The 69,063-nt window shown below is 55.5% G+C and overlaps 4 protein-coding genes across 6 annotated transcripts in view; 1 reads left to right on the forward strand and 3 right to left on the reverse strand.

Moving 5' to 3' along the window:
- AMIGO1 (adhesion molecule with Ig like domain 1) overlaps positions 1–3,769 on the forward strand; it is an 8,080-nt gene extending 4,311 nt beyond the window's left edge. The window contains exon 1 of the mRNA XM_045015779.1: positions 1–3,769. This exon is cut by the window's left edge and continues 4,311 nt beyond it. The gene's annotated coding sequence lies outside the window, so the exon portion shown is untranslated.
- Positions 3,770–18,311: 14,542 nt separating this feature from the next.
- LOC123367976 (probable transmembrane reductase CYB561D1) lies at positions 18,312–24,206 on the reverse strand. The gene is made up of 3 exons (XM_045012379.1): positions 24,014–24,206; positions 22,994–23,031; positions 18,312–21,598 (listed from the first exon to the last, which is right to left on the reverse strand). Exons 1-3 carry the CDS (start codon positions 24,135–24,137, stop codon positions 21,095–21,097), a joined length of 666 nt encoding a protein of 221 aa, XP_044868314.1. The 5' UTR covers positions 24,138–24,206; the 3' UTR covers positions 18,312–21,094.
- Positions 24,207–27,584: 3,378 nt separating this feature from the next.
- On the reverse strand, positions 27,585–56,268 carry ATXN7L2 (ataxin 7 like 2). Of its 3 annotated transcripts, none has more exons than XM_045017218.1 (11): positions 56,249–56,268; positions 39,896–39,964; positions 38,491–38,595; positions 36,583–36,787; positions 35,286–35,596; positions 34,100–34,182; positions 33,196–33,440; positions 32,699–32,891; positions 32,244–32,365; positions 29,571–30,417; positions 27,585–27,958 (listed from the first exon to the last, which is right to left on the reverse strand). In XM_045017218.1, the coding sequence occupies exons 1-11, from the start codon at positions 56,259–56,261 to the stop codon at positions 27,944–27,946; spliced, it is 2,208 nt and encodes a 735-aa protein (XP_044873153.1). In that variant the 5' UTR covers positions 56,262–56,268; the 3' UTR covers positions 27,585–27,943. The 3 variants fall into 3 exon arrangements, with proteins under 3 accessions (XP_044873153.1, XP_044873151.1, XP_044873152.1); XM_045017216.1 differs by lacking the exon at positions 56,249–56,268 and adding an exon at positions 44,655–44,787; XM_045017217.1 differs by lacking the exon at positions 56,249–56,268 and adding an exon at positions 44,655–44,782 and having other exon boundaries at positions 39,896–39,967.
- A 1,109-nt stretch (positions 56,269–57,377) lies between these two features.
- Positions 57,378–69,063, reverse strand: part of SYPL2 (synaptophysin like 2) — a 16,873-nt gene continuing 5,187 nt past the window's right edge. Inside the window, exons 3-6 of the mRNA XM_045012286.1 lie at positions 68,472–68,596; positions 63,193–63,394; positions 62,101–62,292; positions 57,378–60,987 (exon numbers count right to left, since the gene is read on the reverse strand). Of these exons, the coding sequence (XP_044868221.1) occupies positions 60,859–60,987; positions 62,101–62,292; positions 63,193–63,394; positions 68,472–68,596 (648 nt within the window). The 3' untranslated portion in view covers positions 57,378–60,858. The remainder of the gene's footprint in view (positions 60,988–62,100; positions 62,293–63,192; positions 63,395–68,471; positions 68,597–69,063) is intronic.

The raw sequence follows: 69,063 nt of genomic DNA on the forward strand, positions 1-69,063 counted from the left end.
GAGGGGCCCGAGGTGATGGCTGGCACAAGCAGGAGCACGAGGCGACATCTCCTCCATCCCACTCATCAGCCCGAGAACGGGGCTCGGCTCCGGGACTCGTCTAAATGCTTTTCCTGGCATGTTATTGTGAAGCATGAGTCCTCCAAGAGAAGCATACTATCCAGGTGAGACCAGCCTGCAAGCCACACAGCGGGGAGCTCGGGGGGAGGGGGCAGAGCAAGGGGAGGGTGTGTGTGAAAGAGATTTTGTTCTGGTTGTGTGTGACAGATTCAATCCTGGCACCTGTGGAACCACAAGGCTGCTTAGCTGCCCCCCCCCCGATGCAGTCACTTCCCCTCCCCACCCCGCAAAAAAGCCCTGCTAGCTTTCAGGCTCATTGTGAGCTCCCTGAATACCACAGCCGCCTGGGTGCTGGGCAGGGAGCGCCCCGGGCAGGCTGAGGCAGCTGCAGGAAGGTGTGTGTGTGGTGGGGGGGAAAGCAGGGAGACCTGACTCAGGGGAGGTCAGTGCCCTCCACACGCCAGTTCCCATGTCTGCCTGGCCCTCCCTGGGGTGACCCATGTACGCTGCTGCACACAGCTCCCCCCCGTACAATCGCATCTGTGTGTGTGCAAGGGCATCCAGCCCAGTTCGCATGCTCAGCGTGCGGCTCTGTGAGCTGGTGCGTGGCTTGGCACACAGGCTCTGAGGCTGTGCTGTGTGCATGGGGCTATTGTGAGCGTGGAGCTCGAATGGTGCTGAGTGTCTCTGCCAGCACGCTCTGTCTGGGAGAGGTCAGACATGGGGAGTGAGACTGAGCACATTGGTACCTTGCTAGGGCTGTGTGCATGCCTCCGTGTGGATGAGTGCACAAGTGTGCATGGGGGTGTTGCATACCTGTGTGCGTATGGATGCATTGGTGTGCTTGAGAGCACACACAAGTGTGCATGGGTGTGTACATGCATGTGCACATTCACACACACACTCCCACACCCCACTCAAAGACCCAGCCTCCAAACACAGCTGCTCCCCTCCCAGCTTGCCTGCCAGAAGCTGTGGACACCTCTGCATGTGACAGGAAGCAAAGGGGATGAGATCCACAGCCCACTGCCCAGACCTATGGCCGGAGCTGCCAGGAGGAGCCCTGCCTAGCTCTCCAGTGGCCCCTCCAAGAGCCAGGCTGCCAGAGGGAGCTGTCTCTGGCGGGAGAGGTGCGGGCTGGGCCACATGGCGAGTGTGAGGCTGCTAGCTGGGCTCGTGCCTTGCACTGCCTGGCTTGCTGAGAGCCGCACCTGCGGGTCAGGACACAACTCAGCCCCGTGGAGAGAGCCCCATGTAGTGGCTGGGGGACACCAGGGACACCAGGGCTAGAGAACTGAAAAGCTCCCTGTGGTGCTGCTCCCGGGAACAGAAAGGCAGGGGCAGAAGCAGAGTGGGAGCCCTGGGTTCCTTGTGCCAGCTTGTGTGCTGGGCTGTCCCACCGGCTGTGTGCTGTGGCCTTGCGAGGGGATCATGGGGGCTGCGTTGCCTTACTAGAATGTGCATTAGGGAGCCATTGGTGACCTCCAGCAGGGCCTGATAGGCAAACCCTAGCATGCTCGCTGGTGCAGCCTGCTCTGAGCTCCTCACCATGGTTCTGTGCCTTGAGGGGGCCATGCAGGAGGATGCAGAAGGGAAGAAAGGGCAGCTCTGGGCAGTCAGATCTCCAGTGCCCTGTATCCTATTTCCTTCCCCCCGAGCTGGCCAGTCCACCAAGAGCCAGTGCCCCAGAGAGGGAAAAGGCCCAAGAGCCTATTCCCCACCCCTAAGCCAGACAGTGTCTGTTGCATCTGACCAGACGATCGTGTCCCCCTAGCCTGAGCTCCAACCTCAGCAGCCCCTTGGTGAGCAGCTAGAACCTTGCTGCTTTCGTGGCACCGGATGACACTGTGCATCATCAATCATTCCTAAGGCCTTTCCTCCCCTTAACCCTGTGCAGGCAGAAGGGGAAGCCCCTCACTCTCTTTCCCATTGTAAATAAACAAGTGGCTGGAAGATTCACCCACTGGCTGCACAACTACCTGCACAGAAAGAGGGGCCCAGGGCACAGGTCTGGGCAACCCCCCGGCCTGTGCCTGCCACACAGGGAAGACTGACAGGATCCTACTGGAAATAGGCAAATGCAGCCCACCAAGAGCCATGGGAGAGCTCTCCTCCCCCATCTCTGCCACGTCCCAGGAGCTGTAGCCCCCAAAAAGACAGGACCGAGATCACGGCATGCAAGACTGGCCACCCTTGCGCTTGCTAATCAATGGGCAGATCCTAGAAGGTGTTGAGCACCCTCAACTCCATCGCCCAGCACCACGAAGGATCAGGCCCTTGATCTGGATGCCTCTCTCTGCTAGTACCCGACAGCTGATGCTAGAGAGGCAGGACACCCCCTCCCCATGTCCAGGGGTCTGCCCTGTGAGGGTATTGAAGGAGGGGCACAGCCCCCCCCCCAAGCATCCTTGCAACTCTGCCTCGATACAGCACTGATACAAGGAACAGGGGCCTGGGGGCAGCCAGGAGTAGACTGGTGATGCTGGGTCACTGCTCAGAGGAAGGAAGCTGGAGAGGGAAACCCACAGGGCAGGGCTGGGGGCCCAGCATGCTGAACAGAGAGCCTGTACGCTAAAGGGGTCCCTGGCAGTGGCCAGGAGCCCCCAGGAGAGTTAAGGGAGAGCAGAGAGGGGACAGGAGGAGCTCTGGTTCCACGGGAGGGTGTGTGTGCGGGTGTGCGTGTGGGTGTGGGTGTGTGCGCAGAGGGAGGTGTCCCAGTTAACCGCTGTGTCTGTGGAGCCTCCAGGCTAGGTCAGAGGTGGCTGCTCTGCTCCCACCAGGACGGGGCCAGACAGCTCCTGGCAGAGCCTGTCCACTCTGTGGACTTGCAGGCCCCTGAATGTTATTCTGCCCTGCACAGGATGTGCATTCTCTTCTCCATTTCAGCCAGAGCCGCCCGGCCCGCAGAGCACACGGGCTGCAGCTCTCTCTGGTAGGCTGTGCTCTGACGCATAGACATAGGCGAAAATAAACATGTTTTAAGGTTCTGCATTTGCAGGCTTGTCTGGTTTTTCACTGGCCTGGTGAGTAACGACAGGATGTTTCCAGGAGGTGGAGAGAGGCCTGAGAGAATGGACGTGCTCCCCTAGACAGGGCTATGGTGGGAGCTTCAGCCATCAAGGCAGCTCTAGCATGAAGGTGGGGCAGGGGTTAGGTGCCCCAGGGCAGGTCATGGTTCCCAGAAGAGCCGCTTTGGGGTATCCCACCGTAGACAAGGCTGCAGCTGAGAGGGAGGGAGGAAGGCCAGCAGCAGTGGGACTCCAGCTGGTACAGGCATGCACTGCTGTAACACGGCTCTCTAGCTCACCTTGGCAGGCACTAGGGTTTCCGCAGCACCTACGTGGTCCCAGTGGGGAATGAACAATGGGAGAGATCAATGTCCACTCGGGAACGTTGGCCACCTCGGGCAGGGGAAGCTGAGGTGAATAAGCCATGCTGGGGAGCCGCCAGAGGACAGTGCTGTGGGGTTATCGAGGGGGAATGTGACCCAGCCCCAGTGGGAAGCAGTCACAACGTGGCTAGGTGTGGATGTGGCGGTCTAACGTGGCATTTGGTGATCTGGCACTGCTGGGGGCTGGTGTGGAAGATACAAACTCCATGATAATACCCTGGTGTCAGTGACACAGGGTAACCAACCATTAAAGGTCTGACCTGGTGCCAAAGGCCCGTAGGCTGAAAGGATTCACTGGGAAGGGGAGCAGACCGTCTGGCAGTTTTAACCCTTCTGCCAGGTGCTGTCTGGAGCAAAAAGGGCCTGGTTCTATTTTCTAGGGGTTCCTTCTAAAGACTTAAATAGCACTGACTTCCGCCCCCACCCAGAAACCTGGGAGACTGTCTATACCCCCCCGGGTGTCCTTGGTGGGCAATGCTTCCCTGCTTCCCTGCTTGCAAGCGCTGAGTCCTGGGGTCTAAAACAAAAATTTATCAGGGTGAGGAGTAGGGGACAACAGGCTGAACTTGGGAAAGCCAGCAATTAATCAATTAACAAACTCTAGCAGGCAAGTCTCCCCCACCCCTTTACAAGAGTCTCCCCTTACTCCTCCTCTGGCTGCTGTGTTTCCCCAGCTCCTTGCTCACCGTTAGCTGCCCTGGAGAAGTCCAAGGATGCTGGCAGGCTGATGCAGCCTGGGCTGCTCTGGGGGTGCTGTCTCCTGACCTAGATGGGGTGATTTGGGCAGGGAGGCTGCTGCTTTCTGTACAGCCAGAGCCACCTCAGCATTGCACCAGCTGCTGTCTCGCAGCAATCTCAGCTCAGCTCTCTAAAGAAGAATCCATGTCTCCAGCCCTCCACACAGTCCTCCCCACAGACAGGCACTCTGCACGCTGCCCCGCTGTCTCTCTCCCTTTAGCTTTCTGCCCTTACTGCAGTCCTGGGCAGGGTGACCCCAGGCACACTTGCTGCTGCTCTCTTGTCCTCGCATCTCCCAGCAGTGTCGGTTGCATTCTATTGCCCTCAAACTCACAACGTACCTGGATTTCCACGAAAACGCCCCAAACTGCCACATAACTGAAATGCCAGCAAGGCTGGGCCCATTCAGCCCATTCCCCCTGCTCTCCACTAGAGGCCGACAGAAAGTTCCCTCCCCCACGGCGCCCCTGCCCAGCTGGAGTGTGTGGGTCATTTGGGGCTGCTCTACTACTCACCAATAGGTCAATAATGAGCGCCCGTCTCTCTGAGGCTTCAGGCCACAGGGTTTATTGTGGTACTTGCCTCTCGCCTCACGTGCCCTCTCCTCAAACATGGTCTCACCAGAGTAAGGAGCAGGGTTGGCTGACACACACACAGGTCCCAGACACCACACTCACCACATGCACACTGCACAAACATCAACCCTGCAAACACCTCACACCCCACAAGCCATGCACACCGCAGCCTCATTGGCTACTGGCAGATGCCCAAGAGAGGGGCACAGAACAAGCACAGTGGCTCTGCAATCCCACCTCCCTGTCCTACCTTGTGTAAAGGTACCTTATACACACACACCCCTGTGCAAAGTGCAGCTCTGCTGGCCCGGTGCATAAGGGCTGGCCTAGATGGAAGCCAATGCAGAATTTGGCTGTAGGCTTGCAGAATTTAACTTGAGCTTTAAAAGCGAAAGGCTAATGCAGCAAAGCTGATGACTGCATCATACAAGCTGAGAGCTATGCCTGCCGGAGGGCTAGACATGACTGGGTGGGGGCTGGGAGCGTGATGCATGGAAGGACCCCGCTGCGTCTGTCTGCACATTTCTGAGCGGGCTGTGCATTCATCACAAAGGTGCCAACAGGCCCATCAGGGTAAATGTTCCCCTTTCCCACTGAGCTGACAGGAGCGATTGATCTGAGCTGACAGCAGCTCAGCCCATTCAAAGGGCGGTTCGTGCTCGTGGCTGGGAGACGCCAGCGGCTCAGGAGACAGCGTGTGGTGCTGGAAGGTAAAATCTTTTCCAGTCATTAATGCCAAGAAATGTCAAAGGCGACGGAGTCGCTGGTGCAGACTGATGGGAGCATTGTGTATGGAGAAAACACTGCAGCCTGCTGGGACACATGCTTTCGGCCAGACCCCTCTGGACACCGCAGCTAACCACGGCTCTGTGGCCATTCCGGCAGCGCTGGGGCCAGCTTGTTCCCCCAGATGTCACCTCAGTGACTGCTGCACTGGACACCAGCATTTGTTTGCGGGTCTGTGCATGAGGGGAGCTCTGAGACCTGGCTTCCATCCCTGCCACTTTGGGAGGCTATTCCACAGCCTAATGGCTCTCCACCATTAAGAGATTTCTTGTAATACTCTGCTTTCTTCCTTTCCTCCAGGCCCTCCTAGCAATTCCCCCGTGTGCCTCTGCTTCCTCGATGTTTAGCCCATGCAAATACCTGCAGCATGCTGTCATGTCTCCCCCAGGGCCTGATTCACAGAGATGCAGCGTGCTCACAACTCCAGTGGAAGCTAATGGGAACTGATGGCAAATCTAGCTCTTAGCCAAGCTCCTTCCATTCTCACCATGAGAAAACCCCTCCAGCCCTCTGCTCATTTCTTTGGCTCTTCTCTGAATTTCTCCCCCATGTGCTGACAGTTTTCTAGTAGTGAGGTGCCCAGCGTTGACCCCTGGCCCTCAGCCTCTGAGTGTGCACGTGACTGTCAGGCTGCCCACTCTAGGTGTGAACCTGATCTGTTAGGGGACAGAGTGGGTCCCTCCACCAGCTCAGTCATAAGAAGGATGCATCCCAGAGAAGAGCAGATGGTGCCAGCTGCTTTTTAAACCCTGCCCTGGCCATCACGGCTTTTTTGGCAAAACGGGGCATTTATCTCGTTTGCTCTTGCCAAGTTGATCACATGACAAGAGCAAACAGGACAAATGCCCAGTTTTGCCAAAAAAGTGGGATGCGGAGGAATGTGCAGGGGGTGGGGAGTTAGTGGCAATGCCAGGTCTGTGCCGTGGGGGAGGCAGGGCTCGGGCGAGCAGTGCTGCCAGCTATGGGGGTGGGGGGATTGGGTGAGCGACTCAGGCCAACCCTGCATGGGGAGAGGGCTCGGGCCAGCCCCACAGGGGGCCCTATTTTCCCTTGGGGAACTATGGTCACCCTAGAGCTGCTAGGAACTGGCAGGAAGAGCAGGTGCAGGGGAAAGCCAGCAGTGGGGGACTGGGAAGAGAATGCACCCCACATGGGAACAGTCACACCTGGGCACATTCACCCTCTGAAAAGAGCAAGTTCAGCCCCTGCCAATTCCCTGTCATTTACTAAGGAGGACCCCCCTGCATCCCCTCCCCCTCCCCAGGTGAGCCTTGGAGAAAGGTGGGGCTGACAGGCAGAGCATCAGCCACATCCGCCCCCTGAGAGCCCTGAGCTAGTCTTGCCCACTGCCATGGTACACAGGCTTCCAGATTTAGAAATGAGCCCCCTGTCTGGCTGTGGCTCAGAGGGGAGTCCCAGGAACCTTCCAAATCATCCAGCCCACATGCAATCACATTTTTCACATCTGTAGCCTCTGACTCGGCTAGCCACGATTGCTCCTCACAGTTCTCCGGCAGGAGAGGGGAGTCGTATTATCCCTATTTAATAGACAGGAGCATTAAGGCACCAGGACATGACATGGCCAATTTCTCACAGAGCGGCGGTGGAAAAGCCAGGAATAAAACCCAGGAGACCTCACTCGGCCCCATTCTCCTTCCAGGGCTGGGAATAGAACCCAGGGTTCCTCACCCCCAGTCCTTCTGCTCTAATCATTAGCCAACATCTGCTACTTGCCACCTCCTCCTGCGTTAAAGCAGAGCCTGTGCTATGAAAGCAGCTCTCCCTACGGCAGCTCCACACCTAGCATCCCCTCCACCAAGCCCCTGGAGTCGATACATTATCAGGCTTCTCCAGAGACCCTTCAAGCAAAGAGAGAGATGTTGCTGAGCGACGCAAACTAGACACATTGGGCTCCCTCCACCTGGCCCTGGCGGCCGAACGCTATTATAGCCATTACAGCACCCAGAAGTCTGAGGGGGCACAAACAGAAAGACAAAGGCCATGCCCCAAAGATGGAGCTCTCCAATGAGCAGCATCCCCATCCCATGGCTGCTGGAATCACTGTCTGTGCCCTGCCTGCTAATACAGTCAGCGCTCAAGCCAGGTAACAGTTGTACCTTTGCACCCCTCGCACCCATTTCTAGGCCTAGTGCATTGCAGTTTGGTGGCATGGGAGCTGCAGGATCTGGGGCCCATGGGGCCAATGCTGCTCGGTGGCTTGGGTGCAGCACGGTGATACAGCTGCTTTGGAGGAGCACAGACCTCCCTTTCCTTGCTACAGCTCATGGCAAGGTTCTGAGCCTCTCTCTCCAGAGTGCCAACCAAATCCTGGGCAGCAGCAGTGCTGATCTCGGGGCACCCCGGAGAGCTAAGGGCCCTGTGTGAGCTGCTCGGTGTGTGGATGAATAGGTAGGCAGCATTGTATCCCTGCTGCAGAAATCCACTCAGCTCTGGCAGGTATTAGAAGGGCTTTGCGCCAGCCCCATATGAAGGGGATAATACCTTTTAGCAATGATATTAATGCCTAATTTATCCTCTCTGGGCAAGGGTTTTATGCTGCTGCTGCTCCTACAGGCCCAGTAAACGCTGCAGAGGTTCCCATTTCCCTTCCTCTTGGGAACTAAAAAGCATCTTCCCTTCCCCATGGCCTGCGGTCAGAAAAGGGCAATAGATACTCTTCTGTGCCGGGTTTTTTCTCTCTGTCACAGCCATGATTGCTTCCGAAGCAGCAGCTGGGGAGAGGGGGCAGCCCTGGCTAATCAGCCTGCCTTCCTGCAGGGCCTAGGGCTAAAATGAGCCACCGGCGTGGGGCTTCCCCCCACCAAACAGAGGTGTCACAATGTCACTGCACCAGCAATGTCTCTTGGGATGATGTTACCTGAGCCCCATGAATGACTTCGGAGCCAGGCACACAGGACTAGGATCGCTGCCCCCACACACCCCCAGTGCATGCGCATGCAGACACACAGCCAGAAGGAGCCCAGTAGCTCAGTGCTCTCCCTTCTCCAGAATTTCAGGGGACCTCTGGCATCCTCTGGCTTTCAGATGGACCCAGACCAAAGCCCAGGCCACTGTGCTTTGCGTAGGTTCTGCCTCAAATCACAACCTTCCCCAAACCCGGGGCCTGAAGGTAGGCAACCCCGGCTCCCATTGATTTTGGCTGGATCTGGGGATGTCCAGCACCACAGAGAGACAGGTCCCCTGGCATGCAGGGGCGTCAGCTTGGGCCCCATGGCTTAGAAATGGTGGCCTGTGTATTCAGTGACCCTGCTGGGGTCAGGCACCCACATGGGACAGGCGGCCCTGGGGGAGGTTAGCAGAAGGCAAGGCCAGAGGAAGGAGTGCAGAGGAGTTGAAGCCTCTAGGCACACATCAGGAGAGGAGCTGTTCCAGGCTTAAGTGGGTGGAAACCAACTGCAGAGTGCAAGGGGGAGCAGGGGCAGAGAAGGACATGCAGGGGGCAGCTGGAGGAGGCACCTGGGCAGGGGAGGATGCCACGGAGAGCCTGGGAGGCCAGGGTGAGGAGCTGGAGCTGACATGGAAGGAGGTATGGGTGAGGCCCAGGACTGGTGATGTGATACAGTGGGAGTGGCAGGGCAGGACGGGCATGTGAAGGGAGAAGAGGAGGCTGCAGTAGTCCAGGTGGGAGGTGGCGACGGCTTGGAGAAGGCTTTGGCGATATGGGTGGGGTGGATTTGGGAGCCCAGGTATGGTGGGGAAGGAGCCAAGCGAGAGGATGCCTGTGACAGTGCAGGGGCAGGCTTGCCTGGCGGGCAGGCTAGTAGGGTTGCAGCCCAAATGCCTGGCATGAGACGCTGACCTGTTGTAGCAGGCACCCACCCACGAGGCAGGACCAAGCCATGGCAGAGACAGCGGAAGGCTGGGGGCAGATGTGCGCGCACACAGAATTATTCTGGTTAGCAGCTGTCAAAGCCAGCCTGTCCTGCCTGCAAAGCTGACTCCTGCAGAGTTGGATTATGCCCTTGCCATCTCATCCATTTTGCCCCCCAGCACAGAAGTGGCTCAAGGCGCTGCCATGCCATCCAGGAACCCTCACTGCACTGAATTTGAGCCCAGGAGAAGTTATATCACTCAGGGCCTGTGCTGAATGCACCCCCACCCCCTGCACCCGATGCTTCTCTGGCTTAATCGTGCACCCAGCAGATCTGCCCTGAGCAGGATGTGGTTTGCTGCAGAATCCTAATTAACTCCATGGCAGCGCATCACCCCCAAAGCCCCCCAGTCACAAGGCACTTCTGGCTGGAGGCCTGAGCCTGCTTGGGGCAGCGATGGGATGCTGGGTGGATCAGCACCAGGCAAGACACCCCACCCTGCATGGGGATTACTAGAGACTTTGGCCCCACGTTAATGAACTGCTGACGTGTGGCTGCCCTATCACAGAGTGAGGCCTAAGGGAAGGCCTGTGCCATGGCTCCCCAACCTCACCCCTCCCATCCATCCTCTGCCCTGTGCTCTGAAGACTAGTGCAGCAGGTGTGCAAACAGCTTGAGCTCCCTGCAGCACCAGACCGTAACCCCCAGGCAGGCTCTGCTCACACAAGCTCTGGAATACAGCAGCCCCAGCCCCAAAGGTCCTCTAGCATCAGGGGCTGCAGAATTTCCCCCGGTGACGATATAACACGAAGAGAAGCCAGGCCACCTCGATGGTACCGCAGCCGCTAGCACAGGCTCCTCTCACTACTGCTTCCCCTACGGAAGCTCCCACATTTCTCCTGCCCAAAGATCCCCTCCACACGCTCTAATCGTCTGGCTGGACCAGCAAGCTGGCATCTGGCTCTGTGCTGGAGCTCCTGGGGCAGTTCTGTTATCAGAATATCCAAGCGCCCTCCCAAGCTAGGAAGCAGACACCAGCTGCTGCAGCCTGAGAGAGAAAAAGATGTAGGGGGACAGCGGGGAGGGAGAACCCTGGGAGTTTCCTCTGTTAGGAATTCCACTCCCAGCACTCCAGGCCACCCTCCCCTTTGGTGACCAAGTCCCTGGCCCATCATCTTGTTTCCTAGGAAACTTGTCTGGAGCTCCCCCCACCCAACCTACTTCTGCTCCTGCTCTGCCTGTACATCAACCAGCCGCTGCTCCCAGCCTGAAGTGCGCAGCACGCCAGAGCTGTCACAGACATAACATCATCTGGAAGCAACACCACCTTCATCCTCGCTGGGATTTCAAACGCTCCTCCTGGATGGGAGACTTGAAAGGATGCTGTCAGCTAGGTGCAGGCGCCACACTTAGATGTGTGGGGTGCGGGGAGATAAATAGAAAAGAGAACAGTTTGCAAAACCCAACACAGAGACATCGCTGTGCCATCTCACTCTAGGGGAGAAACCGATGTAAACATCTCCCCCCAGGGCTGAGCACTCAGCAAGAATGTGCAGGTGAAACTGATCAGCCCAGATTCAGCGTCTGCGCTGAGTGATCAAGGCTGATTCATAGATTCCAAGGCCAGAAGCAACCGTTGGGATCATCTAGTCTGACCCGCTGTGTTACACAGGGCAGAGAACGGCCCCAGAATCATTCCTAGAGCAGAGCTTGAGAAAAACATCCCATCTTGATTTACAAATGGTCAGTGTGGAGCATCCACCGTGATGCTTGGTCAGTTGTTCCAATGGTTAATCACCCTCCCTGTTAAAAATGTACACCTGTCCCCACTCAGAATTTCTCTAGCATTAACTTCCAACCAATGGATCCTGTCAGACCTTTCTCTGCTGGACTGAAGAAGCCTTTTTAAAATATTTGTTACCTTCTCTTTGTTAAGCTAAATAGATTGTGCTCCTGGAGTCTATCACTCTAAGGCAGGTTTTCTAATCCTTTCATCATTCTCATGGCTCTTCTCTGACCCCTCTCTTCTTGAATTCAGGACACCAGACCTGGACACAGGTTTCCAGCAGCAGTTGCGCCAGTGCCAAATACAGAGGTAAAATAACCTCTTTATTCTCCCAAAATAATCTCTCCTCCCCTACTAAAAATTCCCCCATTTTTACATCCCACGATCACATTAGCCCTTTTGGCCACAGTGTCACACTGGGAGCTCATGTTCAGCTGATTATCAACCATGACCCTCAAATCTTTTTCAGTGTCACAGTTTCCCAGGATCGAGCCCCCTATCCTGTAAGCATGGCCTATGTTCTTTGGTCCCAGATGGAGACACTTACATTTAACCATATTAAAACACATTGCTAGGTTGTTCCCAAGCTGTCCAAGTGATCCAGGCTGCTCTGCCACAGTGCCCTGTTCACTTCATTATTGACAATGCCCCCAATTTTTGTGTCATCTGCAAACTTTACCAGTGGTTATTTTATGTTTTCTTCCAGGTACTGATAAAAATGTTGATTAGTGAAGGGCCAAGAACTGATCCCTGCGAGACCCCACTGGAAACATGGAATGTGGTGGGCTGAATGAGGGGCCTTACAGTTCTAGCCTCTGCTTCTTGCAGCCAGGAGGGCAAAGGTGCCTTCCTGTCTGGGGACTGATATGGGTCATGGCAGGGGCACCATCACCCTTGGGTCATGGCATAATTTCGGACAGCCTGGGGGTCCTCTCTATTTTATGCAAACCGTGCCAGACTGCTCAGAATCCTGACAGATCCAGCTGTGCACCCTCTCTCCCACATCACATGCACCTGCCTGGGTCCATCTGTACGCAGGCACCTCCACATACACTTTCCCTCACACTCCAGCATACATACACCACCCACAAAGCTCTGCACATATACACTCATGCACCACCACCCCTCCACATATGCACCTATGCCACACACATATGTACCCCTGCACAGAGACACCTGGGCACACACACGTGCACTGGTCCATATTTCTGCTACCAGGTTCCTAATACAACTGGCTCCCTGGCCAAAGAAGGGAACCCGCCAGCCCACCCTGGGGAAAAGGCTGCTCCTGACCTCATTCCCTTTCACTCCCGCACCCTGGGCTCCCCCAAACACTCCAGTTACAGAATGATGTGGGACTGCGAGCAGAGTCTTTGTGGCTGCCATGAGAGGCAGCAATGCTCAGGGCTGCTTCCAGCTGCTGCGTGTCCAGACGCTGACTGGGAGGCAGGTAACCTCAGGCAAGACAGACACCTGAGATGGCAGCTGGACCCCAGCAAGGCTCCGCCTGGGAGAGATGGGGACAGGCATGCTGGATGATGTGCCAACAGCCAGGCTGAGAAACAGCGTGAGGCTGGATCATGGGCTAAGCCTGCAACATACAGCCCCAAACACCCCCCCAGTGCAGCGGAGACTGACTAAAAGGCATGGTGTACTCTGTAGCAGGCCGGAGCACTAGATGGCACTTGGCAGGGGAGCTAGCAGTGGGGGCTGGGCCAGCTGACATGTTCCAGGAAAAGTGCAAACAGGGCCAGTGCACAGCACTGGATGAAGATCAGACAGGGTATGAATGGACATGGGTCTGTCTGTTAAGGCGCTAGATGGGTTGGGCTGGGTCCATGCCCTGGGTGATCTTGGGCAGGTCACTGAATCCCAGGGCCCCACCTCCTGCTTGTATGGTGTAGCCCTTTCTCTCCCCTTCCGTCTGCTCTGTTTAGTGCCTCCATTCCTCCTCTTCCTATGCATTTGTAACGCACCTAGCACAAGGTGGCCGTGTTCCCGGTCAGGACCATGAGGCACAGCTGTAACACCCAGTTTAATGGGTCAAACAGAGGAGCGTCCATCACTGCCTCGCAGCCTCCAAGATTGCCTCTCTGGAGGCTGCATGAAGAAGGGGGAGTTGAAACAAGCATGTTACTCTCTGCATGAGCAGTCACCAGAGAGGGCTTAACTCAGTGGCACAGCAACAGTGTGAAGGCCGGGAGCAGCAGGAGGCATCCCCTCTCTGGACTCCAGGGAGACACCGTGGGGCTGGGCAGGGACTGGAGGGCAATGGGCTCCTTACAGCGGAACAGCAGAAGGATTCCACCACCGGAGGCCTGGGCCCAGAACTCCAGTCAAAAGGAGCGTGGGATCAGAGGCACTGTTTTAAGCAGGAGTGCGGTCGGCGCTCCTGTATGCTCTATGCAGGGGATGAAAGCGACTCGGAGCCTTCTAACAACAGGAGCAAATCCCAGCGCCCCTCGGGAGCTGAGCCAGGCCGTGTCTCGGGCTGCTGAGTGAAAGAGGGAGCCAGAGATCAGAGACCAGTGGTCCCGAGGGGCAGCACTTTCCCTGAGAGCTGAAAAGAGCAGGCCAAGCAGCGCTGTTCACTTGCCTGATAGGCCCGGCCGAGCTCCATTGTCTGCATGTCTGTCAAAGCTGCCGTTTGGGGCCAACCCTCAGTCTGCTGGGCTCAGCGGCCAAACGGCAGCCACACTGGGGGGAGGCGGGCAAAGGGGGGCACCACCCCATGCTGCCTGGCCGGGGGAACTGTCAGCACTAACATCCAGGACTCTGCAGGACTGACTTTGACAACTTAACTATGAGACGAGGGGAAGGCGGTGAGAGAGAATAACAAAGCTTCCCCATCCCACAGGGGTCTGCAAGGGTCAATAGAGTAATGATTGTTACTGTTCAGACATTACAGTACCATGGCCCATATCAGGCCCATAGATCGACTGATCCCAACGTGCTGGGGGCAGGGAGAGAGGCTGAGTTGCACCCCAGGGAGGGATGTTTTCTCAGGAGCGATCCAGGACCAGTGCTTGGACAATGCACTCCAGGCCTAAAGCAGACATACCGGCCAGTGAAGCATTACTAGCCTTGGCTTGTTGCAAGATCCGGGACTTCACAATCACACCACCTTGTCCTTCCCCACCACTCCCGGAGGTAAAGAAGCCGCTAGCATGCAGGATTGACTCGGGGCCACAGGCAGCCTGGGATCCTCACTGCGTTTGACAGGACACAAAACGGTTGCCTGATGCTTCATGAGATGTCGACCTTTGTATCTGTCACCAATCCCTGGTCTAGTGGGGGGGAAGGGGAAATCTGGCACTGGCCTAAGGTCAAACATAGCTAGTCCCAGCATGGCACAATTTTCACCCCCCAACAACCAGAGCAGCCACACAAGCAAGGCCCTGGGAAACAGTACAGGAGGGTCGACAGCTGGAGAGAGGGGACAGGGGTCCCTCAGCTACTCCTCATCTTCCCTCCTTGGCTGGCTGGATGCTGTTGTTAGGGTGACCTCTGGCTGACTTTGGTTTACAAATTATTTAATCTCCCCTCCCCCGCCCCAACATCTGTAGGGCCAACTTCCTAGTTCCTGTGTCCACCCAGCGATGGGCCCAGCTCTGTGCCGGTGACACAGGCAGAACCCTTGGGTGCCAGCCCTGAGCATCAGCAGCCAGAGCTGGTGCTCTCGGGTGGGGCCCTGGGGAGAAAGGGGCCCATGCTCCAGGGGGAGGAGAGGCGAACTTGGCAGAACTGCAGCCCAGGGCATCCCTCCAGCTACCCTAGCGGAGCTGCCGCCGGGCAGGAATGCAGCAGCTTTCACCCACCCTGTTCCAGACCAGGGCACGAGCTCCGCCGCAGCCTCTCCCGGCAACTGGGCAGGAGGCTTTAGGGTGAGACGGAAGAGCTTTCAGTGGCCAAGCTGTGAAATATCCAGGCCAGCTCTGGTGGCTCTCCCTCCAGGAAGCCTTTGCAAACAGCTCCCCCGTGTGGGCAAACATCACACCAAGCTCCCCGGCCCCGCTCCATGTGGCTCACAGCGTCACAGCACTTCCTCGGGGCAGCTGGGGCTCCATCTAGGGTGATCAAATGTCCCAATTTTATAGGGATAGTCCCGATTTTTGGGTCTTTTTCTTATATAGGCTCCTATTACCCCCCACCCCGTCCCAATTTTTCACACTTGCTGTCTTGTCACCTTAGCTCCATCCCAGGCGCGTGCAGGCCGGGCCGCCTTCGGAACCCCCAGCTCAGCAGCACGGATCACTGACCGGCGAAGTGCTTTGCTGTGGCATAAGGACGAGGCAGTGATAATGTATCAAGCCCCTATGATGCAAGGACAGAGGGGCCAGGGTAGGGCAGAGCCTGACATTTAAGAGATCCCCGGTTCAATTCCCTGCCCTGCTGCAGACGGCCGGGGCAACCTTGGGCAAGTCACTTAGGTCCCTATCTGTGCAAAAGCACAAAGAAACGATGGGGGTAACAGGACTGCCCACATCTCAGGGGGCTGTGCAGTGTGAGGTGCTCACACTCCAGCAATGGGGACCATGTAAGTACCAGAGACAGCCCGTCTGGTCACCATGTCATCTCAGCCATGCCCTGGGACCCACTCAGCTTCTGCCCTGTGAAGAGGGGGAAGCTATTTTCCTCTTCTCCCTGCCATCCTGGTGCCCATCAGAGGGGCATGGGCAGACGGCTCCACATGGCCGTTCTAGATCCTCAGTGCCGCCCCCACTGGGCCTTCTCTTCCCTTGCATCTCAGGCTTGGCCCAGTGGTTTGAGCAGCAGGACTGAAATCAGGAGATCTGGGTTAGCTGTGGGATCTTGGGCAAGTGTTGTTCCCTCAATTTGCCCAGCTGTAAAATGGCAATAAAAATAATCGGGGGGGGGGGGCTCATGAGACTTAAGTGATTAGTGGCTGTGACATGCTTGAGAGCCTCTGATGACAGGTGCCATACAAGGTGCAGTGCTGCTCACTCTTCACTCAGACCCACTGGCTCTGTGACAGCTGCATGGTGCTTGGGCACTCCTGCCCTGGAGAAATGAATGAGGCCAGACTACTTCCTGCCAATACTCTGCCTGTCTCGAGCCCACCCTCACCAGTATTCATATTGCCCAGGGCTTTAGCAGTTCAGTTAGGCCCCACCAGCCCTGCAAGTCAGGGAAGTGTTCCCCACATTCTACAGATGGGAAATTCTGGCACAGAGGGGTGACGTGTTTGCCCATGGTCACGTGTCAACAGCAGACTGGGGAAAGGAGCCAGATCTGACTTTTAGGCCTCAGCTTCAGCCACTATCTTGTCTCATCCTACATGCCTCATCCCAGATCACACACACAAATGGCTGAGCCTCACGGGCACAGTCATGGCACCCCAGTACCACCCTGCCAGCAATGCCACATGCCATCCGTGTACACTACAAACAGAGCACATCAGGCATGGTTGAGACTGACTGAGGTTTCATTGTTACACACAAGAATTACATTCCATCACTGGGCCCCAATTACTGCAGGGCTGCGTTTTCAACACACAACACAGGCTAAGAGCGCACACAAACGCACCAGCCATACAGATGCCAAACACCTTACCTGTTACAATGCTATTTGAAATGCAGAGGACAGAATGACAGCAATAGAAGGGTGAAGAGCCCTCTGCCACAGCGCGATCTAAAGTAACCTGGAGACTGAGATCATGGAAAATGAACCATTTGTGCCCTAGTTTACTTTGACCCTTTTCCGCTGGAGTTCTTGTGTTTCAAACAGAATCCAAATCCTGCTCTGCCTCTCCCTCCCACCCCATGCTGCTGACGAACTTCTCTGTGTGCCTTTTAGACACGTCTAATTAGATGGCTCTGGGGATGGGTAAGAGAAAATAGTCCACCACCTTCTCCCCCATCCCGAAGCTGGCAATCACAAGGGCAGAATGCTGGCTTGCTCAGCAAGCTGGAATCAAAGTTTGAACAGCAAAACCCAGCAGGTGTGGGATGTGATCAGAGAGGCCCAGGGAGCCTTCGCTCCATCTGCCCCCCCGTCCCCCTCGTCCATCTGCCCTAGCAACCTTCAGTCCATCTCAGCCACTCGTCTGTCTGCTCTCCCTCTCCCCCAGGCTACAGTGCTTCTGGTTCATTTCCACTCCTGCTATGATCTGTAACAAGATGTGCCATAATGAGGTCTATGGAGTCAGATATTGTGATGCTTGCTGCATGCCATGGTGTGCCAGACAATGGGCTACTGTACAAACCCCAGCTGTACCTGGCCCATCTCTGCGAACAGCAGCTGCTGATGGAAACTGTTTGTCAGAGAACAAGGTCCTGGACTGCAGGTCTCCCAAGAAGTTATCTCAGAGAAAGCAGCTGCTTTATACAGGTTTCCAACCCAACACAAAGCAGAGACAGTTCGGTATTTGTATAGTGCCCAGAGGCCCTCCCCGAGGTCAGCGCCCCATCGTGCGAGGTGCTACAGACATGTAGGGCACAATCCTGGGGCGTGGCTCTGCACTAAGGAAAAGTTCAGTCCGGATTCCGACTGGTTTGGTCGGCAATGCTGCAGGGAGACAGCCGAGTCAGGTTCTTCTGCTCCCATGCGGTGGCAAGTTCCCTCCACTGGCTCTCAGGTGGAGTGCAGCTGTACATACAGGTTTCACATCCCCAGCGCCCAAAGCCTGAGCTTGCGGGCTGGGGTGGACATGGCTGTCCCATGTCACACCGGGAAGCACCCAGCATGTGGAAGACTCCATATAACCAGAGAGGAACATGGCTGTCAGCATTCAGGATTGAATCATAGAACATCAGGGTTGGAAGGAACCTCAGAATGTCATCTAGTCCAACCCCCTGCTCAAAGCAGGGCCAACACCAACTAAATCATCCCAGCCTGACCTTAAAAACCTCTCAGGAAGGAGATTCCACCACCTCCCTAGGTAACACATTCCAGTACTTCACCACCCTCCTAGTGAAAAAGTTTTTCCTAATATCCAACTTAAACCTCCCCCACTGCAACTTGAGACCCTTACTCCTTGTTCTGTCATCTGCTACCACTGAGAACAGTCTGGATCCATCCTCTTTGGAACCCCCTTTCAGGTGGTTGAAAGCAGCTATCAAATCCCCCCTCATTCTTCTCTTCTGCAGACTAAACAATCCCAGCTCCCTCAGCCTCTCCTCATAAGTCATGTGCTCCAGACCCCTAATCATTTTTGTTGCCCTCTGCTGGACTCTTTCCAATTTTTTCACATCCTTCTTGTAGTGTGGGGCCCAAAACTGGACATGGTACTCCAGATGAGGCCTCAATGTTGAATTGCACTTCATTAGTTCCCTGAGATGGAAGACATTCCCAGCGCCAAGCGGCAGGCAAAGCCAATGCCTTTAGACCACAGGGCAGGGACTTGGCCCAGCTTTTTGGACCCATAACACAACAGAGAGGGGGATTCAGTTGGGTTAAACGAGCTGGAGCCACTCAGAATGCAGCTAAAATGAGGAATGTCCTGAGCTTGGAAAGTGCAAGGATTGCTCCTGCCGTCTTCGCAGGGTTAATCCAGAGTGACACTGCAGGTGACGTTTCAGAAAGAGGAGTGAGTCTTTGGGGAGGGGAAGGATAGCTGGCAACCAAACCCCAAGTGCACAAAAGAATCTGCACACTCTTTCATTTTCCAGTCGAGTGGGACTGAGCAGAAGACAGCACAAGGGTTTCAGCAGCATGTTCACAGCAAGAGCCATCAAAGGGCATCACAGCCCTTCCATGGGTCTCCACCCCGCTAGCACATCTGCCTTGCCCCTGCTGCCACCTCCATCCACGCAGTGATAGTCTGCTCACTGCATGTGTCCCCACACTAGCATAGTAGCTGATCCTCAGGAAGGATAGTGGCCTAGCAGAGCTACTATTTAGCCAGGGCTGTGGTGCTGAGGGTCCCAGGTGAAAACCCCACTGGTGACACATACGAGGAGGTGTGGGGGGCATGACATTGGACATTTTGTTGGTGCAGTGCCAGCTGGTTAGCACCTCAGGCTCCTGTTTTCTGCTCTGGTCCTTCATCCCCTCCACAACTGCCCCACCCTGACAAGTATTCAGGAAAGAAGGGGTTAAATGCGTGATTTAACCAAGCACCCACTCCAAACAGGGGCCTCTCCCCAGAGCTGTGCAGGTTCCTTGGATGCTGGTGAGACAGCAGCGGAGGAAAAGGAAGAGAGTGAACTGGCAGCACCTCCAAAAGGGAAATGCAATGCAAGCCAGTGGGGCACCTTCCCTGAGATACTGGAGGCAGACGCCCGCCGCAAGTCCTGCCATTAAAATGGTTAAATATGGGAACAGTGTGAGTCAAACAGCTCCCACCCCAAACACGGCCCTAGGAGCTTTGCTGCTGACTAAGGCTATGTCTACACTACGGGGACTATAGCAACACAGCTCAGTCGCCGCAACGATGCCAGCACACACCCGCAGTGTCAATGCAGCCTATAGCCGGAAGGGGCTTTTCCATTGGCACAGGAACACCGCCTACCCGAGTGATGGTAGCTAGCCTGATGAAAAACTGCTTCCATCACCCCAGCTGTGTCAACACCGGGGGTGCAGTCAGCACAGCCGTGGCGGTCGCGAGCGCTGGAGCTATGCTGACCTACATTTTCAGTGGAGCCCAGGTCCAAAGCCCAAGTCACTGCGAGTTCGGAAGCCCCCACAGCTAGTAAACCTACCCCCAGGCTACACCTGCAAAGCCATCCCCAGCCCACAAAAACCCTAGGGACACTGCAAACTTGTTTCTTTCCCATTACAACCCACTGAGCTAACCCACGGCCTCTGCCCCAAAGCGACACGCAGATACAGACCTGCCACTGTCAAGTGCTGCAACTGGCCTTTGAAACAGCCGCTTCTCCGAGGGGAATGTGGAGGGTGCCAAGCAACCACCTCCCCAGGATCCCCCCACCCCATCCTTGGCTAAAGTTAACTCAGTGTTTGTCAAAGGGACTATGCAGAGCCAAGACCTTTGCTCACCCACTGGACGGGTACAGCCTGGGCAACAATAGTGCAAGTTTCCACACCCAATGCCACCTGTCTATGGCACTACCCTCACCGTAGGATCTAGGTGCCTCAGGCATAGCTAGACCACCAACTCATTTCACACAGGCCCATTTCACACCCCACATTGGCGAGAATCCAGGCAAAAGGCCCCATATCCTTCCAACTGCTCCCTCAGCCTGCTGGGCCCTTGGGGGGTCCAACTACCACAAAATCCAACCCTCCTGCCTAAGAAAAGCCTGGGGCTCTGTGAGAGCCTGCATGGGTCGGGGCTGGGGGGGCATCGCAAAGCCCAGAGTAACATCAGGAACAATAATTAATCCAGTTTGAAGAGAGCCTGGGGCCTATTGCACCCAGGTGCTCTTCTGCCTCATTTACAATCCCAGCAGCCCCAGGGGTTGAACGACAAGCAGAGATGGCCAGTGGAGTTCTGTCTGCAAAGATGGGCTGGGGCTTTGCACCCGAAAACAAAGGGACTCATCCAGGGGCAAGACCAGCTGAGCTTCAGTGCTCAGGGGCAGGGACTCCAGTGTGAGCCAAGAGCTTGAAATCGAGCCCCAGGTCCAAAACCTGAACAAAAAGACATTAAGTGTCTATCTTAGCTGTGATCTGCCAGCTCAGGACCTAGGCCCACAGAGCAGCTCTGCTAAACACACAAGGGAAAATGCTCATTAGTACAGGGAGCGAAGGGATTAGCCCCCAATGCACCCGTGCACTGTGGAACAAAGGCAGAAGGGCAGGCGAGAGCTCAGACCCGGGGGGATGGTGGGGGGCGGCAGAAGAGGATGGGCAGGCTGGAGCTCAGACCCAGGGGAGTGGGGGAGAAGAGAGGAGGATGGGCAGGCCAGAGCTCAGACCCGGGGTGGGGGGGAAGGGGATGGGCAGGCCGGAGCTCAGACCCAGGGTGGGAAGAGGCGCAAGGAGAAGGGGAGGCCGGAGTTCAGACACGCACTCTTTTCTTCGGTAGATGAACGCCCGTGGTCTGGTTCATGATCACCAGGGCAGGGTAGAAGGGCAGTGCCAGGCAGAAATACCAAGCTATCCCTTTGATCTGTGCCTGGAACCAGTCAGAGCAAATCCCAAGGACTACAGTGAAGGTGGCCAGCAGACACACAACCAGGCCACATGTGACATGGTACAGCCTCAGCCGTGCCACAGAGGAGATCCTCAGCAGCTGGGGGAAGCGCAGGCTAAGCCCGCACAGAGCCTGCCCGCAGGTGGCAACCAAAGTCAGGATGCCTAGGAGGCTGTGCCACGAAACCAAGTGCGGGAGCTCGCTCCGATTCTTGCTGGAGATGATGAAGGCCAGGCCCAGCGTGGCAGCCACGACCACTAGCGTCTGCGCGGTCCAGTGCAGCCACACTTTCACCTGGCGGGAGCAGAGGCAGAACGGCGAGTTCTCGGGCGAGAAGAGCAGGATGGCTTCAGGCAGGCAGAGGCAGAACTGGGGACACAGGAGACCATTAGCAACATGACACCCGGCTGCCCCCTACCCTGCTCAGCAGGAACACTGGCCAAGGACCCTGCGTGGGGCAGCACGTTAGCCCAGAGACAGAAGAGCACAAGGGGCCTTTAGGGGTAGAAGGAAAAGTTCACCGTCCAGCCCTGAGCCACTCCCATGGGTAGAGCCATGAGATCACCACCACCAGTAACAAGAGGGCTCAGTTTACATAAGGGGGAACAGGGAAACTTGGCCTTGTCCCTGTGAGTTAGTTCAATCCTAGCAAATCATGCACAGTCCTGCTCCCATCATCAGCGTCAGGGCTTTGCAGGGCAGGTCGACGCTGCCGCAGCGTTGGCATGTCGCTTGTGGACACTACACCCACCTCCAACCTCTTTCCAGGGGTTGTTTTGAAACTAAAAAGCCCCCTATTGCATGTTCCTGGGAACTTTCGAGACCTTCCTCCCACTCCAGCGGAGCTCAGGTGGGATACGCTCCTGCAGCCCCCATGTTTCTATTCTGTGGGGGTGGGGGGAGATAAAGGTCAGAAGCAGGGCATTCCAGGCTCAAATACGTATCCACTTTTTATTATTATTTTTAAACCTTCAGGGCATGTTGCTATTCCCTAAGGCCTGTCATGGGAAGAGGGTTCCTGGGGGGTTAGAATTTGCCTTTTCGTTGTTTTCATTTAGCTACGCTTTTAAACTAGTGTAAATGTGTTTGGAAAATTGTAACTGGTGGCCAGTTATCAATCAAAATAAATAATTCTCATCTATTTCATACATAGTGGAAACCATCTTTAACTCCTGGCAGCGTAAGAGGGTCTTGCCTCCCACTGTACATTCAGAATTCCCAGATACACACACTTCTCTTACTGATGTTCACAAGCTTCCCACTCTGCTCCAGATGAAATCCCTTCACCCCTGAACCCTTGCTCTCAGCCACTGGCACAGCTGCTTCCACTCCAAACTGACACTGAAACACATCTGGAATCAGCCGTCTGCTCAGGGTTAAGAACTACCGTTTGGGGGCATCTTGCCAATCAGGAGAGCACCTACTTTAAAGATGTGGGGAATAAATTCATTGTTGACACCAGATCAGATGCTCTAGAGTCTGCGCTTCTCTCCAACCACCACATCCACCGACTGAAACACTGGAAACCAGACCTCGGGAGTGAATGGGACACACAAGTCCTCAGAAAGATAGCACTTGCCGCAATGGATCATGGGCTGAATCCGACAAGGACAAATGAGTGCATGCTGCTAAGGGTGGCTCCATCTGCAGAGTGGGACCCGGGGGGGAAGGGAAGCCAAAGCTACATGCTAACGTCCCCAAAAGGAAACCAAAGCGGCTATAAACCTGGGGACATTTCTAGTAGCTAAACACAAAAAAACTTACCGCTATAGACATGAAGACAGGGTGCCAAGAAAACAGACCTGGGAAGGAAAGAGTCAACACTTCGGGTTGGGGCAACACTTAGCACTAAACAGGAAATGATGCTTCATTCACCCATTCTGTACCAGAGCACTTCTTATCACCATTACGGTTCCTCTCCCCTGGCTGTGGAGCCTGATGGGGACAATCAAGCACAGAGGGTGCACTGAACTGTCTGGTGCTCCGGTCTGAATCCTGTTTTCCTGATGGATTTGGGAAGGCATGTGGAATACAGCGTTTCAGTCCTTTCTCCTCCCCACCCCCCCGGGCAATGTTTATTTCTACCCTTGGAGATAATATCCCTTCTCAGAGTTAATCAGGGGCAAGAGGAGACATGCACATGGGTAACGCTGGGACAGGAAGGGCTCTGGCCAGCCCCAGGAAGGAAGACACCCCATTTCAGAGACCTGGGACAGGGAGGATGTTCTCCACAGTGGAAGAGGAGTCCAGAAGGGGGTTGGGAACTGACTCAGTGCAGACCCCAATGCCCCAACACGGGGGCACTGTGCTATAGGGAGCAGGGTGGAGGCTTGGGAGGGGGCACTCAGTTGCTCTGCAGCCCACTTACCATAATTACTAAGAGGGAACCCCTGAGTCTGGCCCCATGTTCCCCTCCCTCAGCCTACTGCATCCCTACAGCCCCATCACTTCCTCTCCCACAGCATCTCCTCTGGCCCCTGCACCCTCCATTGCCCCCCATCCAGATTCACCCCAACACTCACCTGGGCCCACCCAGCCTCCTGCCAAGTTCATGCCTCCCCTCCCCTGGCCCCACACTCCATCCCTGCCCCTCCACAAACCCCCATCAGCTCCCTCCCCAGACTATGCCTCCCCTACCCCAGACCTGCATCCCAGTCCCTTCCCCCCTTAACCCTTTCCCCAGCCAGCCCCTCCACTGACCTCCCCAGTCCCTGCCCCCCTCAAGCCCCTCCCCAAACCATGCCTCCCCCACCCTTGGCCCCCGCCCCTCCCCATCCCACTCACTGGTGCCGGGCCGGGAGAGCAGCAGCAGGAAGAGGGTGAGACCCAGCGCCACCAGGTGCGCCAGGAGGCCGGTGCTCCGCCGCAGCCAGCGGGAGACGCGGGACTCCGGGGGCCCGGCCTGCATGGCGGGACCGGGAGCGGGTCCCGCCCCAGCGACACCGGTCTGGGGAGGGGCCGAGGGCGTGAGACGGGGCCGGAGGGGAGAGGAGGGGAGAGGGAGGGGTTAAAGGGAGCAGAGGGAGGGGTGGAGCTAGAGGGAGGAGCAGAGGGAGAGGGAGGGGTGGCAGGGAGGGGGAGGGACCAGAGGGGAGAGGGAGGGGTGGAGCTAGAGGGAGGAGCAGAGGGAGAGGGAGAGGGAGGGGTGGCTGGGAGGGGGAGGGACCAGAGAGGAGAGGGAGGGGTGGAGCTAGAGGGAGGACCAGAGGGAGGAAGGGAGGGGCCAGGGCCAGAGGGGAGAGGGAGGGTGGAGCTAGAGGGAGGACCAGAGGGAGGAAGGGAGGGGCCAGGGCCAGAGGGGAGAGGGAGGGTGGAGCTAGAGGGATCCAGGGGGGCTGGTGGGAGGATCTGGAGGACTGAAATTAGGGTGATCAGACAGCAAATGTGAAAAATCGGGACGGGGGTGGGGGGTAATAGGAGCCTATGTAAGAAAAAGACCCAAAAATCGGCACCGTCCCTATAAAATCCAGACATCTGGTCACCCTAACTGAAATCCTAATGGTGGAGCAGGGGTACCTTCCTCCCCTCCCCCTCCATAAGCCACTCTATTTTCTCCCAAGAGCCTTGACCCTGGACCACCTCCCTTTGGGTTCATGGGGCACAGTCCATCTTCTAGGAGGGCACTCAGCCTGGAGGCCAAAGCCTCATCGCCCTTTTGGGCTGGCATCTCTCTGGTGCTGGTTCCCTGCTGTGCTGGCTGGCAGCCAACATAGGCCGGGATCCCAAAGGGGGCAACTCCATGGGCATTTGAGACCCAGGCCCACACCCGAGCAGCATGAATTCAGCCTTCCCACACAGGGACGTCGCCCAGGGCTCCTGGGCCTGCCCCATGAGCACGCTCTGCTGCCCTATGGCTAGCAGAATGAGGCTGGGGAAACTCCACGAAGGAGGATCTGGTCACGGACACTCCTCCCCCTTGGATGCTGAGGGCTTTTTCTAAATCACTGCTCTGCCTGCCCATTTCTGGGCAAGGATCATCTGAGTGCTTCCTGCAGGCCTGCTCCAGACAGGCCTTTCCTCACTCCCGCAGCAGAAGGCTGCTGTTCGCATGCGCAGGGCTGGCAGCGCCGCCTACCGGTCAGGTTGCTGGACGTTTCCCATTATAAAAGCCTATTTTCAGTTGCTTATAACTTTGCCAAACTTTAACCAATTGGGCTAAAAATTTCCATGCTGGGTGTCTGCTTCAAGCTGATTTTTGTGGGGGATAATGGAGGATTTCAGCCAAAACAGTTCAGCTGCTTCTGAGATGAAGGCTAGTGAAAAATACCTTGTTTTTCCCATGTTTAAAAATTCTGGTCCTCTTTTCTTTGGAAAGCTCTAGCGCCTCCCTGCTTTGGGATAGGGACTTGAAGTTTGACAGGGTGTTAGAGATGTGCCTTTTGCCATCCCTGGAGAAATCTGCCCATATTTGGCCAAGTTATGAGCATCTGAAAAATTGCGGTTTGCACATGCTCAGCTAAGACTTCGATTTTTGCAGCTCAGTTCTCCAAAGATTCTGGCTGCACTGGGTCCACTCCAGGCTGGGCCTCGCAAGCACTTTCCCTGCAAGTGCAGTTCTAGGTTGCTGTGGGTCATGCCGAGGCCCAGCCAGGGTGCCCGAACTCAGAGCAAGGAGCCTGTCTCCTGTGCTCTCAGTGACCCCTCTGGCTGGGTCCAGGCAGCTTGGAGGAGAAAGTTGCGTGATGTGAATGCAGAGGGAACGGGAGCTAGAATTGAGAGCTGGGGCTGGGGAGAGCGGAATGATGTCTACACTGCACACCAGTGTCGGCAGCGTCTAGGGGACGTGTAGCGACACACTGCAGTGAAAAGCAGGCTGCATCCACACTGCAGTGTGTAGCTAAACATGTCAGTGAAAGGCTGGTGGGGCAGGCAGTGGGGGAAGGCTCCAATAGCTGAGAGACAGCAGGACACGACATGGCTGAAAACAGGACAGATTGGGAGGCACGGCTTGAGCCAAACAGAGACATGTATTACTGTAGTGCCCAGGAGCCCTAGTTATGGACCATTGAGCTAGGCTCTGTACAAACATTAGCCTGAGGCACCTAAGTCACCACTGCCAGGCACCCAGTCCCAGCCTGTTTAAAGTGAAAAGGGTCTCTATCCAAACCACCTGTCTGGGCTCTCCTTGGAATGCCAGCTGAAAGGAGCCAGCCCTGCCAGGGGCAGCTCTAGCTTTTTTGCTGCCCCAAGCACAGCAGGCAGGCTGCCTTCGGCGGCGCGCCTGCGGGAGGTCCCCGGTCCCGTGGCTTTGGCCGAATTGCTGCCGAAGGCTGGCTGACTGCCGCCCTTGCAGAGACCAGCAGGGTGCCCCCTGCGGCTTGCCGCCCCAGGCACGCGCTTGCTGCGCTGGTGCCTGGAGCCGCCGCTGAGCTCTGCAGCCTTTTCCCAGGATCTCACCATCAAGTTACAGATCCAACATTAACCAGCTTTCTTGGAAGAGGGGGAAAAAAGGCAGCTGGACAAAGGACCTGGACTGGGGGTCAGGAGCCTTGGGCCTATTCCCAGCTTTGCCACTTGGCTGCTGGATGACCTTGGGCAAGTCACTTTTACCCTCTCTGTGCCTGTTTTCCACCCCACCCTTTGTCTAGTTGAGATTGGGGCAGGGACTGTCTCCGACCATGGATTTGTACAATGCCCAGCCTGTCGGGGCCTTGAGCCATTAGCCCAATACAACAAATAAGTCCTAATAATAGACTTGGGGGGTTGGACCAGCACAGCATTGGCCAAGCAGCAGATACGATTCTCAGCTACACCACGACTGGCTCAAGCCACCTTCTGGTTCTAAGGACAGTGCAAGGTAGTAATCTTCACAAACGAAGCCATGAGCTGGAGGAGAGTTAGACAAGAACATGGGTGCCGGTTCAGGGCTGACCCGTCGGGGTGGGGTATTCCTGTCTATCACACCACTTCACTGGGTGCCAGCCGCTGACCAGGGTTAGAACAGGAAGGGGGCACTGAGATAGAGATCGGGCCAGGCACAATGAGCAGCAAAGGGAATCAGAAAAACAGAGGCCTCATGAAGTAGCCCAAGACATTGCACTAAAGGACCGGCGTGAACCTTGCATGATCCTGACATAAGCCCCATTCCGGAGCAGCGAAAACGCTTGCGCCACCAAGCACAACTTCGGGAGAAGGTAAGTGCCTATACGTCAGGGCACTGCCAGCAGGGGGAGCCACCCATGCACCAGGAATACGTCAGGGCACTAGCAGCAATGGGCGATGACATGCACACCAGGGCACGGCCTGCAAAGGGATCCACCCCCACATGTAGCTGGCTGGAAAATCCGCTTCCTGGCCCTACCAGGAGGGGGCACCTTCCCCTCCCCCACGCTGAAAGCCACAGGCCAAACCACCCTTTCAATACTGATTTTTCTTTTTTTTTAAAAAGAAACAAAAACAGCAATAATAATTCTTATAAATATCCCAGCCCGGCTGTGTGGCTGCCTCCTCGGTCCAGTCCATCCGCTTCAAACCTCCTCCCAGGTGTGGATCGGGTTTGCGTCTGGATTTTTTTTCCCCCTTGGGATTTTGTTCGTTCGGGTTTTTTAGCAGCAACAGAACAGGAAAAGAGTCTTGAGGTATTTTTATAGAGTTTTTTTTTCTTTTAAAAAAAATAATATAAAGTTATAAAAAGCAGTGGCCTCTGAATCCGACCCAGGGCCTCCCAGTCCTCAGAACCGATGGCTCCGTCTGCATCGCACAGGCACTTGCTTGTTAATGCGCTTTCGACTGCAAGGAGACAAGAGGACAGGGGGTCAGCACAGAGGAACAAAGGAGCAGAACAGATGAGCGCGGAGGGCCAATGTTCCCCCGCTGCAGGGGCTCAGGGACTAGGGCGACTTGTCAGGAGCCCAAGAGCTGTGTCTAATTGGCGTCTACTTATAATAAAAGCACACTCTTATGTTTGCATCTGAATAGCTGAATAAGAGCTCTCAGTGCCAAAGCCCTTCAGAGAAGTGCAGCACGCCCTGTGCTGCTGGAAATGCCATCGTGTGGCCCTTGTTAAGATCTGCGACTTCCCAGCGAATGTGCCCCCTCCCATAAAAGGTGATTCCCTACCCTGCAAACTTCCCCAGGGACCTGAGAATCCAGCTGGGCTCTGTCTTTGTTGCATATCATCAGTAATAAAGGTTCGACAGGCCAAGTTAAGTGACCCCTCGTGGGTTTTCACAGAGGTCACTGACTGATTTTGTTGATGCACAAAAAGGAATAGACTCTTTCCAGTGGCCTGGCTGGCCCACAGGTCTAACAGGAATAGACTCTGCCCGGCAGGGCTAATGGGAGTCACAAGCAGTAGAAACGTAATGACACCAAGAAGCCAGCAGCTGTGATGAACACAGCCAGAAGGCAGGTCGGCTGAGTACAGGGGGGATGTTTCATCTTTCAGAGCAGATCAGCACATCAAAGCTCACAGCCTCTGAGAAGCAGGTCAAGATCATTCTCCCCATTTTACATATGGGGAAACTGAGGCCCAGAGAGGGGAAGCAATTCACCCAGCGAGTCTGGGGCAGAGGTGGGAAGAGAACTGTTTCTTGGCAGAGTTCAGCAGCTGATCAGCCCTGTTCTCACCCCACAGTCCCACAGACTAGCGGGTACCGGTCATGTACCCATCTCACACCAGCCGTGACCTACATGCCTCCTGTTAGGAGAGGCCACAATCATTCCCAACAGCCAGCACCAGCCCAGGACCATTCTCTGCAGTGCTGCAAGCTCCAGCAAGGCAAGGCCTCTGCCTCAATTCCACAGCAAATCCTACTGGAAAAAGCATGTCCTGCTGGCTGTCCTCTGCCTGAGCCCCTGCTGGGAGGGAGCAGCTGTGGGCACCTCCCCAGCCAACTCCCAACAGCGCCACCCACTGGGGATGTGACACCTCCGAAGAGTGCTTGGAATACAGACCACTTTGCACGTAACCACAGTCCTATTAACCCGTCTCATGCTGGGGATCTGTACTGTCTGGTGGCCTGGGGATGAGCTGCCAGCTGGCTGGGCTTCAAGGAGCCAGCTTGCCAGGCAGTGCCCCAGGGCAGGAGCTCCCATCCTGTGGCAACTACTCCCTGTGTCCACTCTGCCCAGACCTCTGCAGCCTGGTCCAGCCCCGCAGAGCTCAGAAGGGCCCCATGAACCACGGGGTCCATCTGGGAAGGCGCCACGGACCCCAGGACGCAGCCATGAGGATGGGGAGGGGGACTTTGGGAAAAGAACTGCTGTGGGGTGGGGGGGACGACAGAGCAGCATGGGGAGACCCAAAGGCCCACTGCATTGTTGGTGGGCAGGGCAGGAAGATCAGCCCGCTGTGGGGGTGCACAGCAGTGGGGAGTGGGGGAGGGGACGACACAGGTACCTTCAGTGCGTTCCGCTTCTCCTCGAAGCCCAGCGAGGCGACGGCCTTCTTCCTCCGCACAGCGCAGCCTGAGTCAGAGGCGGCGGCGGGGTGCTTGGCCTTCACTGGCCTGCAGTAGGTGGCCGCGTTCTTGCGCTTCTTGGCCTCCTCGTCCGAGAGGCAGTTGGCCTGCAGTGCTTTCGGCCCGTTCAGCGGGGAGCCCCGGTTCTCCAGTTGGGAGGCTTTGACTTGAGGGTGGCCGGGAGCCCTGCAGTCCAGGTGGCTGGCCCGCTTGACTCTGGAGCCTGGCGAGATGGCGCCGTTGAGGGAGGCAGCAGAGGGGGAGCCCATGGAGGGTTTGGTCTTTGCAGGTGGGTGGGGGACCTGGCAGCCGGCCACCTTGCCCTTGCCTGGGTCCAGGAGGCAGGTCCGTTTGTACGGGGGGCCAGTGGCGGCACCCAGAGGCTGCTTGCGCCTTCGGGCTGAGGCCTCTGGCTCCCCGCCGCCTGCCAGCTCCTTGGCTTTGGAGGACTTGCTGGCCTTGGTGGAAGGCAACTTGCTGAAGGATGGCGAGGGGGTGTTGGCCGGGAGCGGGGAGGTGATGGACTGGCTCCCGCCCGTGCAGTCCGACTGGCTGCAGGCAGCCGCGGCGTGGGGCGAGCCCACCGTGTAGCTCAGGCTGGGGTGGCCGCGGCTCTCCCTGGCGGCCGTTGCTGTACAGGACAAGGAGGTCCTCCCAGGGGTGCCGTGGGGAAGGCTGCATGCCAGCAAGGAGCTGCCAATCTGGGAAGTGCTGGATGTGGAGGAGCCCGGGCCGGCGGGCGACGGGGCTGGGTGCAGCTGGGGGTCGGCGGCTGGAGGGATCTTCCTGGTGAGGCCAATGAAGCAGAATCAGAAAGGTGGGGGGAGGGGCTGCTGCTTATTTAAACGACACCCCACAAATCCCGCCCCCAGCCTCTCCCCCATCTGATCCCAGGCTGTCCCCCCACCCATCTCTCCCACCTGCCCTTCCCTCATCTGTTCCAGGCCATGTCCCTGCATCCCCACCCCCTGCCCTTCCTCCATCTGATCTCCAGCACCTGCCAGCCCCCTCCCACATCTGATCCCAGGTTGTCTCTCAGCACTCCCCACCCCCCTGCCCTGCCCCTATCCAATCACTGGCCTCTCCCACATCCAATCCTGGCCATTCTCCCCCCATACCCCATCCACCTGCCCTTCTCCTATCCAATCCCGGGCTGTCTCCAACCCCTGCCAGCCTCCTCACCCATCAGATCCCAGGCTGCCTCCCCCATGCCCCACCCACCCGCCCTTCCCCCATCCAACCCCAGGCTGTCGCCTCTCCCATCTGATCCCAGGCCATGTCCCACCTCTCCCCTGGCCCCTTCGCCCTTCCAGTCCCAAGAAGTCTCCTCCTCTAGTCCCCACCCATCTCCTCCCTACTCTGACCCCGTCCTCGCTGGGGACCCAGGGCTCTTTCCTCCCCCTCTGATCCCCGGCTGTCTCTCCCATGCGCCTGTCTATCAGGGCTGTGCATCAAGCCCTGTGCTCCAGCCCCACCTGCTGGGGAAAGCCGGGACTTAGCATCACTGCAGGTGATGGGGATTTGGGGGTGTGGGGTAGGAACAGGCCAGGGAGGTGTTAACCAGCCCGATAAATGTTAATAGGAATTATTTACGTTCCTGGCAAAGCACTTTATAAGGACCCTGCACTTAATATTCCCTGCTGCTGAGATCTCAAAGCACATTCCAAACGGTAGTCCAGCCTCAGCTCCCCCAACAGACTGGGGATGTCACCCCTGTTATACAGATGGGGAAATTGAGGCACAAAGCAGTAAAGAGGCTGGCTCAGGTCACTCAGTAAGTCAGTTACTGAGCTACAAATAGAACACAGGCGTCCTGGCTCCCCAGTGCCTGCTGTAACCTCCTAACATGCTACCACTCTATTTGGGGTTCTGCTCACAATGGCCATCCTCTCTCGCTCCCCCAGATGCCCTGAAGGGCATGGAGGGATCCCACCTGCCGCTCCCACTGCAGGCAGAAGGGAAGGGGGGCAGGGGCAGGCATTACTGTACAGACTGAAATAGAAGCCATCCTCTAAATTTAGCAAGGCTGAAAGGAACAAAAGTGATTGACACATCAGCTGACCTCCCTTCCTGAAAACTGCCTCCTCAGTGCTTCCTTGGGTCCCCCAAGGCTTCCTCTGCAGCCTGCCACAGCTCCCCTGGCCTGGGTTACAATAACGGGGTCATAACACCCCCTCGTGCATGTAGGGTGAGCTTCCCCCATGAACGGCTGGAGATCTTACCATGCGTTTTCTCTGCCCACACTGCATGGGCTTCCCAACAGACTGAAGGCCAATCGCATCCAATGCAACCCTGGCACTAGGCCGAGGATGGGAGGCAGAGGTGCTGATGTTCACCCCACCCTCTGGAAGCTGACTGGGGAAGGGAGTGGCTGGAGTGGGAACTGCCAACTGTCCAGCTCAGTGCTCAGCTGTCCCCACCACAAGGGAAGGCAACCCCCACAGGAGCTGAGCAGGGGCAGATGCCACTCAGGCAGTCTCTTATCTCAGCATGTGAGCCGGGAACGATTTCCTCCCACACTCCCAAGCACCCCACCCCCACTGCCTGGGCCAGGCGCAGACACACCCGCCCCACCCTGGTCCAGGCGCTGCCTCCCCCAGCGGGACACTCACTTCCACATGTGTGAGCTGAGGTGTCTCTCCAGCATGGAGCTGAGGGCTGAGCAGAACCGGTCCAGCCGTCGGTTGAACACGTAACACCCGGGGCTGACCAAGCGGCTTCCGAAGGTGCAGAACTGGTTGGGATTAAGAGAGGAGGGGGAAAGAGCCATCAGGGAAGCTGAGACCCCTGTAAATCACATAGCAGCCCCCTGCTGTTGGTCAGGAGCCCAGCCCATAGCATGGCAGAGAGGATGGACTGTCCGCTGAGTCCCCAACCCCCCCATCTCCTTCCCTGTCCCAAACGTGCCAGCTGGATTGTGAGATCCAAGCTCCTCTGTGGGAGCAGGATGCTGACAAACTGGCCTGAGAATCACTGGACAGGCCATTGTTCCCAGTGCCACGAGGGGGGCACTGGTCTCCGCATAGAGAGGGGCAGAGACCCACCCCACCTCACGCCAAGCACTCACCGCCTGAGGCCGTGGTGGCCGTGTTGCATAATGACAGTCCAGCCTGTGGGATTCCTCAGCCATGTCATCCTCGCTCTCGTCGCTCGATACCCGGCTACTGCCCTTGGGCACGGGAAAGGGGTAGAGCCCGGGATCTCTGTCGCCACAGGTCGTGGACGGCTCCTCCAGGTCGCTCTCTGAAGAAACCCTGGACCTGAACCCAATGAGGGGCAGAAGAGTGTGAGCTGCCGTTGCTGGGGGCCTTTAGGTTAAAGCTGCAGAGGGATGGGGTTAGGCCAGGGGGGATCTATGTGCCAGAGGCACTGCTGGAAAGGGCAGACGGTCCCCACTGGGGCCTGGTTCTGCTAGGATCCCTGCATGGGGAAGGTGTGAGAGGCCAGCCCCAGAGAGGCACCTGCACAGCACCCCCTCCTATGCTAGGGCGGGTGAGTCTGCCCAGACTGACACACACAGGTGGTAGCTGGAGGCAAACCTGAGGTTCCCTGCTGCTGCGTTACCTGGGAAGTGCACAGTGGGAGTGGGGCTGCTTTGCTCGGCAAGGGGAAGTGCTGGGTAGAACCAAAGAGGTCTGCGCCCCAGAGGAGGCTTCCTGTGAGAGTCGGTCGGGGAGCGCTTCCTTCCTCACCGGGCTCTTCTCCTTGGGGGACTCCCCCTTTCTGGAACTGGCCTTCAGCTCCGCCACCAAGACGTCAAAGTCCTTCGCCCGGCCCTGCACCTCGCGGCGCTGGTGCACGGAGTGAATCTGTGACAAGGGCAGGAGGGGAGAGCGTCACAGCCCCGGCTCACCACAGGATGCCATCAGACCTCCATGGGAACACCCCCCCCCCAGTGCCTAGAGGCTCACAGGAGCTACAGACCCTCTTACTAATGCAGCTCCTGGGCCTCCCAAGCCTGTGTTTGGAGCAGAGGCCCGAGGCTCCACGTTTCCCTGTCTGCATGCATGCCACTGAGCCGTGAGATGAAGCGGTGTCTCTAGTCCATGGGGGCCTCCTGGAGCCAGTCAGCACTACATCTCCAGCCTCCTCTCCTCCAACAGGCTAGAGCAGTGGCTCTCAACCCTTGGCCCGCGGGCTGCTTGCACCCCTGTCAGCACACAGCTGTGGCCCATGTGACATCCTCAGGGCCGTACAGGTAGTATATATACTGTGTGGATGTGGCCCACATAACACAGAGAGCTGCATGTGCAGGCCACAATGGCAAATAGGTTCAGAACCATTGGATTAGACCTTCACAAAGTGGCATTTTATAGCCATGCAACAGCAAACGCTTCTCTTCCCCAGTGGGCATGTCAGTCTGGAGCCTCCTGCAGAGCCCTTCAACCTCCAGCTGGGCTGTAGGGGGACCTGAACTCACCCCGCCTCCTACTGTTCTACCAGGAAACAATCTCACACATGACAGTACCTTGCAGGTCAGCAGCCGGGTGCAGATCTTTTTGGTGTCAGGATTCACAACTCCACACTGCCTGTTCAAATCACACTCCTTCCCTGCAGGGCAGAAAGACAGAGCTGAGATGCATGAAGTGAAAGCAGCAGTTACTGGGCACGGTGACAGAGCCTGGCTGGATCCCCTGAGCTCACCCTGCTCTTTAGAGTCTTTGCCAAACTTCCTAAGATCCATGCGTTTGGCCTGGAGCTTTGGTTGACTGTTGGAACAAGCTTTTGTACCGGGAGGTTCTCGCCATTTCAAAAGGGAAAGATCTTGCTTCTTGCCTCTATTTTCATGCTCTTTGCCTTGGGGCGGAGCTCAGATACAACTGCAGCAGGTGCTATATAAAACCTTCCCCCCGAGAAATGAGGCCCAGTCCTTAGGGTCTGTTATTACAAAGCAAGGTGGGGTTTGGGGCTTACTGAACAGGGCATGAATGGAAAGGTTTTCATGGGCTTGCCAGGGTGGATTGAAATGTCCTGAACCCCAACTATAGCAGCGTTGGGCGAGTGCAGGAGATGCAAAGACATGCAACGGGATCTCTGAACACTGCGAACAGCTCCTTCAGCATCACAATCTCCAGTGTTAGTCTCATTGTCCAGATGGGGAAACTGAGGCACTGAGCATTTAAGTGACTTGCCCAAGTCCGCACAGTGGGTCAGTGGCAGGGGGACTGGGACACAGATGGCCTGAGTCCCAGTTCTAGGTTTGAGGCACTGGCCCAGGCTCTCTCTCATGGGACCCAGCGGACAGCCCCCTAGCTGCGTGCAGCTCTTTAGGGCTATACAGGCACTAGAAGAGTCCCAGGATCTGGCTGGTGGCCTTCTCACTCTTCCTGGGCTCCAATCGGGGGAGCCCCCCTTGGGCTGGGAAGGGAGAGGCTCAGCTGGTGTGTGTGTGGCAGGAGAGAAAAGGAGATGCCAGGATCCCTGCTCCCACCATGGGGCAGAGAAGAGCCCACCCCCCACACCTCCCCGCTCAAGGAGAGAGGCTGAATTGAGCCACTAAGTGATCACAGCTGGCAGCCAGCGCTGAGCCACGCAGCTGCGTCATCGCACAAGACTGCTGAGTCGCCACCACCCAAACGCCCTGTCCAGCTGTCACCTTGGCCTGATTCAGCATCACCCCCACCGGGCAGCGAAGGAGGAACAGCAAGACTCACGCGCCATCTTCTTGTGGGATTTGGGAGGCGGTTTGCTGGCGCCCAGCTCCTTCTCCCCTGAGGCAGAGGTGCTCTCTGGTTTCCTGTCCAGACCATCGGCGGGCACAACGGAGTCGACTCCTGCCTTGGCTGGCACAAGCGGCTCTTTGGGTGACACTGCCAGGGACAGCTTCCCCATGGGCTCTTTGGAGCTGGCAGGCGGCTGCCCGGGGACAGAAGCAGCAGCAGTCTTCGGGGGCACCTTGATACCGTGTCCATCCGGCTTGGGAAGGCTGGAAATCTTCTCCAGGTTCACCACCGGCATGAACAAACTGGAAGGAGACGGGACAGGCTCCGAGAGCTCAGCCAGGGAATGAGCTAGCGACAGCTGCAAACCTCCCCAGCAGCAGAGGGTGACTGAGGCCCGTCTGGGCCAGGTCCCTGCCCCCAAGCCACATCCTGGGGCAGGTGCTCTGGGCTTGTGAGACCTGGACTCTGGGCTACCCTTCTGAGCCCCTGGACTGGGCCTGCTGCCCACCAGCCTTGTGGGCGCGTGTGCTCCGGCCTGCCACGTACCTCGGGCTACCCGTGTTGCACGCAGATGCCACTCCAACCGGCCGCGGTGGCTGGGCTGAATGGAAGGTGCAAGTACTGGCAGGGGCTGGGGCTGGCTGAGCTAGTCCAGGGCCCTCATTCCCCTGTGCCCCTCCTCGGAGGGGCCCATCGGGCTGGGTCTGCCATCCCTCCCGAGCACAGTCCAGGTGAGCGACCCCCGGCGCGCACAGAGGGAGACGACACCCTGCTCTGGAAACGCCTCCGTCCACTGAGTCCCAGGCAGCCAGGGGCAAAGGCACAGTCTCCATCGAGACCCTGCCACACAGCTGGAGCAGCACATCTCCCAAGCCCAAAGTGGGGTGGGGCTCCCCCTTCCCCAGCACATCCCCCTCCCCACGTCAGAGCCAGCTGGGGTTTCCCTGCGGCCCCTCCCCCCACGTCAGAGTTCAGTGGGGCTCCCCCGATCCCCTCTACCCATATCAGAGTGAGGTTCTCCGTCCCCCGGTGTATGAGCAGGGTGTGGTTTCCCCTACTGCCCCTTCTCCCACGTCTCTCTCCATCGCTCCCCTTCCTCCTCCCTGCACAAGAGAGCAGGGTCCCCTCCCCGGAGTGGGGCTACCCCCCAACCTCTCTCACATCAGAGGAGCACAGGCTCCCCCACACCCACAGGAGAGTGGAGCCAGGCTCCCCTCAACCCCTCTGTGTCAAGTCCACCCCACCCACCACGTGAGAGCAGGCTCCCCCTTTGCCCCGTCCCACTCACCAGAGGTTGTCTTTCTGCGCCTTATCCGGCCTCTCAGGCGGGTGCTGGGCCCGGCTGCGGGAGCTCTGCGACTTCTCCCGCGAGGCCTTGGCGCTGCCGTGGCCCCCACAAGCAGGGGGCTGCCCGTTGACCGCATGGCACTTCTGGGCATTGGCAGACGCCTGCGCCCGGGCGTAGAGCTTGCTGAGAGGTCCATGACGTCTTTCTGCGGGGGAGGGGGAGGCTCTGTCAGTGACGCGCGCACATAAGGCCCTGCCCATCAGAGGAGGGGGACAGCCCTCACTGCTCTCCAATGCCCCGGGGGAAAGGGACTGCAAACACGCCCCAAGGCACCAAGGGCTGCCTGATTCTGCAGCCAGGCCGGTCCCACAGGAACGGCCCCGTTCATCTCAGCGTGTTGTTCACTCTGAAGGCTAATGATGACAACTGAAATAGCAACAGTCATCTCACTGCTGATCATTTTAACAGAACCATTCAGCTGGCCTGGGGTGCAGCCTGGGCAAGGCCACTTTTCCCATCTCCAGCCTGCTTGTCTGAATTTAGCAGCACTGCTGGCTAAGAACCCAGGAGTCCTGGCTCCCAGGCCTGTGCTCTAGCAGACTAAGCTGCCTTGTATGTCACCTTTGCTTGCAAAACCCTGTGTTTGGGAACCGGCCCAACAGACCCCAGCGAGTCCAACACGTGCCAACAGCTATCAGACCTTTCGACGCCCCAGTGCAGTGGCAGGGTCCCAAACAGACAGCTCCACTCCACCTCCCTGCAGGCTCCTGGAGAACCATGCCCAGCACCAGAACCTGGGAGCCATCCAACCAGGCCAGGCAGAGCAGCCAGGCACTTCTTGCTCTGCCCACCCCAGGAACATGGCTCCCTATGCTGTCCTTCCCGCCCCCCATCTATTCCAGGATGCTGGAGGTAGCTCCTCCACACTCTCTCACCTTGCCACTGATTGCCAGGGGCCTCCCAGCAGCAGGCAGCTCCTGCTGTGGAGGAGAGGGTGGGATTGTGCCAGGTGCAAGGGGACAGAGGATGACGGCTGGGATGGGAAACAAGCTGCCAACTCATAACTCAGGGATGCTTTTTGAAGGTCTCCCTAAGAAAGCGTTTCCCAAATGGTGGGTCCTGACCCACTGGCAAGTCATGGGAAGGATCTAAGTGGGTTCCCAGGCCCTAGGCAAACATACACTTCTCCCAGCCCAGAGAGCAAGCCCGCCCCACATTCTCCCCATAGCGGCAGCTCCTGTCCTGTGGGGCCGGGTCTGGCTCGCCACAGGCACTGCAGCCTGGCACGAGGGGTCATGGCATCACTCAGGTTTGGCCCAGCTGCCCCTCTCTCATGGGCATGCGCCAGTTCACAATACCACTCACTCAAACATGGCCTGGCCACCCCATATCATGATGGCCGGGCCAAACCTGCGTGGCGTTGCAACCCCCTACACTCAGTCACGATGCCCAGAGCAGGGAGCCAGGCCCAGCCCCACAACAGTGAGTGCGGGGTGTTTCTCTCCTAGACCTTCACCCCCTGGGGCTGCCCCTCCACACCAGGCAGCATTATGGCTGCAGGGCCAGGGCGAAGAGCACGTACGCGTCACAAAACAAGACCAAGTGCAGCTGGTGGGTGGCCTGCGGCTTCCTGCACAGCCCCACGCTGCTGCCTCTGCAGCATTTCTCTCCCCATTGCAGATGGAGGAGGCAGAGCCTTCCCTCTGGACCCCTGTGCCCCAAGCTCAATCTCGAACACAGTGGCTGTGGCCAGGACACCAGCAGAGTCGTCATTCCAGAGCCGCTCCGAGGTCGGTGCCTGAGGGCCCCGAGAACGCCGGGGAGGAGAATAGAACCAGGTCCCCGTTCCCGGCCGGCCGCAGAAGGGGCCCGGCTGCTGACCTCACCCCGGACAGTCAATCGGCTTACCGCAGTGCTTCTGAAAGGCTTGAGGCTTGACCACTTGGCTACAGTGGTTACACACCACCAGGTAGAACTCGTCGTGGGCTGGGCAGTGCCCAAAGATAGACATGTCTGCCAGGGCAAGAGACAGCGGTAAGGGAGAGGCCACGAAGGGCCCCCTGCGGCCTGGTGGGGCTGTGGCTGCCCAGGCCAAGAGACACGCCTAAAGAAACCCACCTTTTGTACCCAATGCGAATGGACAGTCATGTCCCCCCTCCCCAAAGGGAGACTACAGGGCTCCAGCTCAAACCCAGCATAGCTCAGCACTGCTGCCAGCCAATGGCTGTTCACGGCCTGTGTGGGTCTCAGATCTCACTGGACACAGGGCAGCTGCCGCCACCACGAGTGGGACCCCCTTCGGGCAGTTTCAGCAGAGGCCAAAGGGTCAAATGGGTCATAGAGCCTGACCTCCCCACTCAGCCCTGGAGAAGGCCCCTCAGGGCAAGGCTGGCATGGAGGAGGGGCAGCTGCCACCCGTGTGGATGCTGGGGCTACGGGCACCTTGGTGTCCGGTTTATGGGTGCGCTGCACAGACGATCCAGAGACAAGGGCCTCACCAGGGGCTCCAAAACCTTTGCATCCCAAGCCTTAAACTGGGGGACAGCCTGTGGCCCTCACGCTGCCCCCATCCCGAGAGCGACTGGGTCAAAGCGACTGACTTAGGGCTATATGGTACGCTGGGTTTCTGGGGCTCATCCACTTGGATCGCAGGGCTGCCTGGTGTGAGGCATGGGGGGATTACAGAGCACTGGGCCGGCTTTCAATGTCTGCGGGAGCCTCCCTTGCAGCAAGCGAGATCGAGGCCCTGGGCTGCCAGGTGAAGCTGGGGAACAGTCAGGCCAGGAATGCTGGAGCTACACCAACCTTGCAAGGGATGTGGTGGTCCCAGAAGAGCATAGCCCTCACCAGCCACGTTCTGTGCTTGGGCTCCAGGCCAGCTCTTTAGAGCTCCACAGTGCGCGAGGCCAGAGAGGGACAGACTGGGCTGAAGTCTGCCCCGCGTTTGCTCTGTGCACTGAAGCCCATTTCCACCCAAAGGGGACGTGGTTTGCACAGCCAAGAGGAGCTGTCGCAGCTAGGAGCAGGAGCAGATCCTGCTGCGTCGGCTATTTAGCAGCTCTCTCCTCTGAGAGGGCCGGACAGTGTCGGACCGGTCAGAACGGCCCAGGCGAAGGGAAGTGATACTGACAGCCTCAACCCATGAGCAGGGCCACAAAGTTTCCTGCTGATGCCAAATTCACAACAGCTCCTATGCTAACCACCCCCCACCCCCGGCATCACAGATAACAAGAGCCTTGGTCAAAGGAACAGATCATGCCCACTACAGAATCCGTCAGCTCCCTGAGCTGGAAGGAGCTGGATGAGCTCTTACCTTCCTTAATGAGTGTCATCGCATCCACTTTCTTGCTGCCGTTCTTGCTGCTCTCCTCCACCTCAGACCCTGCTAGAGAAAATCAGCCCCATCAGCAACAGTTAGGACCCTTCCCTGAACCCCACAGCCCTCTAACCCAGAAGCAGAGAGAGCCTGCTCCCTACAGGCTGGGGCGGGGGGTTAATTGTTTGCAAAGTGGGAGGATGGCAGGTCGCCAAGCTGCCAACAGACTGAGGAGCCCTAAGAATCAGTCAGTTAACAAGGTGCAGGGCCTTGGTCTCAGGGAATCTCCTGCTTGGCCTCCTTGAATCAAGCAGGACATGCAAACAGCACCATCAATGGACCATTTGCCACATGACAGGTGGGGGTGGAACCAGGGTGCGGCCCCGGGGCAGAGAAGGGGTCTTTGTCTGGGTCTGTGAAAGGCCTTTAGCACAGCTCCTTTCCCTGCAAAGCGTGACAACCTCTCTGCTCGCCCTAGTGGATCCTGCAGGACTCAAGGTCAGGGGCGGCTCCAGGCACCAGCACGCCAAGTGCGTGCCTGGGGCGGCAAGCCATGGGGGGGCGCTCTGCTGGTCGCTGCGAGGGCAGCAGGCAGGCTGCCTTTGGCGGCATGCCTGCGGAGGGTCCACTGGTTCCGTGGCTTCAGCAGACCTCCCGCAGGCGTGCCACCGAATCTGCGGGACCGGGGACCGCCCGCAGGCGTGTCGCCGAAGGCAGCCTGCCTGCCATGCTTGGGGTGGCAAAATACCTAGAGCCGCCCCTGCTCAAGGTTGTCTACATGGGGAAGTTATTCCAAGGGCAGTACTATTCCGGAAGAGCTCCCTTTGGGGACACTCTTCTTCCGACTTGTTCCCAGTTGCTAGAACTCACTTCCGGAGGGCTTGCTCTTTCCCCGCTGACCATCTCGGCAGCCAATGTGCTCAGCCAGGGCGGCTGGAAATCGGAGTCACTAATCTGTCCCCAGCACCATTCTCCAGGGCTTAGCCCAGACCTGCTCGAAGAGTCCCGAGCTCTGGGACTGCCCCCACCACCCCTGGGACATGATCCCCCAGCCAAGTGGATCTGCAGAGAGTGGGGGGGGGATCCAGCAGATTCCACGTGTTGGGACATTTTCCTTTCCTTGAGCTCATAGATTCCAAGGCCAGAAGGGAGCATGTGACAATCCAGCCTCACACCCAGCACAGTGCAGGCCAGAGACCTGCCCCGAAACCACCCCTACAGCAGAGCTCTTAGAGAGCCATCCCGTCTTGATTTCCAAATTGCCAGTGATGGAGAACCCACCCTGACCCTTGGTATCACTCCCAGTTCTACCCCTGTGAACCGAGGGACGGGGGGAATGGGCAGCAGCCACAAAGGAAAGGTAAATGGATAGGGGCCAGCAGCTGGGAAGGAAGGCAGAGAGGATCAGAGGGAGAACAGCAGAGAGAGGAGACATGTCTCCTGGGCACAAGTAGCATCCCACCACTCCCTCCTCCCATTCCGGTCCCCATGAACACCTTGGGGTTGTGCCACAGACCAGCCGCTTGAGCAGCGCGGCCCCACCCTGCCACGCCCAGGCGCTGCACACACAACGGGGTGCCAGGGGCAAACACGCCAGCTCCAGGATTCCAAACATCCCTTCGAATCAGCCCCATGGTGCTGTCTGAACGCCATCTGCAAGCAGGGCTGGCTGGGAATTTCTGGTGGGGGAGGGAGCTGGGGCTAATTTAAATTCTTTAGGGGCAGAAAGAGAATCCACTGTGGACGCACATGTTGGAGCTGATGTACCTGGTTATTGCAGCTCCAAAACTGGTGGTGGTGTGGCTAAAGCACCAGACTGAGACTCGGGAGATCTGGGTCACACCCCTGCTCCCCAAAGACTCCCTGTGTGATTCTAAGCGAGTCACATAATCTCTCCATGCCTCAGTTCCCCCCATGAGATGAGGCAGACAGTTCTTCCAGTCTCCCATCCTTTGTCTAGCTGGGCTAGGTCAGCTGTACCTGTGTCAGGGCAAGAACTGCCTCTTAGTGTATGTCCAGGCAGCCCCCAGGGTCCTGACCACCTCTGGGCCTCTGCATGCTACTGTACTACACACAAACAACAGGATTCACAACCCTCTCCCCCCACACTGTGCCCTTCTCTGGCGCTTTTCACCCAGGCATCCCCACACAATGAAACTTCAACAAGCCCCATGGGAAACTGGGCCTGAAGAGGCTAACCTGCCCACGATCACACAACAGCAGAGCCAGGTTCACAAGTCCTGACATCCAGGGCCTTGCTTTCTTCACTCCACCATGCTCCCTCTGCATCCGATAGCCAGACACCACAGCCTGCACTCGCCTGGGCAGGACGCACCTGCTGTAGACAGACCTCAGAACATGGACCGACTCTCACGAACCAGCGGTTTGTGGGATGGGGCTGCGTTCTGATGCAGGCATCAATGAGGCAATAAAGCATTCGCCCTTCTCCTGGCGCTGTCATTTCTTTCTGGCACTAAACCCAGCCGACGCTTTTTAAAAAGTAGATTTGAAAATGATCCTAGAAATTAAAGCCAACCAGGGCAAATCCATGGCCCAATCTCAGGGGGAAATGCCAACAGGCTCTCAGCAAGGAACAGCCTTGGAGAAGGGAAACTGCATATTTTTATAAAGCAACAACTTGCAAAAAGTTGCATGGATGTTAAATGCCACAGTTGTGAGTTAGTTCAGGCCAGCCAGGACAAACCCACTACAGGGAGATTCCTGCACTGCACCCAGCGGGAGGAGAGATTAGATAAAAACTAACAAGGCTTTCTCCAGCTCTCACTGCTGTACCATTTTCAATCTACAAGCAAAGAACTTAGCCGACAGCATGAACTTGTCTGTAAAGGGAATTTGCTTCACAGCCCAGCTATAAATCCCTGAAAACACAGGAGTCATTATGCAAACTCTGCCGGAGCCCTAAGTAGATCAGGAAGCACGATGCTCTAACTACATCTAGTGCAAGGGAAAGATAATGGAGGGGGAAGGGACACCGCTCCACAGTGTAAGCAGCATCACCAGGGACAGCTCCACCAGCCTCCGCTCCCCCACTTCCAGGGCCTTTCCAGAGTCCAGCGTCAGACTGTGTTGGAGAAATCAAATGATCCCCCCAAAATGCTGATGCTTCTGAACAACTCCTGGGATTTCAAGGGCAAAAGTCTCAAGAGACAGCTATCAGCTCCATTCCCCTGGGGAAAGAGAGCAGAGGGTGGGAGTGAGGGGTGTGAGCAACATGGGAGTGAAGAGCAGCATGGGAGGAAAGAAGGCTCAGAGGGATGGTGAAGTGGCTGGAGCAAGCGGAACAGAGGCAGGATGCAGGGGTTGAGAGTGCAGAGGTCCAGGCTTAGGGGAGTAGGGGTGGGAGCAGGATGGGAGTGTGGCAGGAGATCAGGCTTGGTAAGGCTCAGGGACCAGGTTCAGGGAGGGCAAAGGTCAGGATCCTGGTGCAAGGGGAACATGATCAAATTCAGGTCTGCAGGGGAATCCAGTGGAGGAGAGGATCCTGGGAGGATCAGATCAGAGGACCGTGAGAGACTCCGGGGCTGGGTCGGGAGATCAGTTTCAGGGCACACCATGTTGGGGGTTCAAAGGTCAGGGATAATGCGGGGGGTCAGGGAAAAATCAGGGTGCATGGGATGGAGGAGGACCAGATTCAGGGACTCAAGTGAAAAGTTCAGGGGGTGATAGGGCAGGGAGAGGAGACATCAGAAGCAAGGAGCCATGAGGGCATGAGTTTATGAGGAATCAAGGCCGGTGTGGGGTCACAAGTGTTGGGTGCAAGGGACAGCTGGGCAATCAGAGGACAGGCATCACAGAGCGCAGAGGATCAGGGGGGCTAGGGAGCTGAGGACAAATATCATGGTGGGATCTGCTGGGCAGGAAATGGTGAGAAGGATCTCCGTGCATCTGAAGAAGTGGGTTTTTTTACACACAAAAGCTTATGACCCAATAAATCTGTTAGTCTTTAAGGTGCCACCGGACTCCTCGTTGTTTTTAGGGATCACAGGATGAATCTGTTTTCAGGGGCTACAGAGAAGGTCAGGCAAGTAGGGATCACAGAGAGCATCCCGTGGGATTAGGAATCTATGTGGTCAGGATCCAGAGAAAGGCTCAGGACTCTCAAGGATAATAGCAGGATTTAGTGGATCAAGATTCAGGGATCCTGTGAGGTCTGGGATCAGGGGATGCCCAGGATGCACAAAAGGGATCAAAGGGGATCCAGCAGGGTTGGGGATCACAGCATGCACATAACAGATCTCACACACCATGCTAAGCACATACAAAACGGATCAGTGATCGCAGGGGGTCCAGTGGGGTCAGGAAATGATACATGCTCAAAACACAGATAATGGATCATGGGTGATCCGTGGGGTCAGGGATCACGGGATGCTTTGGACATACACACATGGGATCACAGGGGATCCGGTGGTGTTGGGGGGGTGCAGCTGATCCACAGGGGATCCAGTGGGGTCCGGGGATTGCGGGATGCCCAGCATCTCATAAAGGATCCGGGGGATCCCACGAGCTCAGGGATCCAGGGTGCTCGGGATCTCCGGGGGATCGGGGAAACCCGGCGGCGCTAGGACCCGGCGGCGAGGCAGGCGAAGGCGGCGCTAGGACCCCGCGGCTCCTTTGTTCGGGGCCGGCGGCCGGGCGGGGGTGCGGAGCCGGACGACGGCGGCGGCGGCTGCCCGCTCCCCGCCCTGGCCCCCCCGCCCCGCCGGCCCGGCCCCAGGCGGCGCGCGCGGCCCCTCACCTGGCTCGGCGGGCGGCCCCGCCCTCTCCACCCAGGCGCTCCAGCTCTGCCCCGCGAAGTCATCGAGGCTCGGCAGCCGCCGATCCACAGCGGCCATTGCTGCCGCCGCCGCCGCGCGTCCACGCACCGCCATCACCGCCGCGGGAGCGCGCGCCCCCCCGCCGCCCGCCCGGGGCGGCCCACGCGCAGGCGCGCCGCGCATCCTGGGAAGTGTAGTCCTCTGCGCCCGGGGCACGGCCCCGACGGGGGGAGGGCGGCTCTGCGCAGGCGCGCAGCTGCGGGCGCCACATAGCCGCCCCCCCGGCTGAGATTGGGGGGTCGCCTGGGTTCTCTCCATGCCCTGGGGGCACTGGGAGTCGGGACACCTGGGTTCTCTGCCCTCAGGGGGAGGGGCCGTGGGAGTCAGGATGCCTGGGTTCTATCTCTGCCCTCGGGGGGAGGGGCACTGGATGCCTGGGTTCTCTCTCGGGGGGAGGGGCACTGGGAGCCCGGACGCCAGGGTTCTGTTTAAGGGTGACCAGATAGCAAGTCTGAAAAATCAAGGCAGGGGCTGGGGAGTGGGGGAAACAGGCACATATATAAGGAAAAGCCCCAAATATCGTGACTGTCCCTATAAAATCAGGACAGCTGGTCACCCTATTCTGTGTCCAGCTCTGCCTGGGCTCCCTGCACTGGAGGGAGATTCACCCTCAACATTTCTACAGCACAAAAGTTATCTGGGGCGTCGTAATAGGCTCGGGGGTTTCCATAGGGCCTTACATAGCACAAGGATCACTAGTGATGTACAGACTGTTTCTACTGGGGGGGGGAGGAGTGATTCCTCACCTGCCCCGGAAGTGCAGGGGGTTATGGTACAGATAGGGTGACCAGATATCCTGATTTTATAGGGACAGTCCCAATTTTGGGATCTTTTTCTTATATAGACTCCTATTATTCCCCACCTCCTGTCCTGATTTTTCACATTTGCTGTCTGGTCGCCCTAGGCACAGAGCACAGCAGCTGTCTAACACTGCTCAGCTACACATAAGAATGGCCAGAGTGGGTCAGACCAATGGCCAATCTGGCCCAGTATCTATCTAGCTCTTTTCTGAATGCAGTTATACTTTTGGCCTTGATAACATCCCCTGGCAAGGAGTTCCACAGGTTGACTGTGTTGTGTGAAAAAATACTTCCTTCTGTTTGTTTTAAACCTCCTGCCTATGAATTTCATTGGGTGACCCCTGGTTCTTGTGTTATGAACAATAAATGACACTTCCCTGTTCACTTTCTCCACACCAGCGATGATTTTATAGATTTCTATCATATCCCCCCTTAGTCATCTGTTTTCCAAAATGAACAGTCCCAGTCATTTTAATCTTGCCCCATATGGAAGCTGTTTTCCACATCACTAATCATTTTTGTCACTGTTCTCTGTACTTTTTCCACTTCTAATATACCTTTTTTGAGATGGAGTGATCAGAACTGCATGCACTGTTCAAGGTGTGGGAGTACCATGGATTTATATAGTGACATATTTACTATCTTGATATTAGGACCCTACCAAATTCATGGCCATGAAAAATGTGTCACGGACCATGAAATCTGTATAATATAGACCAGATTTCATGGGGGAGAACAGCATCTCAGATTGGGAGTCCTGACCCAAAAGGGAGTTGTGGGGGGCTCGCAAGGTTATTTTAGGGGGGCCGTGGTATTCCCACCCTTACTTCTGCACTGCCTTCAGAGCTGGGCAGCTGGAACGCGGTGGCTGTTGTCCGGGAGCCCAGCTCTGAAGGCAGCGCCCCACCAGCAGCAGCGCAGAAGTAAGGGTGGCAATACCATACCATACCATGCCATTCTTACTTCTGCACTGCTCCTGGCGGTGGCTCTGCCTTCAGAGCTGGGCTCCTGGACAACAGCTGCCACTCTCCAGCCGCTCAGCTCTGAAGGCAGCGCTGCCACCAGCAGCAGTGTAGTAAGGGTAGCAGTACCATAACCCCCCAACAATAACCTTGTGACGCACTCCCACACACACAACTCCTTTTTGGGTCAGGACCTCTACAATTACACCACCGTGAAATTTCAGATTTAAATATCTGAAATCATGAAATTTGTTATTTTTATGACTGTGAAATTGACCAAAATGGACCATGAATTTGGTAGGGCCCTACTTCTATCCCAGTGGTCCCCAACATTTTGTGGCCAGTAGCACATTCATATTTTCAGAAAAGTGTGGTGGGTGCCAACAATTACTCACATACAGGGCCGGCTCCAGGCACCAGTGGAGCAAGCACGTGCCTGGGGCAGCACATGCTACGGGGTGGCATTCCGGCCATTCTGCAGAATCAGAGCTTTTTTTTGTTTGGTTGGTTTTTTTGCTTTTTGTTTTGTTTTGTTTGTTTTTTGGTTTTTTTTGGCGCCAGTTCTGGGCAGTGCAGAGAGAAGCTGGGAGGACAGAGAACACTGGTGCCCTCAGCCTGCAACCCCGGAGTTCTCTGTCCCCAGCAGGCGTGGGGCCACGGCTTCTCTCCAGCTTAAGCTGCGGCCCCGCGCCTTCCAGGGACCGAGAACACCAGTGCCCGCAGTCTGCAGCCCAGGAATTCTCTGTCCCCGGCAGGCGTGGGGTCATGGCTTCTCTTCATCTTAAGCCACAGCCTTGCGCCTGCCAGGGACAGAGACTACCGGCGCCCTCAGTCTGCAGCCCTGGAGTTCTCTGTCCCCGGCAGGTGTGGGGCTGCAGCTTCTCTCCCCTGCTGGGCACTAGGCGGGCACACATAAATGCCCCAGCGGGCGCCATGGCGCCCACAGGCACCACGTTGGGGACCACTGCTCTATCCCTTTCCTGATTCTGTTCACTTTTTTGAATGCCGCTGCACACTGAGTGGATGTTTTCAGAGAACTATCCATGATGATGCCGAGATCTCTTTCTTGGGTGGTAACAGTTAATTTAGACCCCATCATTTTATATGTATAGTTAGGATTATGGTTTCCAATGTGCATTACTTTGTATTCATCAACATTGAATTTCATCTGCCATTTTCTTGCCCAGTTTTGTGAGATCCCTTTGTAACTCTTCGCAGTCTGCTTTGGACTTAACTGTCTCAAGTAATTTTGTATCATCTGCAAACTTTGCCACCTCATTGTTTACACTTTTTCTAGATCATGTATGAATATGTCAAACAGCACTGGTTCCAGTACAGATCCTTGGGGAATGCTACTATTTACCTCTCCACTGCAAAAACTGACTGTTTATTCCTCCTCTTTGTTTCCTGCTATTTTTGTTACCAGTTACTGGTCCAGGATTGGATCTTCTGTCTTATCCCATTACTGCTTACTTTGCTTATGAACCTTTGGTGAGGGACCTTCTCAAGGCTTTCTAAAAGTCCAAGTACACTATATTCACTGGATCCCCCTTGTCCACATGCTTGTTGACCCCCTCAAAGAATTCTAATGGATTGGTGAGGCATGATTTCCCTTTACAAAAGCGGTGTTGACTCTTCCCCAACAAATCACATTTATCTACATACATGTCTGATAATTCTGTTCTTTACTAAATTTTCAACCAATTTGCCTGGTACTGAAATTAGGCTTAGCAGCCTCTAATTGCCGGGATCACCTCTGGAGTCTTTTTAAAAAATTGGCATCACATTAGCTATCCTCCAATCATCTAGTGCAGAGGCTGATTTAAGCGATAGGTTACATACCACAGTTAGTTCTGCAATTTCATATTTGAGTTCCTTCTGGGCCTGGAGACTTACTGTTTAATTTATCAGTTTGTTCCAAAACTGCATCTACTGACACCTCAATCTGGGACAATTCCTCAGATTTGTCACCTAAAAAGAATGGCTCAGGTTTGGGAACCTCCCTCACATCCTATGCAGTGAAGACCCATTCAAAGAATTCATTTAGTTTCTCTGCAATGGCCTTATCGTCCTTGATCGTCCAGTGCCCACTTCTGATGTACGTAAACATTTTTTTGCTGTTAGTTTTTGAGTCTTTTGCTAGTTGCTCTTCAAATTCTTTTTGCCCTGCCTAATTATACTTCTACTCTTGGCTGGCCAAAGTTTATGTTCCTTTCTGTTTTCCTCGGTAGAAACCACCACCCAACAGGTTCGGACAGTAAGTGAAGAAGTATCCTGTATCACTGGAAACTGCCAGGGGGAATTGAGGGAGGCAGAAAGTAATGACCCGAGATACAGGGTCTAGCAGTAACCATCCATCAGGATACTGAGGTGACAGAACCCCTGCAGCCTCACCTCACCACCTAGGATGAGGCCGTAAGAAGCCTGCACCAATATGCCTGAGAAACTCCAGCAGAGCTGGCCTGACTCTCCTGTCATGGTGACAGAGGACTCCCTGGGGTCAGCAAGGACTGCAGCCAAGGGGGCCCCCTGGGGCCCTGAAAGCTTTTGTCTGTTACAATGCCTGTGCTGATCCATTTCTCCCCCTTCCACATGGAAATCAATACAGCCAACCAGCCGGCATCCGCCAGCCCAGCCTGCAGAATGAGTTCATCCATCACTTTTTCTCCTTTTCTAATGAATATTTTCTCTCCTATAAGGGCTGTTGCTAAGTCTCCAAACGGCGATATTTCTCCGGAATCTGGCACTCCTCTTAGCAGGCTGTGGTGGGGCTGTAATCACAGTATCCAGATCCTCCTTCCCCCATAACCCTGCCCCTTCCCATCAGATTACAGAGATAAAAGTCAGTCTCACTAGGGTTCTGCCCACCTGCTTTAGTTCAACATTTGGTCTGAAGGCCTGGAGAGGATTCAGGCTCTGGAATACATCTAGGGGTTGGAAATCTCAGGGCTGGGGGGAGAAAGGGCCCCACTGCAGCACTGGGGGTACCAGGTTAAACTAAGGGCATGTCTACATGAACAGCGGTGCACGGCCCAGCTCTACCACTGCAGCTGCGCTGCTGCAGCGCGTCCGGTTAAGACACTCTATGCTGATGGGGGAGAGCTCTCCCCTCTGCATAATAAAACCACTTCCACGAACAGCAGCAGCAGCTCTCCCGCTGGCATAGCGCTGTGCACACGTGCGCTTGTCGGTGTAACGTATATCACTCGGGGGGTGGTTTATTCACCCTCCTGGGTGACATAAGTTCTGCTGACATAGGCTATAGTGCAGACATAGCCCAAGTCAGTGGGAGCTGTGCAGAGACCAGATTCTCCTAGCTGTAATCACAGCCTCTTGCATCATTAGCACTTTGCATAGTTCCTTCCTTAGAGGTTTTTAAGGTCAGGCTTGACAAAGCCCTGGCTGGGATGATTTAGTTGGGTTTGGTCCTGCTTTGAGCAGGGGGTTGGACTAGATGACCTCCTGAGGTCCCTTCCAACCCTGAGATTCTATGATTCTATGATTATCCTGCACAGCTCAGGGCTAGTCTACACTGCAGGGCCGGCTCTAAACCCCAGCGCGCCAAGCGCGCGCGTGGGGCGGCATTTTCCCGGCAGGGCGGCAGGCGGGTCCGGTGGACCTTCCGCAGTCATGCCTGCGGGAGGTCCAACGGAGCCGCGGAACAGCGGACCTCCCGCAGGCATGACTGCGGAGGGTCCGTTGGTCCCACGGCTCGGGTGGACCTCCCGCAGGCATGCCTGCGGAAGGTCCACCAGAGCCGCAGACCAGCTGCAAAAGGTCCCGCGGAGCCGCGGGACCGGTGCCTGGCAGCGCACCCCCTGCGGCGTGCTGCCCTGCTTGGGGCGGCCAAATTCTTAGAGCCGCCCCTGCTACACTGGCAACGCTAAAGCGCTGCCGCGGCAGTGCTTTAACATGCCTTGTGTGGTCGCGGTGCAGTGCTGGGAGAGAGCTCTCCCAGCGCTCTAAAAAACCCACCTCCACAAAGGCTCATTTCCTCTGTGTTCAAAGATGAGGCCCACCCTGGGGCACATGCAGCAGAGCCTCAGAACCTAGTAGATCAGGCAGAGAGCGAGGGCCATTGCAAATGCCCTTAAAATGAATCCACATGGCAGTCACTGACTGCAGAGTCCCTACTGCACCTGGCACATGGAGCCAAGGCTGTAAGGCCCAACTCTTGCTGGCTGCAAGGCAGCTACCTGCACCAGCACTGAATACGATTCAGAGGGAGGTATTTGGGTGTGAGCCCTGAGCCTCGTTTGGAAGGATGATCCACAAGAAAGCCACTGTGCTTTTAACACTCAATCTCCACAGGAAACTGCATCCCCTTCTTTAGCACAGTCGCGCCCATCCCCTCTGTGTCTAGCACCCTTTCATCCTGGCATCAGCCTAACAGTACACCAAAAGATCCTGGCAACAAAGAGCTTGGGCCAGTTTCTGATCTAAGTTACACTGGTGTAAATCCAAAGTGACTCTGTCCAAGTAGGTGGAGTTCCTGTGGATTTTTTCCAGTATAACCTAGATCACAATCCAGCTGCTCCTCTTTCTAGGTGCCATGTACACTGCTGAGATGTACATAGTAACATGAAGTAATGACCAACCCACCCTCACAGCCTTTTCCCTTGGTGCTCATGCTGAGCCATGGGGTGCCCTGGGGCTGGGATCAGCCCAGAAGCATTTTCTCCCATGTTTTCAAAGGCAGGGAAGCATTTTGCCCTGCCTGATTGGCACTTGCCTGTGGGCAAAGAATGGTGCAGCAGCTTATTGGGGCTAATATGACCCCAACTTATCTGCCTAGTGGGATTTGCTCTGCCCTTAACAGATGGTGATTTTCCCTTTCTGGGGTGTTCCTTGTTGTATGGCTCCGCTAACATGATTGATGAGACATAACAATCAAACCAAGGGCTTTGATCCTTGGGGCATGTTGTGGTGGGTGAGATGGCAGTGTATTCCCAGGCCAGATCAGTGGGGATGGGGAGACTCTGGCATACCAGGGCCGCCCAGAGGATTCTGGGGGCCCGGGGTCTTCGGTGGCGGGGGGCCCTTCCGTTCCGGGACCACCACCGAAGTGCCCCGAAGACCCGCGGCGGACCCCCCCCCCCACCGAATTACTGCCGAAGCCGGACCCGCCGCCGAAGTGCAGCCCGGTCTTCGGCGGTAATTCGGCGGAGGGGGGCCCCCGCCGCGGGTCTTCAGGGCACTTCGGCGGCGGGTCCCGGAAGGGAAGGGTCCCCCGCCGCCGAATTACCACCGAAGACTGAGCTGAACTTCGGTGGCGGGTCCCGCTCAGTCTTCTGCGGTAATTCGCCGGCGGGGGGGTCCTTCCGCCCCAGAGCGGAAGGACCCCCCGCCAGCGAAGACCAGGAGCAGAAGAAGCTCCTGCGCCTGGCCCCGCAAGAGTTTTCCGGCCCCCCCGGAGGGAGTGAAGGACCCCGCTCCGGGGCCCCCGAAAATCTCTGGTGGGGGCCCCTGTGGGGCTCGGGGCCTGGGGCAAATTGCCCCTCTTGCCCCCCCTCTGGGCGGCCCTGTGGCATACGGGTGGCTATAGCTGCGTACAATATGCCCTCCCTGCCTGGATGCTATGGGCAACAGAACAGGTACAGGTGGTGGAGTCAGTGGGAAGATGCTGCAACAACAGCAAAGCTGTATTAGGTCACCTAAGCACCTGCCCTGGAAGTGAGTGCAGGCTTGTTCCCTTGGGGCAGGGGAGGCAGCCAGCGCAGCAGCATACCCACCCCTTCCCTGGAGTAGTGCAGGGTCCATCACAGGTTGTTGTGTATTTGGTTGTCATGGGTTTTGTTACTATGGCAACTGAGTTAGACTATTAAGGGATAGCTCAGCCGGTTTCAACCGGCTGAGTGAGCTCTCTGTTTCTGTAAATAAAATGGAGGTTTTGGTTAGCTGTCTGCTCTCTGGCCTCAAGTGATTGCTTCCTACACCGGCTGCCCCTAGGACATAACACTGGCGACGAGGATGGGATCCTGGTGCTGCTCCAGTAACAGAAGGAAGTAGAAGTCAAGGTAAAGACCAAACAAAGAAAAAAAGCTGCTTGTTTGCACTGACTGTGAAAGTGAAACTAAAAATCATGGCTACTCTGACCAGGCCCCTGGAGCCTTTTGATGAGAATACAGAGCAGTGGCATGTGTATACTGAGCGTTTTGAGCTTTTTGGTATTGCAAATGACATTACAGAAGCGAAGAAGGTGCCAATATTCTTAACTGTTGTAGGGGCTAAAACCTACTCTCTGCTACGCAGCTTAAGCTACCCTGTTAAGCCTGAGACTAAATCTTACAGTGACATTGTGGAAATCCTGGGGTCTCATTTCTCCCCAAAACCACTGGTAATTGTTGAAAGATATAGGTTCCACAAAAGAGACCAAAAGGAAGATGAAACAGTTGTACAATTTGTAGCCATTTTAAAAAAGCTAGCAGAACACTGTGAATTTAAAGAGATGTTAAATGATGCCCTGCGTGACAGGTTAGTGTGTGGCCTCTGCAGTGAAGCTATACGGAAGCGCCTACTGACAGAGGCTCAGCTTACATTACAGAAGGCTGTTGATATTGCTGTCTCCATGGAACTGGCTACAAGGGAGGCACAATACATCGGTGCATCCCCTAGGGTGCAAAAAGTGTCCCAAGAACTGACCCACAAAACGGTGCAGAGTCAAGAATGTTACCGCTGTGGTAAGCTGGGTCACCAGGCATCAGAATGCTGGTGTAAGGACCTGGTGTGTCGACACTGTGGCAAAAAGGGACACATTGAGTATGCCTGTAAACAAAAGAAAAAGAGGCCTGTGGTCTGGCCGACAAAAAGAGGAACCTTGCATACCCTAGAGCAGACCCAGGATGATCAAGGTGACACCTCCTCACAAGAGGAAGTGCCACTGCATGTTTTGTCTTTGGCAGCGAGCTCACATGAATACTGGGTAACCCCCTTATTGGAGGGCAAACCTATACGCATGGAACTAGACACCGGTGCAGCTGTCTCGCTGGTTCCTGAGACTGTGTATAAGGAAAAGCTACAGCATCTTCCGCTTAAGGCAACAAAAACTGTTCTGAAGACGTATACAGGTGAAGCTGTGCCCATGTTGGGCACTATTAATGTTAAGGTGGAGCTCAATGGACAGGCGGCTAAATTGCCACTGTTTGTGGTGAGAGGTGACTACCCAGCCTTAATGGGTAGGTCTTGGCTTGGGAAGATTCAGCTGAACTGGGCAGAAGTGCACCGGATGACTAAAGAAGAAACCAGTCTAACCCCTATACTAAGGAAACATGCTGCTGTTTTTGGAGATGATTTGGGAAGTATGAAGGGAATCACTGTGACATTGAACATTAAACCTGGCAGTCCACCAAAATATCTGAAAGCCCGAACTGTGCCATATGCCATCAGGCCAAAAGTTGAAGCAGACCTGGAGCGCCTGGTCACCAATGGAGTCCTAATACCAGTTACCCATAGCTCATGGGCCACTCCTATCGTTCCAATAGTGAAGAAAGATGGCTCTCTCCGGATTTGCGGTGATTTTAAAGTCACTGTCAACCCAGTGTTGTGTGCAGAGCAATACCCGCTTCCCCGCATCGATGACCTCTTCGCAGGCCTGGCTGGGGGACAAAAGTTCAGTAAGATTGATCTGAGTCAAGCATATTTACAGATGCACGTCGATGAAAAGTCCCAAGAGCTGTTGACTATTGTGACTCATAAGGGGCTTTATCGATACTGTCGCCTACCCTTCGGAATCACATCGGCTCCCGCCCTGTTCCAGAGGGCTATGGACCAGATCTTGTGTGGCTTGTCAGGAGTTCAGTGCTATCTGGATGATATCCTGGTCACTGGAAGAAATGAAGAGGATCACTTAAAGAATTTAGAGGCTACCCTACAAAGACTGGAAGAGTATGGCCTACGAGTTCGCAAAGACAAGTGTGAATTCTTCAAGCCCTCTGTTGAATATTTGGGACACATCATCGATTCTGCAGGTCTTCATAAGGCCCCTGCAAAAGTTAAAGCTATTGTGGAGGCTCCCCCACCTCGAAATGTAAGCCAGCTGCGCTCATTTCTAGGACTACTGAACTATTATGGAAAGTTCATCTCACAGTTAGCCACACTGCTAAAACCACTTCATGAGCTCCTTGGGCAGAACAAGGCCTGGAAGTGGACTGAAGCCTGTGATGTTGCATTTAACAAAGCTAAGGATGCATTGTTAAATTCTGAAGTTCTAACGCACTTTGATCCATCCTTACCCCTGCAATTGGCCTGCGATGCTTCCCCTTATGGAGTGGGAGCGGTCGTGTCACACATTATGCCTTCGGGAGAAGAAAGACCTATTGCTTTTGCTTCACGCACTCTAAGCAAAGCAGAAACTAACTACACCCAAATCGAACGTGAGGCATTAGGAATTGTTTTTGGAATTAGGAAGTTTCATCAGTACCTGTTTGGGCGAAAGTTTACTCTTCTTACAGACCATCGACCTCTGACATCAATTTTTGGACCCTACACAGGCATTCCCCCATTAGCTGCTAGTCGTATGCAACGTTGGCCATTGATACTTTCTGCACACACATATGAAATCAAATATCGGAAATCCACTCTGCACGGCAATGCAGATGGCCTCTCAAGGTTGCCTTTACCGGTCAAACATCAAGATAGTGCCCAAAAGGAAATCTTCTACTTTGAACAGGTAGAGAATACACCCATCACTGCTACTCAGATAAAGAAGGCAACCCGCGTTGACCCAGTATTATCCCAAGTTATGGACCTGGTGATGCATGGAAAATCTCGACAAACCTCTCCGGTCTCACCCGACCTTGTTCCCTACATGTCCAGGCGGACGGAGTTATCGGTCCAGTCTGGTTGTTTGTTGTGGGGGAGGCGTGTCATTATTCCACCACCCCTGAGATCACAGATGTTAGAACAGCTACATTCCGGTCACTGTGGAATAGTGCGCATGAAGGAAATTGCACGAAGCTATTTTTGGTGGCCTAGATTGGACAGTGCTATTGAAGAGAAGGCAAAAGCTTGTATGTCATGTCAGAGTGTAAGAAATGCACCCCAGTGGGCACCCCTACACCCATGGGACTGGCCTGAAAACCCGTGGCAACGTATTCACGTTGACTTTGCTGGCCCCCTTGAAGGAAGCATGTTCTTGGTGGCAGTAGATGCCCATTCTAAATGGCCAGAAGTCTCTATAATGCAGTCCACTACTGCAGAGAGTACTATCCAAAAACTACGAGGACTCTTTAGTCGTTTTGGTCTGCCAGAACAACTTGTGAGCGACAACGGACCGCAGTTCGTCTCTCAGGAGTTTCAACATTTTATGAAGGCAAATGGGATACACCACATCACGTCAGCACCATATCATCCGTCCACCAACGGATTAGCTGAAAGATTTGTGCAGACAATGAAAAACGCTTTGAAATCAGCAAAGGGACAACACTCCATTCAAAAGCGTCTGGATACCTTCTTACTTTCCTATAGAAACACACCTCATGCTATGACCCAGGCTTCCCCAGCCTTTCTAATGATGGGACGACAGCTGCGCACTTGCTTTGATCTGCTGAAACCTTCTGAACCCAGACAAACTGTGCAACATCAGCAGCAATATCAAGTAATCAGACGGGCACCCAGAGCAAAAGACCGAACCTTTAGCCCAGGGCAGCCAGTTTTGGCTCGGAATTATACTTCCAGAGCTAAATGGGTCCCGGCCACAGTCATCACTCAAACAGGACCTGTTTCCTATACAGTCTGGACTGCAGAGAATCTTACCTGGCGGTGACATGTAGATCAGCTGTTGCCAGGTCATGCCAGTCTTCAGGACCCATCTGCAGTTGAGAGGTCTGACTTCACCCCTCCTGGTGAGACACCGAATCATGAGTCACCTGTTCCTGACTGTTCTCCTCCATTACTGCCGGCAGCTGAGATACCCCTTTGCCCAGCACGAGCTGATACCACCTCCTCACCTATTCGTGCTGCGGACCCTGAGCCCCTAGTACTTTCGGGTGCAACAACACCAGAAGTTCGCCGTAATCCACCTAGAGACAGAAGGCCTCCTCATCGGCTGGATCTTTAGTTAGGGCGAACCCACGGTTATGGGGCAAAATAATCCCCAGGGTTTAGCCGGGAATGGAGGCAGTCTACCCTCCTTCTCTAGTTTAGTGTGTGTTTTATTTAGGGGATGTTCTTATTGGGGGGGAGGAATATGTTGTGTATTTGGTTGTCATGGGTTTTGTTACTATGGCAACTGAGTTAGACTATTAAGGGATAGCTCAGCCGGTTTCAACCGGCTGAGTGAGCTCTCTGTTTCTGTAAATAAAATGGAGGTTTTGGTTAGCTGTCTGCTCTCTGGCCTCAAGTGATTGCTTCCTACACCGGCTGCCCCTAGGACATAACACAGGTCACTCTACCCTGGGAGATGTGGGGGCCACAGGCTATCATCAGCGCCTGCTGCTGAATGGATGTCAAGCTGGGTCCAAGCTGCTGTTGCAAACATGGCTTTGTGTCCTCAGTGGCCTAGTGCCAGCACCTCCCAAGCTGCAACAGGGTCTGAATTTGCTCTCCTCTGATATGGGGCGGAGAGAGAACCAAGCACAGGCAGCAGCTTGCTTGTGCTAACAACTCCTCCCCTTTCAGGGGTTTGAACCCAGGGCCCTCAGATTCAACAGCACAGGCCTGCACCTCTCCAGCTAGGGGAACATCAGCTAGCAGTAATAGTAGGCTGTTATCTATCTGGACTAACCTCTCGAGGAGGAGGCCCACCACACGTTGTAGGCGTGACAGTGGTAGGAGCTGAGAAGTGGCTTGCTAGGACTGTGACATGAAGCAGGGTAGAGAGCAACTGTTGGAGATGGGTGGGGAGTGCAAAGGAAACTGGCCCGGAGCGGCACCTTGTCGTAGCAAACCCTCACGGCACTTTTTATTCAGAGTCATAACAACAAGCACGAGAAAACCATGCAATGTAATCCCGGGCCGGGCCTGGGGAGGCCGAAGGGGCTGCTGGAAAGCAGCCAGTCAGTGCCAGGGCACACACAGCAGAGCCTGGGATTGGGCCACTGCCCCCTTCTCAACTCCTGCTGCAATCAGTTGCTTTAACAGTGGCCAAAAGGGTTACTGAGCAATTGCCTCCTCCTCCCCCTCCAACCCCCCGTGACCCTTCTCCCTGCAGAGTCACACACATTCAGGGCCCTTTGCTGGCACCAGGCCTGCCTCCACCCCCAGCCAAGAGATTCTACAGGAAACCGGAAAGCCAGCACCAGCTAAGGTTGGTCCCTCCCCCTAACCCCAGGACCCCTCCTCTGGGATCTCTGTCACAGGGCAGGGCCCAATGAGGAGAGCACATCCCTGGCCTGGAGCCTGCCGCCTGAGCTGGGCGGGGGTTATCCATGCGGGAGGACTGCAGGCTGGCATAGGAGCTGCTCCTAGCGCTGGGCAAAGGGGCAGGTGCCAACCTTAGCACCAAAGCAAAAAAAAAAAGGTAATATTTTCTCTCTCCCCATTCAAATAAATAAACACAGACGGAACACAACAAGCCTCACAGTAGAAATGGTTCCTAGCCCCTGCTTCCCCATGCAGGCTGAGGTTACAAAATGCAGAGAAGTGCCCTCTCCTCCCCCCCAGGTTCTGGAGCCATTATTACTAATCACTGATAAGGAAAATAAAGACCAGGCCATTCCATCGCTGGACTCTGGGAAGATCTGAGCAGCATCAGTCCTTGCGGTGGCTTATCCACAAAGGCCAGTCCCTCAGCTAGCATAAAGCAGTGTCACTTCCTGACTTTAATGGAGCCTGGCAGCTGAGGATTGGCTTCAACTCTCCCCCCAAATTAGCAAACAGGGACACAGGCAAAGCAGAAGGAACCAAATGTGGCAGTGGTGTGTTGGTGCTTTGGTTGTCCTGGTACCCTTGGAGCCACCATGGGAGTGTAGGAATTATCAGACCAGTGGTCTGCCTAGTCTGGGATCTGGTCTCCAGCACCAGCTGCTTCAGAGGAAGGTACAAGAAAACCCCTACTGGACATTTATGGAATAGCCTGGCCACAGGGGAAGCTTCTTCCTGACCCTTGGCAGCTAGTGGTGGCTTATCATAGAATATCAGGGTTGGAGGGGACCTTGGGAGGTCATCTAGTCCAACCCCCCGCTCAAAGCAGAACCAATCCCCAGACAGATTTTTGCCCCAGTTCCCTAAATGGCCCCTTCAAGGATTGAACTCACAACCCTGGGTTTAGCAGGCCAGTGCTCAAACCACTAAGCTATCCCTCCCCCCAGAAACATGAGGGTTTATACCTCTAGGAACTCAAGGACAGAAGTTGGCTCAGGGCCGGCTGGACTGGAAGCCTGAGTGGGGAGGGGGAAGCCCTCCAGCAACAGTTTGGTCGATTCTCTTGTCCTGCAGGGCATCCAATGGCCACAGTAAGGACCACAGCATGTGGCACTGGGGCTGTGCTGCAGGGAACTGGGCATTGCAGCTCTGTGGGGCTCAGTCCCCTGCGGTTCTGGGGCAGAGACACCACAGGGCTCCCTACAACTGGCCAGAGCCTGGCTGCCGTAGAGGGGCAAGAGGTGCTGGCGGAGGGGAAATGTACAAAATATGCAGGAATTGGGTCTTTGCTGAAGAGAAGGTCCCCAGCTAACAAAGCACCATTAACACCGGTCTCTCCTTCAGGAGAAGGGAGGCACCCCCATTGTGGGGGGCGGAGGGAGGAAAGGGAGAGAGCAAGCCCAGAAGAGTCAGTGAGGAGCCTGGATTCCCCAGGCCCCTGAACCAAAGCTCTCACCTGTCTGTAGGGGAGGCAGCGAGCCCTTTGCAACAGAGCAATGCCCTGAAGCTCAGAGGGGTTTACAGAGTTCAGGGCACTAAAGCAGCCGCTGAACAAGCCCCTTCTCCAAGAACAAAGCAGGGCTGTCTTTGGGACCTGGGATGCCACGCTACCATTCTGCCCAGCGGCTCCGGGAGCACAGAGCACCTTGGGGGGTCAGGGGTTAAAATGCCAATGGGCTCGGGGCCAGCTGCCTCATGCCCCAGTGGCCAGGGGGGACCACGACAGTACTGTTCAGGGGTTCTGTCACCAATCAGTGTTGCTGGCCTCCAGGGACAGGACTAGTAGGAGCAGCTAGTATAGTGCCAGTGGGGTAAGGGGACGGCCTTACTACTGCAGACAAGGAGACTGATGATGATCTGAACACTCTGTTTGGACAAAGCTTCCCTTCTGCTTGTGCCGGTGTCAGCACAGCTCAGCCCTGGGTCCTTCCGCCTAGGGTCATAAACTCAGCTAGTGGCTCCTCTGGCTGTGAGAAAAGTCTCCTAGAAGCCAAGCAAAGCTCTCTGGCTCAGGGCACTGGAGAGGGTCAGTCCCCTGCTGCTGCCCCTCAGGGAGCCGATGGAGCGGACACTCACACACACTCGGAGGTTTTATAAGGAGCGATCAGAGAAATCTGGGGCAGCTCCTCAGCTGTAGGACAGGGAGGGGACGAGCACCAAGAGCTGCTAATAGGGCGGGCTACCTTGGGAAGAGGAACGATCTGGCGATCTAAGTAAGGAATCACCTACCCCCCGCATTGCCCGTGTGTGTGATCAGAGATGGGAAAGCCCTCCTAGAGCACTGTCCGGCAAGGGCAGGATCACACTCCCGTATCAAGCTGCTGCTACACTAGATTATCTGGCCTAATGCGTGGTCTGCCACTGAGCCAAACTGGAGTTCAAGGGCAGCTGAAAACCCTCCATCAGCCTCCTCCAGGACATACACAATGCTGCAGGCAGAAGGGGAGAGGAGAAATATACCGGCCTTCTCCCAGGAGCAAGAAATAGCATATTCTCCACCTTCCCTTTCTGCATCTTAGTCTGTCTCCCTTGTTCGTAGTCAAGTAGGGGGTAGGTCTGAGACAGCCTCTGCCTTTCTATGGTTGGGCAGTAGAGGATGCTCTTGCATGATGGGTGGTCCTGTAGTGCCCCAGTCTTAGATCTCCCCAGTGCATCCACTCTCACCTGCAAGTGACTCCGTACCCCATCTTGTGGCATCTAAACTCCTGATTGGTTTAGGTTCATCACAGCAGCTGTGAAGAGCAATTCCACACAGCCGCAGGCTGGGGGGCCAGGAACACAGAAACAAATAAATTACACTTATTAACAAAAATAATAAACCCTGCTACCAGAACCTTGGAGTCTGCAACGAGTTCTGTATACCTGGGACCGAGCCAGGACTTCCACCTGCCAGTCACTCATAGGCGGGCATCCCAGAATGCTCAGGAGAGATGCCAACATGAGGATGGAGCTTGCACAGAACACGGTCCCACAGCGCTGGGATGAAGGCATGTATGTGACAAGGTACCGGCTGTCCAGGGTGGGAGAAGGTCTTGAGGGGGGTGGGCAGGCAGAGAGGGCCTTTATTGCTTGTCAATGGCTCCCTGTTCAGCAGAATTCTCCTTGTTGGTGGCCTGCGCGTGCCATGAGGTCTCTTTAAACACAAACCAGCAGTTTCCAGCCCACAGGATAAAATTGATGAAGCCAAAGAGCTAGGGGAGAGTCAGAGAGAGCAAAGGGCACAATTACCATCAGTGCACTCCCAGCCTCAGGCGCATGCGTGCGTCCGGCCGTGTACACCCCGCTCCTGGGTGGAATCAGAACGGCTCGGCTCTCCGCTGCATGGCCCCCCGGTGGCTGGGGTCTCAAAGGCTATAAGGCTGCCTACGGCTACAGCTAACAGAAAACTTCCCTTAGCTCCCCAGGCTAGAGGCCATGCAGACTTGGCAAAATCCCCTCAACTCTTCAACCGCTGCCTCTGCCCCTGTTCTGGTGCTGAAGAAGTAGCTAAGTCACTCAGGGTATGGCTACACTTGCAAATTTGCAGCGCTGCAGCAGGGTGTGAAAAAACACCCTCTGCAGCGCTGCAAATTGCGGCGCTACAAAGCGCCAGTGTAGTCAAAGCCCCAGCGCTGGGAGCACGGCTCCCAGCGCTGTCCGTTATTCCCCACAGGGAGCTGGAGTACGGACAGCGCTGGGAGAGCTTTCTCCCAGCGCTGGGGCTTTGACTACACTTAGCGCTTCAAAGCGCTGCCGCGGGAGCGCTGCCGCGGCAGCGCTTTGAAGCGCTAATGTAGCCATAGCCTCAGAGCGCATACATCCACTCCCCGTGACTGCCTCTCAGGGCAATGCACTCAGTATACAGACAGCACTCAATGCACCATTGACCCCAGAGTGTCTGAGCAGTTCCTGGCATGCTGACTGCCCTTGGTGCACTGGTTAAACTACAGCACCATGTGGCCATCCATCTCCCTTAGGCGCAGGCAGTCCATGTACAGAGGCCAATGGGCCTGGTCCAGCTCTGGCTAACAGAGCCAGGTGCTGGAGCTCAGTCAGTAGCAGCTCATGGTCCCTGGATCAAACCCCAGTGCTGATAACGCCCCCACCCCCACCCAGGGCATGGCACAGCCTAAGAGGCGTCTCCACCAGCGCTCTACTCCAGTTTTGTGGTCACAGGCTTTGCAGCTTGTGGACCAGATCCTGAATGGGCCGTTCATTTCAACGGAGCACAGCCCATTTACACCAGGTGTAAATCTGGCCGAATGGGTCCCCTGCCCCCTTTGCCTGTGCACAGCTGTGGCGCTGGCTTCGCTGCAGGCTCTTACCACAGAGATGTTGGCCAGCCCCATGGCCGGCGTGGCCCCGGCGTTGCACACCGCCTGTTTGAGATGGCACACGGACATGGCGGCGATGAGACTGGACGGCCGCGTGGCCCCCTTCACGTCTGACAGGCCTTTGCCCCAGGCTGCAGCCGCCACCAGCCAGAAAAAGGTGAAGGAGACGCTCACGCAGAAATCCTGGGAGGGCGGCAGAAGGAAGGAAACATCATGTTGGTTCTGGTGCTGTGCACAGCAGGGCTCCTCTCACTCGGCCCAGCCCCAGGCATGGAGATGGGAATGCTCTTCTAGCTCCAGGACCTCCACCCCACCTGGCCTATGCTGCCTCCCAACACCACCTGCCCAGGGACCAGCCCCCCAGCTCGGCCCCAGCCCCTCTGGCTGGCAGACTAGGGCAAACTCCAAAAGATCTAGGCCCAATGCTCCAGAAAGGCCCCTAAATTCCCTGGAGGGTCCCACAAGTGTCCCAGCACCTCCCCACAATGTATGCATCTCCCCTGTTCTTTGATAAGCAAAGGGGTTTAGGACCGCCTGCCTTGCACTGCACAGCTTCAGTCTGCCCTTGCTGCCTGCATCTAATGCCTCCCTTTCTTGACTTGAAGCCCTGGGCACCAAACAGACATCCTGCTACATCCCACCACAGGGCCTGCAGCTTTCATCTGCAAGCCCCGGCTCTGAAACTGCCTTCAGCCTTTGCACCTAGCACACAGAGTTGAAGGCTCAATCACTTGGCTGCTGACCCTGGCTGGGATAAGGGGGAAGGTGCCTGCTATGGGTCAGCTCCGTGACAGCACCACAGGGACAGCTCCCAGGCTGGAAGGGGCTGCGGGGACAGAATGATGGCTCAATGGTGGGGGAAGCCCTCAGCTGCTCAGCTCTGCCTTCCCAAACTTCTCCTACCGAGAAATGGGAAGTGACTTGCCCAAGGCCCCATAGTGAGTCAGTGGCGGAGCCAGAAATCAGACCCAGGAGACCTAACTCCCAGCCCTGTGCTCTGGCACAGGTTCTTTAGAACAAGCCCCGCAGCCGTAAGAGCCACCAAACAAACCCCAGCCCTGGGGGCTATGGCAGGGATCTCACCGCAAAGGGAAGCCTCTTGTTCTCTGTGTAAAGGGAGTGAAATCGCAGGTAGATCACCAGGGCTGCCATGCTGTACAGGAAGGAGAAGACTCCCAGGGTCACAAAGAACTCGGAGGGGGCCGAGAAGTCCCCCATGAGATGCAGAGTCCTTTTAGTGGCGTTGCCCTCACAGACAGGCATCTCAAAGGGAATCCTGGATAACCTGCCCACAGAGAAAGGGATGGGGAGAGACGCATTTAGCAGGGAGGAAGGTGAGACCTTCATCCGCCCTCTTGGGTAAAGGGAGCCAGCCTGTCTGAAGGCTGGGATTGGTGGGCAGAGCCTTGGAAGGCCCACCCCCTCAGACGGGGGCGGGGCCATGGAACCCAGATATGGTGGACTGAGTATGGGGGACAAAAGCCAACAGGATTGGCGGTGCAGGTCATGAGATAAAACCAGCGATGCAGAGGGAGACACTGAGCAGAGAACCCCCCAGAGCACCTGCTGCCCAGAGAAGTCCAAGGAGTTAGTGGATGGCACCCATAGGAATCCTGCCTGGATGCGTGAACGGACAAGGGCCTGGAAAAAGGTCCCACAGTCACAGAGAAACCCCTGTTCTGCTTCCTCCCCCTGGACAGATGGACAGCTGTCTTGGCCTGCCTCTGCAGGAGGTTGTCAGTGTGGTCTTGGGGCTGGGGGGGTCATGGACGGGAGTTATCCACAGAGCAAGGACAGCATGGGCAGTGGCAGGGAAAGGTCCCCACACTTCAGCCTACCAACATGCCTCATCCCTTCTAAGGCTTGACCTGCACCAGTAGCCATGCCCATGGCTGTATAAATGCTGGTGTCTGGTCTACACTTGCTCTTACACTGGAGCAGCACTACCCCTGGATGATTTGATAGGGGAGACACACTCTAGGAGCGAGTTCAGATTCCACAGCAGTCAGTCCTTGGCCACTCTATCTATCTGGGTTTCCATAAGGTTGCCCATCACCATCACCATGGTATCCAACCACCTCTCTGCTAAGGCTGCCAGCAATGGGGCTGATTCATGCCAGTAACAGAAAGGATTTTGTGACTTGTCACTTCAGTTCCGGTATGACACCCACCCACTCATTTCATACAGGCTGCTAAGAGCCATCAGATGGCACCTGCATGCCAATTCTGTATGTGCTGATTAGACTGCACCCTGCCCGGGCAGTGAGCTCTCCTTTGTCCATGGCAGTCAAGCCCCATAGGTAAACAGGTAACTTTCTGTCACCACCCATCCGACGCTGAATATGACACAGCCACCAAGGGGGGGAAAACTTTCTGACCCAATCACCCCACCCACCAAGTTTGACTTTAAAGGAAAAGGGGGATTTTCTCTTTGACCTGATTCTCTCCCTTCACTGTCATGCAGCTGAAAACAACAGCACCAGGCTAGTACCCAAGAACTACAGCTGGAAACTGAGCAGAAAGCGAGGGCCAGGTCAGAGCAGGTCTAAATGGGCAACGCTCCACTTGGCTCGGCCTGTGTATGTCAGGATGGAGGATGAGGACCTGATCTGGACAGTGAAACAGAGCAGCCTGCTTTCCATTCGGTGAAATGTATCAACAAACAGGGACCGTCAAACGGGGACAAGTTCACTAGATGCTTAAAACTCTCCCTGTGTTCATCATCTCGGGCGGTGAGTTTGGTGGTGCACCCTTAGCAGACTGGGATGAGAGCTATACTCTTCCATCTTGTGTTTGGAGCTGGGCAGGAGTCTTGCATATGTTGGAGGTCCCTAGAGGAGCTCTGATGGTGCGAGCACTTGTTAAGGAGGAACGGAGGTATGCCCAAGGCTTCGCCACGCCTTCTTGCCAACTGTCCCTATTGAGCAGGGACAGTCACTGTTATTTCAGTAGCACGGTTCTCCATTTCCCCCCTCTCTGAGCCTCCTAGCAGTGCTCCTAGTCAGATGCATTTCAGTGGAGATCAGAGGTGTGCCTCTATTTATAGCTATCAAATGTTGGCAGGCAGGCCGAGATGTGTGGATAGATATAGCCATGTTCACACTTTTCATACGTTTAGCTTCACAGGCTGGATTTCAATCTAATTCTGGCCTCTTTTCTGCTCACCCGAGAGGCCTTTTTGCTGATCCCTAACAAATGGGGCTACTCCTGTGCTCGCTTTGACTTCCTTGCTGCTTGACAAACCTTTCTGGCTTTGGGGCGGCTGAGGGATTAATGAATGCCGACCATAATGGAACAGACCATTGGCTCATCAGTGCCAGTACCCTGCTTCCAGCTATGGCCTATACCTAAAACATGAGCTGAAGTCTGCAGCAACTTGCCTCCCGACCTCAGCAGCAGTCAGGAATGGGGGTGATGGATCCTGCAGTATATTCCCTCTCCCTACCGCACCTCCAAATAGGTGACTGAGGGATATTTTCCAAGGCCAGCTGCCTCTTTTACAAGTTTACAGCCTGTGGAGTAAAGGAACAGCTGTGCAGGATGTGGAGAGGAGCGGGTGATGATTTATGAACACTGTATGTGACCTGGTTGTTGGCTATGGTGGGTTGTTGGGACATTCACTGTCTCTGTATGAGTTGGTTTAGTTTAATAGTAGGACTGACTAGGAAAAAGTAGGAAGGCAACACAATGGCTGCAGATAAGCAACCAGCCACTCATTAAAAGAGGAAGCCTGAGCTATTTGCTGTGAAGTTGCTATTTCCAGGCTCCAGCCAAGTTACAAGACTTGTTCTGCCAGTACTGGGAGCCAACCAACGAAACAGAAACCAAACAGTTAAAAAATCTCTCTCTGCCTTGTCAGGGAGGGGCAGATAGACACAGACACCCATTTGGGGGAACTGAAGAAATCTGGCATTCTGGGCTTCCTAGGGGGGGGTGGACTTTAGGTAAGAGATATGAGTGCAGACTGTTTCTTGTTTAATCCTTCTTTCATGTTATGCCTGGCTCCTACTGTTAAGGGTGAACAATGCTTTGGTGTAGAAGGCTCTCTGGTTCTTTGTACTAACCACTGCTTACAAGCTCCCAAAGGGATGACCCACTGGTGCTGAACCCACTCGGACCTGTCGGGGTAAGCACGGTAGATACACAAGGTGCTGAAGCACAGGGCCCAGTCTAAGAGTGAGAGAATCATGTAATTCCACCCCCAGGGAAGTAAAGGCATGAGGCCTGACACCTGAAGGGGCACATTCAGAGACACCAGCGAGGGGGTCAGGCATGCAGCCAGCCCATAGCATAGCACTCAGAATTCACAGCTGTGACACTGACACCTGTGAGCTACAAGGGGTTAAAGTAGTCACCTCTGAATTATGATGGTTTTCTCCATACACCTACATTAGCTGATTAAGGAGGATCTCTGAGCCCTCCAATCTACAGAGAATCGAGCAGAGAAACTGCTTGACTGAACAGATCAATGGTTTATCTATCTAGTCCAGCATCTCATCTCTTAATAGTGACCAGTGCAAGATGCTTGAAGAAAAATACCTTGTTTTAAATGCCATACCAGGGGGCAGGGCAGGGGGGAGAAGAATTTCTTCCTGACCCAGCTGATGATCAGCATATGCCCTGAAGCATGAGGACTAAAAGCCCTTCCAGTTATTATCAGAGCTACTATAACTGAAGGTGCTGCTCTTATTCATACAAATACCTAATCATTCTTTGAAGCTTTGCTACGCTATTTGCCTCAGATAATAGTGGCACATATTCCTCTCTTGTGGGAACTGATACCGGGTCTATTCATGCATTCATCCATACAATGCAGCCTGAAGATGTCCAAAAGGTTTCAGCTCAGCCATTCAGCCTCCTTATCTTGTCTTGGGCAAAGGGTTCCCTATGCTCTGGGGTCTGCGTTTGAAATGCTCTCTTGGATGAAGAGCTAAAGGGCTCAGATCAGATCTGTCCGTAATGGACTGGCTCTCCCTTGGGTATTCTGTCTCCAGGAGATGCTCGGAGCGGATACACCTTTAAATACGATGCAGTCAAAGCTATTCAAGCATTGATTAACCCTGCTTTCAAGGTCCCTAAGTCACCTAGCAGAGGGCCGAGAAGATGAGCCCATACAGAACACTGCATTCCTGAGCAAATCCCCAGTGGGTGGGTGTCTATGTTACTGGACAAAACCTGTTTCAAGGGAGAGAGAAAAAAGTATAATCAACAAAACACACGACCTGCAGGCGCTCACGTGAGAAAGCATGGCCTGACTCTGGCCCGAGGAGCAGGGTCTGCTCTGCTGAGGTGAGAAGAGATCTGGACTGGGCTGAGGGGGAGGTTTCTCCATTGGCCATAACCTTATTTACATCTTGTGGCCTGACTGCAGTTCCCTTTTCTCCACAAAGGTAGTTTTTCAAACATTGCTAACCCCAGCTGAGCTCCACCGGCAGCAGCAACGCTGGGAGCCCTAGGGAGGCAGCTGGCACCATTTACTCCTCAAAGCAGGTCTAAGACATGCTGATGTCAAAGGATGCAGCTCCACTGACTTCAATGGAGACAGATCCTCAGCTGGTATGAATCGGTCTGAGTTATGGTGCTTCAGTGGCCATAGGAGCCTTGCATAGACAGGGCTTCGGCAGAGCGTGGAGGGGAAGGCTGACAGCGCCTCTCGCTGGCTCTCCCCACTTGTTTATTTAAAAATGCCTTGTTCTCTTTGCAACTAAGCTGGCCTAGGAACCAACTTCCCTGGCACACCATGGGATCAGGCAGTGTCCATCCTGTGCTCACTTGCCCCCACTCTTCAGGCATCCAAAGGCCATTTTCTTTGGATCCGTTCCCTCGCAGCTTCCTATTTGCAGTTAGTTTTGGATAATTAAGACCTATGCCACCCTGCCTTCTCCCCTTCCTTTGCCCACACCATTGCAGAAGGGGTTTTCAAAACCCAAAGCAGAGCCCAAATGGGAGGCATTTTTCAATGGGAGCAGTTAAACAGCCACCCTTCAACTCCCAGACTAAGTTCAATCTGTTTAGGTAGCATTAAAATTAAAGAAAAACCTGCAGTGAGAGTCCTGTTCTGTCAGAAATATCATGCAGCAGTGAGTTCCACTGGTTAACAATACATTGCCCCAAAAAGTATTTCCTTTTTGAAAACCGTAATAAAAGCAAGTCTGAGTGTACTGGTTTGGGAAAAGCACTCATCTGGGAAGCTGGGGGGGAAGATATGGGTTCTGGTGCCTTCACAGACCTCTCTCCATTGAGTCAAGCATTGTTGTCAGGCCAGTCTGTCTATTCAGATGGATTGATTACCATCTCTAGTGGCATGTAACTCTGGAGAGGAAGCATCCTCTGGGTTAGTGCCCAGCAAGGCCCCTCGTTACCTGAAAGGGTATCCAAACTGGACAGAGATGGCGGTCATCTCTTTCAGGTCATCATTGCATTTCACAGTAGCCCCTGTCTCCCCACTGAAAGAGCCACAGGATCCAAAGGCAAAAATGGCAAAGAGCTGGAAGAGAAAAGCAAAAGGTTTTGGAGTCAGAGGGACTCCAGCTGGTGACAGTGAACTAGCAACATGCAACAGGTGCTAGCAAGTAGCTCTTCTGGGCTCACCACGCCTCCTGAAATTTACAAGATAGCCTCAGTGTTCACAGGTAAATAGTCCTGAGTTTATTTGGGGCATCATCACAATATAACAATGGTGCATTCACACATCATCATCAAGGCAACATCCTCAACAGTTGCAATGTAGTGCCATGGTCATATGACATCCCTGTCACCTGGTGCAAGGACCCAGCAGAAAACCCAGTCAGCAAGGTTTTTTCCTTCAGTGATAACATTTGTAACAAGAAATCAGAACAGGCCAACGCAAGCAAAACATGGAGAAACAGAACCCAGGGCTCCTGAGCACCCCTGTCTCCCAAGCAACCGGTCTTAGAGCACTCCCCTGAGCAGCAGTGCAGAAGGAGGAAAACG

Source organism: Mauremys mutica, chromosome 4 (assembly GCF_020497125.1).
Source record: "Mauremys mutica isolate MM-2020 ecotype Southern chromosome 4, ASM2049712v1, whole genome shotgun sequence".
Classification (NCBI taxonomy): Eukaryota; Metazoa; Chordata; order Testudines; family Geoemydidae; genus Mauremys; species Mauremys mutica.

Coding starts and splice junctions, on each gene's coding strand:
- LOC123367976 (XM_045012379.1), bottom strand. CDS start 24,137: ATGCAGGCCGGGCCCCCGGAGTCCCGCGTCTCCCGCTGGCTGCGGCGG. Junction 23,032..24,013: donor GCTCTCCCGGCCCGGCACCA/GTGAGTGGGATG, acceptor TTTCCTTCCCAG/GTCTGTTTTCTTGGCACCCT. Junction 21,599..22,993: donor CTGTCTTCATGTCTATAGCG/GTAAGTTTTTTT, acceptor CTGTGTCCCCAG/TTCTGCCTCTGCCTGCCTGA.
- ATXN7L2 (XM_045017216.1), bottom strand. CDS start 44,787: ATGGCGGTGCGTGGACGCGCGGCGGCGGCGGCAGCAATGGCCGCTGTG. Junction 32,366..32,698: donor GGCCACCACGGCCTCAGGCG/GTGAGTGCTTGG, acceptor AATCCCAACCAG/TTCTGCACCTTCGGAAGCCG. Junction 30,418..32,243: donor CTCAGCTCACACATGTGGAA/GTGAGTGTCCCG, acceptor TGGCCTCACCAG/GAAGATCCCTCCAGCCGCCG.